The following is a 72,089-nucleotide window of genomic DNA, read 5'->3' as shown; positions in this document are numbered from 1 at the left end:
GAGGATGTCACCAGAATCTGATAATAGATGAACAGATTCAGAAATAACAACTCCATAAAGTGTTTTTTCAGTGCAAAAGAAATGCATAATTCTGATCAGGGCCGTAATCCTAGATTAGCCAAACCTTGCCTCGTGCACATGAACAACAGTTTGGCAAAACTTTCACAAACCTCAGTGATAAAATAAAGGTTTTTAAGAATGTAATCAGATGTTATCTGCTACGTGTTTCAGCCTGGTCCGCCGCCTTGAGACCTCTTGACTTCAAAGGTCTGTTTCTCTGGACAGAAAAATTCAGTTTTATGCTCATAAAATTTTAAATGTATCCAGAATTTGCTGTGACAGATGCAGGATCGGGACTCAGCCATCATCAGATAAGAAGCCCAGGAGGCCGCTTTTTGGGTCTTTTTTGGGACCAACTGGTTGCACAAATTGATGTAGAACCTGTTGTGTGGGCCGCCAGAAGAGGAAGTACTGCTGGCCCACCATCAGAGGGCGCCCTGCCTGAAGTGCGGGCTTCAGGCACGAGAGGGCGCTGCCGCCTCCAGGAACAAGCTGTGGTGACAGCTGTCACTCATCATCCATGACAGCTCACTAATCATCTACTCACATCTGGAATAAAAGCAGGAAGACACCTCCACCACATTGCTGAGATATCTTCTTCTTCAAGAGGTAATATCCTGGGGGAGTGGCTATGGCACGGAGCTGAGCGGTCGCATTTTTCGAGCTCTCCATAGCAATCGGCTAAGCTAAAGTATCCTGAGTTAGAAGTGAAGGCTCTTCTTTATTAAATTAAAGTGTATCTGTATCTAAGACATGTCGGCCAAAACGCCAAAAACTACCATGGGCCACCAGAAAAAGGGTCAGAATAAGACCGACCGTCTTGAAGAAGTAGGGGAAGATGCTAACAAGCTAACCGCTATCGTGCAGACTCCTGGAGCGGAGGGGATTTTAGAAGCAATTGCAGCTCTGAAAAACGATTTTGGCTCAAAAGTTGACGGAGTTCTGACAGCAATTAACGGAATCAAGTCAGACTTTAAAGAGTTTTCATGCAGACTGGAACAAGCAGAGGATCGTATTGGTGATATAGAGGACAATATGGCTGGTGAGAAAACTAAAATTGCGATGCTGGAGAAACAGGTGTCTGAGCTTACCTCTAAAGTGGATGACCTAGAAAACAGGAGCCGTCGTTCAAATCTGAGGCTAGTGAATCTCCCAGAAAAAGTTGAAAAGGGAAATGCAGCTGCTTTTTTGGAAAAGTGGCTTCTCAAAGTCCTGGAACCCGAGACCTTCCCTGCCCCGCTGGTTATCGAAAGGGCGCATAGACTGCCAGGTGCTCCACAATCCTCCGCTCCGCGAGTCATGATAATTAAGTTTTTAAACTTTGGCGACAAAATCCGAGTCATGCAAGCGGCAAGAAAGAAGGGCAAGATCGTGTACGAAGGCCACCAGGTCATGTTCTTTCAAGACATCTCCACCGAGCTGCACAAGAAAAGAAAGCGTTTCGATGACGTGAAACAACGACTACGGGACCTAAAAGTGGACTACGGCATAATTTACCCCGCCAAGCTCAGGCTTTTCCACGAAGGGAAAACACGCATCTTTGCTGATCCTGCAGGTGTGCAGACGTTCATCAAAGATCTGGAGACAGAGCAGGCTGGCCACGATTAGCACGATTACACAGGGATGACCACGGTCAGGGTCTGAACTTTTCAAAAGCAGCAGCCGGCGTGGAACTTTAACTCTTTTTCATCTATCAAGAAAGGTACTGTCTGTGTCCTGTGCATGATGATGCTCTCCCAGGCTAATGTGGTTTTAATCCCACACACCAGATACGTGTGTAAATATAGTTTAATTTGCCTGCTTATTGTATTAAGCCGTTTGTGGGCGGAGGTTTGTTAATTGTGCGATTCGTCAGTTCATAACTGCTCCTCATTGTTTGTGGATCAGTCGAGTGTCTGGTTAGCTCTTAATGTTACGGGGGAGGATATGCCGTCTCATTTGGGGAGACAGAGCTGGGAATATTTTAGGGGTTATTAATATAAATTTTATTTCGAAGTGTGGAATAACGACATGCAATCCTTTTTTAAGAATGAGATCACAGTTTAACTCACTCCTTCCTATTCACATGGGACCTGGTTGAAAATATTTATACTTGATTTTATGGTATATGTCTTTTAATGCAAATTTGAAGTTTACATCCTGGAATGTTAGAGGCATGGTGGAACTGGCTAAAATGAAGCAGGTACTTAGTAGGGTCAAACAAATTAATTCATCAGTTGTATATCTCCAAGAAACCCATTTACTGTCAGATGAAGTGATAAAGATAAAAAGGAGATGGTCAGGACAAGTAATTTCAGCCTCCTATTTATCACACACTCATGGGGTAATGATACTGATTCATAAATCTGTACCGTTTAAAGTGGACAATGTCATTCGTGATATTGGTGGTAGGTATTTGATTGTCCAAGGTACACTGATAGAAGAGAAGATAAATATGATTAACATATATGCCCCGAACAATGACAATCCAAAATTCTTTGAAAATTTATTTCTATTAGTTTCTTCTCTTCCAGGGAAGGTTCTTATAGCAGGCGATTTCAATTGCACTTTGGACCCTAAATTGGACCGGTCAACTGGGGTGGACTCCTCCCATACACAAAGTAGGAAGAAGCTGTTACAGTACATAAAGGATTTGAACTTGTGTGACCCCTGGAGGAGGTTAAACTCAGATAAGCTAGAATTGTCTTGCTACTCTTTTAGATTTAAGTCATACTCACGGATAGATTATTTTCTAATTTCCAACTCTATGTTCTCCTCCGTGATTAAATGTAACTATAACAGCATACTACTGTCAGACCACTCTCCTACTTCACTTCTGTATAGGGCCCAAGGAGTTGTTAAAGGCACTCTTAGATGGAGATTTCATCCCAGATGGCTCTCCGATTCAAATTTCCTGCAATTCTTAGAGACACAAATTGACTTGTTCTTTATTACAAATACGGATGAGACTTCCGCTATTGTCAGATGGGAGACATTTAAGGCATACATCCGAGGTATGATTATTTCCTATACCAGTTCAAATACAAAGAAATATAAATTGAAAATGAATGAGCTTGACCATAAAATTAGACAACTGGAGAGAGAGACCTTTTTGGATGACTCCACAAAAATAAAACAAGAATTAAGGCTACTTAAAGCCCAATATGAGGAATTATCTACATTGAAAGCAGAAAACAGTTAATTAGGCTCAAACAGAGTTACTATGATCAAGGTGAAAAACCCGGGAGATTGTTGTCCTGGAGAATAAAGAAATTGGATGCAGACAGGGCAATTACCGCAATTCAAACTCAGAGTGGAACAATAACAACAGACCCTCAGGAAATTAATGATACCTTTTCCATTTATTATAAAGTGTTATATACAGCTGAATCCTCAGAAAATTTGGATACACAAACTGAATTCCTGAACGATCTTTATATCCCTTCCATACCAGATGACTTTAAAGGGCATATGGATAAGAAACTAGATGCTCCAGAAATTGTTGATGCTATTAATAATATGAGGGGAGGTAGAGCTGCAGGCCCCGATGCTCTCCCTATTGATATTTAAAGATAAACTCATTGAACCTCTTTTAGCTCTGTATGAGGAGTCCTTCCAACAGGGTCGTCTCCCGGATTCCCTGAGAAATGCGCTGATAACACTCATTTTGAAACCCAATAAGTCCCCTACCAACTGCGCTTCATATAGGCCCATTTCACTGCTTAATACAGACGCCAAGATTATTGCTAAAGTAATAGCTAGACGACTGGAACCGGTGCTCCCAACTGTCATCAACCCAGATCAGAATGGTTTTGTGAAAAACCGTCAAGCCTTTCACAATGTCAGAAGGGTGCTGAACTTGATACATGCGAGGGAGGGAACCCCTGACACCGCCATTCTGTCCTTAGATGCTGAAAAAGCATTTGATAGAGTGGAGTGGAGTTACTTATTTGATGTGTTATCCCGTTTTGGGATTGGCAATTACCTCAGAAAATGGATCGAGACGCTTTATACCGACCCAACGGTAGAGGTCTCCACCAATTACATAATATCACCCCCTTTCAAACTCACAAGAGGTACCCGTCAGGGGTGCCCTCTTTCGCCATTGCTATTTGTTTTGGCAATGGAACCGTTTGCGATAGCGGTGAGGTCACACCCCCTAATTTCAGGTATAAAAGTATCGGACACTGAACATCGCATTGTAATGTATGCTGATGACACCCTCTTACTTCTAACAGACCTAAATCAATCAATTCTTAATCTGACTAATTTAATTGACGCATTTGGGAAATTTTCAGGCTTTAAAGTAAATGAAACAAAATCCTCCATGTTTTTGAACAAACAGGAGCAGATAAATTCAGTAATAAAACACCCTTTCAATAATGCAATAAATGGATTTAAATATCTGGGTATTACTATCACCCCAACCATTAAAGATTTAGTAACCTGTAACTATGATTCTGTGATCTCCACAGTAACTGAATCCATGAATAGTTGGTCAACATTGCCAGTCTCTTTATTGGGGCGTATAAACGTAATCAAGATGAATATACTACCAAAGTTTTTATATCTATTTCAATCGGTCCCTTTACCCCCTCCATCACAGTTCTTCTCTAAAATGAAACAACTATTTACAAAGTTTATTTGGAATAACAGAAGGGCAAGGTTGAGAATGTCACTTCTTTACCTGCCATATGAGAGAGGAGGGTTACAATTACCCAATTTACAATGGTATTTCTGGGCTGCTGCAATACACTGGTTCTCGCCTGAACCTTACCTACCTTGGGTACAACTTGAAAGTACTTGCACAAAAGGCCTGCGACTTGACACTTATTTGTACTCTGCCTCTGTCAAAAAATTGAATCGGCTTACTGATAACCCTTTTGTGAGGAACACAATTAACATCTGGCACAATGTGCAATCACTTCTTGATGAATCCACTATGTTTTCAGGCTTCTCACCAATATGGGGGAATGATAACTTCATTCCTGGCAGAAAAGACCAAGGTTTTAAAATGTGGGCAACAAAGGGCATTTGCAAAGTTATGGATCTATACAAAGAAGGTAAATTAGTTTCATTTGAAGAAATCAGAAATGAATATAATATTCCTCAGACACACCTGTTTAAATACCTACAGCTACGAAGTTTTGTTTATGCACGGATGCACTCTTATACACAGCCCCCTTTGTCCCTGCTAGAAAACATAGCAGTGAACAATCGTTCTGGCAAGGGTCAAATATCCTTACTCTATAATATACTGGTGACAAATCATAAAGACTCTGCTGAACACAGGAAAATTCAATGGGCAACTGACTTGAAAATAGACCTCTCAGAGGAGGATTGGAGAGAGGTGTGTTCAAAGGCTTAACTTCTAACACTAAATACCCACCTTAGTGATTCAATATAATTGGATTATGAGAACTTATATTACTCCAGATAAATTGACTAAGATGAATCCAAATATTCCTGATACCTGTGTTAAATGCAATGTTGAAAAGGGCACTTTACTTCACTGCTTATGGGACTGTCCTGAGATACAAAATTTCTGGAATGAAGTTCTAAACTGCATTTCTCAGATGACCTGGAATCCAGTACCCGACTGTCCTGCACTCTGTATTCTTAATTTATATCCAAAGGACTGTATGCTAAACAGCAAAGAGAAGAAACTCACGGACTTATGTTTAGCACAGGCTAGACGTTTGATCTCTCTTTGCTGGAAAGACAGGAGACCTTCTGTTGGTCGTTGGCTGAAAGAAGTATTGTCATGCCTTGTCCTCGAAAAGTTAACATATACACTAAAAAAGAAATCGGCCAAATTTAAAGAGATCTGGAATCCCTTTCTTGCATTTTTAGAGAACTGTGAAGTTGAAGAAACTCTGGAAACTTAAAGGTGACATGTCCCTAACTGTTGATACCTTAAATGTGACATTAAGCTGTGCATGATGATGTAATGTCGTTATCCACTTATTTATTTATTTTCTTTCATTTTATTTATTGATTTTTAAGTTACCTTTGGGGTGGGGGGAGTGGAATATTTTATAGTTTTATAGTTTGGTTGGTATATGCCTTGTTCAGTGTATTAAATACTGTTTTTGTAGTTGTTGTAAGCTGTTAAACTCAAACATATGTTTCTAAAAAAAAAAAAAGAGGTAATATCCTCAGCCGTTGTGTTACAATATTATTTGTATATTGTGAGTGTTTGCAGGAGTACCGGTACCTCTGTCGGTGGAAGCTGAGAGAGCGCTAGAAGGCACTCTTTTCCCCTGAGGAATCACTACAGTACTCTGCAAGTTATAGAGTGAGAGGTGGAATTCCCATCAGGATTGTTACTGGGTGTTCACACACCCACCCTTGACTGTCTTTGCTTTCTGCCAGCAGTATCAGATCCGACACGCCGTGACGATGGCCACCTGGGGACTTCGGGACTTGGCGGCTCCAGTATCCCTCGAGTTCGGTGGCAGTGGAAATCGTGTGGTTCCAGTTCGTCTCCAGACGGGCGTCTCCTATCGTTGAGCCTGCCCACACGACACCTTTATTAATTGACTTGTCTACATTCTGTAATCTGCTGTTTGGTTGTGACATTCACAACAGTAAAGTGTTCTAATTTAACTCCTTCCATTGTCTGTTCATTTACGCCCCCTGTTGTGGGTCCGTGTCACTACACTTTCCCAACAGAACCACAACAATTCAGAATGATTTTATGTCCACTCTGTCTGGGAATGCCTTGGCATCTTCCTGAATGGAGTCATGAGGCCCCTGGACAGAGATGTTTGGCGATGCTAATATCTTTGAAGGCAGTTGAAGGTCCAAGTCTTTAGTGTCCTGGTGCTTGTAACTTTGTGCAACAGTTGGATGTCCTTTCTACTCAGTCTCTTTGAAGGATCCTTGGGTACCTTTGGAATGACTCAAATGCCACTGGCATTGTGAGGGAACATTAGCTATAACAACTTGGCCATGTGTTGCACTTCTCGGGGCACGATCCAGCACACAGGTCCATCGACGTTGAGAACCCCTGCAGCTGGAAAAAGCCAAGGGGGCACCCATCTGTTGTGCATTCGGCAGATAGATGGTTACTTTTGGGAGGTGGAGATGGACCACTTGTCTACCTGGGTAGTTTCCATGTAAGACGCAAGGTGGTTTTGTAGTGTGGTGGATCCTGCAATGTGCAGCACCCAGCACATGCTGCCAGACCTGACCTGCTTTGGAAAGGCACATCTGGGCTGCCTTGTTGTATTGGTTGCCACAATGACACGGCCCTGGAAAGACGGTGGAGGAAGGATGGACCCCAACTATCCAATACGCTTGTATGTTCTTAGGGTCTAAGTTGGTTTAAATTGGTTTTCAAGAGACAAATGTCTATTTCCGCTGCTGGGAGTCTCAGTTGTCCAGCATTTTCTCACATCCCCATTCCAGACCTCCAACCATCCAAAGGGCGACCGATATCCGACTTCTGTTGGGCAACGTATCCTCTGTCTCACTGTCTTTGACAATAACGAGAGGCCTAGGTCCAGTCTACTTGAGGCCTTTCAGCCCAGGACTGCAGCCAGGCACAGAGAGTGCCTTGTCCGTCTCAAGCCCACTAACCCCCCCCCCCCCCCCCCCCCCCCCATGGCCACCCTTAACCTCCCCGAAAAACTCGCCCTGCCTCAGTAGCCCACGCTGGCTGACAGCTGAGTTGACAGCAGCCATATGCTTTGAAGTGTCAAGTCAAGTCCTTCCATTGTGTTTGTGAGTAAACGGCTGAGGCGCTAAAGTGTGCTGATGTGTGCGGTTCTTCACGTACTTAACGGGGGGAATGCGGCTTCGTTTGTACGTTTATACTCCACATGAAGGAGCGGAGTTTGTCTTTTTACTTTTCCAGCTTTTGTATATATTATCCTTTTGTCTGGGCTGAGCTGTTCTGTATTTTTAATGTGAGAAAAGCTTCTTTCAGCACCACCACAAAACACGGCTCCCACTGAAACTGTTTCACCCACTAATCCTCTGGTTCCCAAACCAGCCAGGAGTGAAACAGGGTTTTTTTTTTTTATGCTTTCATGTTAGAGGTGTAAGTTGCAGTTAGTTTAACACTTTATATTTTTTTATGCGTTCTGAAGTCATTAGTGCATCAGGATCAAAGATTCTTTGTCTTTCTGACCACATGAAAGAACGAAATGACCTTCCCAGGTCTCTCTGGTCATAATGATCATTAATAATAAACAGAAAAAAATACTTCATGAATAGAGCTTGAAAATAATAAAACAATTAGGTAATAAACTAACATGCAGTAAACAGTGTCGGCATCATGACCAAGAGTATTACAGCAAACCCCAACCAGTTTAGCACTGAGTTACAGAGCTGTCCTTTGAAAACTGTGGGAATGGGCCTCATATAAGGAAGGACATGGAAGTATAAAAAAAAAAATTAAAATCCCACACCATATAAATACACCTCAGTTATCAAGCGAGCAGTACAAATATGATCTGTCTGTTCCTTTGGTGATGACCCATGGTCACACACATACAATCATGAAATGACACGAATGAGAAGCAGTGTGCTCTGATGTCCACATCTACTGGTCAGGTCTGTCCAGTTGCCCCGAGCGTGTTCTGCCCGACATTCGTGTCTTGTGGACAGCGCGCTACAGCACAGACGCCACGTCATGTGGAACAGAGCTCACGTGGGTGATGTGACAGTCAGATCGCCCACTGCGTGTTCTGATCTGACGGTCTGTTTCAACGTGGCAGGCTGTCAATGTCTCTCTTTGTGCTCGCTCGCTCACTGCAACTTGTCGCTACAGCAATATGTTTTTATTTGTCTACGTAAATACAGCAATCAGGCACATCAAAGTTGTTAGTCCATAACTGTCCAAACACAGTGTTGTGTAGCTGGAATGTCCAGAATGACAGCTCACCACAGCTGCTTCTGTCGGAAGCCACGCCTCCCGTGAGTGGAGTGCACACACCAGCGTGTCAGTGTGTGTGTTTGCAAAGTCACATGCGTGAGGAACAAATTTCACTACGAGTACGACAGTGATTGTCTGCAGTCTGTTGTCGTGCCAAGAGTGCGACTGGCCACACGTTTTCTAAGTGCCATGCGAGCAGTGTTAGATGTTCATGCATGTCACCTGGAATTTGGCCGACACCTGCCGCGAGAGGGTGTGATGGGTTCACACAGCGCACACTCTGTCTTTCAGGTGCTTGTGTGTGGAAATAGTTGTAGCAACAGGTGGACGAGGCATTAGATGCAGAGATGATTCTACACGTTTTGTGTGCAATTCTTGCTTTGTGCACACTTCAAACTTTGTACTATGTGTGAAGCGGACCTAACCAAGAACATTATGTTGGAAGGATGAGTCAAGTGATTTTCACCAAAATTTGTGCAAATGCTGGGTACAGCTCAGATCTGCAAAAGGGGCAAAAAAAAGTCTGTTAAGGAGCAAGATTTTAAAAAATAATCTTGATTTTAGGGATGAGTCATTTAGAGGGACTGAGACAATAATATAAAAATTATTTCACAACACTGAAAGGTAATGATGCTGATGATTATAGTTATTATTATTATTGTTGTTTATGTAGCAATTTCAGGTGTACATACAAAGTGCTGCACTTACTGACACAAACCTGATGGTGCTATAATCCCTTATTAATGCATTCACCCCTTCATATATATATATATATATATATATATTATAGTCAAACTTTACTAATTTTCAGCTGCTGACAATGAAAACGATTTCAGTTTCAATTTATTTATATAGCGCCAAATCACAACAAAGTTACCTCAAGGTGCCTCACACAACTAAGGTCTAACCTTGCCAACCCCCAGAGCAAGAACACAGGCGACAGTGGTAAGAAAAAAACTCCCTCTGATGATTTGAGGAAGAAACATCAAGCAGACCAGACTCAAAGGGGTGACCCTCTGCTTGGGCCATGATACAGACACAACTGACAAAACGAATACACAGGAAATTTTGGGAGTCCATGCTGATGCACAGGATGGAAGGCCTGCAGAAACAGACACCACACCCATCTCTGGATGCAGCTGCACCTCAAACAGAGAGAAAAAAACAGAATCAGGCATCAGAAAGACAACAAATACTGTATAATTTGTCAGCATTAAACAAGAAAAACAAGAAATACTAAGGTGATCACCGGCCACTAGCCATAAGCTTCACTAAAAAACCCAGAATTTAGATATAGTTGAGGCCGCGGCACGCTCCAATTACTAATAAATGAATTAAAAGAGTAAAAAGCGTAAAACAAAACTGTACCAGTATGCTAGCCATATGAAAAGGAAAATAAGTGCGTCTTAAGTCTGGACTTGAAAGTCTCCACAGAATCTAACTGTTTTATTGACGCAGGGAGATCATTCCACAGAACAGGGGCACGATAAGAGAAAGCTCTGTGACCCGCAGACTTCTTATTCACCTTAGGGACACAAAGTAGTCCTGCACCCTGAGAACACAGAGCCCGGGCAGGTACATAGGGTTTAATTAGGTGAGCTAAGTAGGGAGGTGCCAGTCCGTGAACAATTTTATAGACTAGTAGCAGAACCTTAAAATCTGATCTCACAGGGACAGGAAGCCAGTGAAGAGATGCCAAAATGGGTGTCATGTGGTCAAACTTTCTGCTTCCTGTCAAAACTCTGACAGCAGCATTTTGAACCAGTTGGAGAGCCCTAATGCTGGACTGTGGTAAACCAGAAAATAGGACATTGCAGTAGTCCAATCTAGAAGAGACAAATGCATGAATCAGGGTCTCAGCATCAGCCATAGACAGGATTTTAATTCCATGATCAATATCACATTTTATTTATCCATCCATCCATTTTCTTCCGCTTTATCCAGAGTCGGGTCGCGGGGGCAGCAGCTCAAGTAAAGCCGCCCAGACAGACAATTTCTAAAATTTGTTGACCAGTGTCATACTTCATATTCCTGCATCCTAAGGAAGCTGTGTTAGTTTAGGACTCCGTATTCATCCCATCATGGCTCTAATCCCACTCAAAGTGCTCATTATCGTCAAACCAAACCTGTCTGTGGTGCTGCAGGATGCTCGGACACATCAGCATCACCGCTGAGCCGCACTCGCTCCCAAATGTTTGATGAGCTGGATGACGTCGCCCCTCAGACGGCTTCCTGTCCGTCTGTGGCCCTGCAGTCAGACGCTTCAGGTTGCCACCTGTCACAGGTATATATATAGTAGTGTTCAGAATAATAGTAGTGCTATGTGACTAAAAAGATTAATCCAGGTTTTGAGTGTATTTCTTATTGTTACGTGGGAAACAAGGTACCAGTAGATTCAGTAGATTCTCACAAATCCAACAAGACCAAGCATTCATGATATGTACACTCTTAAGGCTATGACATTGGGCTATTAGTAAAAAAAAAGTAGAAAAGGGGGTGTTCACAATAATAGCATCTGCTGTTGACGCTACAAACTCAAAACTATTATGTTCAAACTGCTTTTTTAGCAATCCTGTGAATCACTAAACTAGTATTTAGTTGTATAACTACAGTTTTTCATGATTTCTTCACATCGCTGAGGCATTAATTTGTTGGTTTGGATCGAAGATTTTGCTGGTTTACTAGTGTGCTTGGGGTCATTGTCTTGTTTCAAGGGCATGTCCTCTTCAGCATAAGGCAACATGACCTCTTCAAGTATTCTGACATATCCAAATTGATCCATGATACCTGGTATGCGATATATAGGCCCAACACCATAGTAGGAGAAACATGCCCATATCATGATGCTTGCACCACCATGCTTCACTGTGAACTGTGGCTTGAATTCAGAGTTTGGGGGTCGTCTCACAAACTGTCTGCGGCCCTTGGACCCAAAAAGAACAATTTTACTCTCATCAGTCCACAAAATATTCCTCCATTTCTCTTAAGGCCAGTTGATGTGTTCTTTGACAAATTGTAACCTCTTCTGCACGTCTTTTATTTAACAGAGGGACTTTGCGGGGGATTCTTGCAAATAAATTAGCTTCACACAGGCATCTTCTAACTGTCACAGCACTTACAGGTAACTCCAGACTGTCTTTGATCATCCTGGAGCTGATCAATGGGTGAGCCTTTGCCATTCTGGTTATTCTTCTACCCATTTTGATGATTGTTTTCCGTTTTCTTCCACGTTTTTTTTTTTTTTTTTTGTCCATTTTAAAGCATTGGAGATCATTGTAGATGAACAGCCTATAATTTTTTGCACCTGCGTAGAAGTTTTCCCCTCTCCAATCAACTTTTTAATCAAACTACGCTGTTCTTCTGAACAATGTCTTGAACGTCCCATTTTCCTCAGGCTTTCAAAGAGAAAAGCATGTTCAACAGGTGCTGGTTTCATCCTTAAATAGGGGACACCTGATTCACATCTGTTTGTTCCACAAAATTGACAAACTCACTGACTGAATGCCACACTACTATTATTGTGAACACCCCCTTTTCTACTTTTTTTACTAATAGCCCAATTTCATAGCCTTAAGAGTGTACATATCATGAATGCTTGGTCTTGTTGGATTTGTGAGAATCTACTGAATCTACTGGTACCTTGTTTCCCATGTAACAATAAGAAATATACTCAAAACCTGGATTAATCTTTTTAGTCACATAGCACTACTATTATTCTGAACACTACTATATACACACACACACACAGTGATGGGGTTTGATGGTGCAGAAACTGGAAGGATCAGCAGCACAGACAGCGTGCACGGCTTCCTTTGTGCATCTTCCTGAACATATACGGGTGTTTTTGGTGTGTTGTTGCTGAGCCCTCACAGCCTGCGTCGGCCACAGAGGCGGAGTCAGAGTGCTGCGTGTCTGCTTTAGATAACGTGTTAATAGGTGTTTCGTCCTGGAGGTGGATCAGCAAGCTGTGGAGAGATTTATTAGCCACTGAGCACTTCCTCCACCTCCCGTATAGCCCGCTAATCCTTCACAAGGTGTTTAACCTGCTTCCTTAACCTGAACCGCTGTCTGACCTCAGTGACCTCTGCCCCAAGGATGTTGAAGGGACAAGGCAGCTGCTGCCACAGCGGACTGAATCTGATCACAAGCTGACTTATAAAAGCATTTAACTTTGTATATAATCTAAAGTTGTTGCAAACTGCAATGTGGAAAATTTAAATACATTTTTTGGCATAAATGGCTCAATGGCAGACCGAGGTAGGATCTTCAGAAAGACAACAACAAAACTGGGAGAAAAATGTAGATTCATAGGCTTTGGAAAAAAAAATGTATAACCTGTAAAATGCAGTGGATACATTGTTTACATGACTCAAAACTAATAAGGGCATAAAATGAGGATAAATGTATTAAACTTTGGTTCATTTTGATGCACCGGGTTTTTTGTCTGTCACCTTGACCTGGTTAAACCTCCACGTAAGTCTGTGCAAAGGATTTTGTATGAATTTCACCACGAAAAAAACCCGAAAGTATACGGAGTCAGTGAGATGACTCAGAATGAGACACGCTTCTCTTCTAAATTGTATTAAATTAGTGAGAAAAAGATTTTTTCCATTACAATGGTTAAGTCCACACAACTCCAAAGAAAGGATTTTATACTGACTGTAGCTGAAGCAGATGCTGTTTCCTTCTACTTTGTTGAAATTAGATGTGACATGAAATTAGCTTTTATGTTTGTTTTTTTACTTTCCACAGCCTAGATTGGGTGGCCATCAAAGCCAACGTCAGGTGGTGGGAGCCACCATAGCCTGGGTCTGGTGGTGGGAGCCATCAAAGCCAAGGTCAGGCGGTGGGAGCCACCATAGCCTGGGTGTGGTGGTGGGAGCCATCAAAGCCAACATCAGGCGGTGGGAGCCACCATAGCCTGGGTCTGGTGGTGGGAGCCATCAAAGCCAAGGTCAGGGGGTGGGAGCCACCATAGCTTGGGTCTGGTGGTGGGAGCCATCAAAGCCAAGGTCAGGCGGTGGTAGCCACCATAGCCTGGGTGTGGTGGTGGGAGCCATCAAAGCCAAGGTCAGGCGGTGGGGGCCACCATAGCCTGGGTCTAGTGGTGGGAGCCATCATAGCCAAGGTCAGGCGGTGGGAGCCACCATAGCCTGGGTGTGGTGGTGGGAGCCACCATAGCCAAGGTCAGGCGGTGGGAGCCACCATAGCCTGGATCTGGTGGTGGGAGCCATCATAGCCTGGGTGTGGTGGTGGGAGCCACCAAAGCCTGGGTCTGTTGGTGGGAGCCATCATAGCCTGGGTGTGGTGGTGGGAGCCACCAAAGCCTGGGTCTGTTGGTGGGAGCCATCATAGCCTGGGTGTGGTGGTGGGAGCCATCATAGTCTGGGTGTGGTGGTGGGAGACACCATAGCCAAGGTCAGGCGGTGGGAGACACCATAGCCTTGGTGTGGTGGTGGGAGCCACCATAGCCTGGATCTGGTGGTGGGAGCCATCATAGCCTGGGTGTGGTGGTGCGAGCCATCATAGCCTGGGTGTGGTGGTGGGAGCCACCAAAGCCTGGGTCTGTTGGTGGGAGCCATCATAGCCTGGGTGTGGTGGTGGGAGCCACCAAAGCCTGGGTCTGTTGGTGGGAGCCATCATAGCCTGGGTGTGGTGGTGGGAGCCATCATAGTCTGGGTGTGGTGGTGGGAGACACCATAGCCTGGATCTGGTGATGGGAGCCATCATAGCCTGGGTGTGGTGGTGGGAGCCACCAAAGCCTGGGTCTGGTAGTGGGAGCCACCATAGTCAGGATCTGGTGGTGGGAGCCACCATAGCCTGGATCTGGTGGTGGGAGCCATCAAAACCTGGATCTGGTGGTGGGAGCCACCAAAGCCTGGGTCTGGTGGTGGGAGCCACCATAGCCTGGGTCTGGTGGTGGGAGCCACCATAGCCTGGATCTGGTGGTGGGAGCCATCAAAGCCAAGGTCAGGCGGTGGGAGCCACCATAGCCTGGGTCTAGTGGTGGGAGCCATCATAGCCAAGGTCAGGCGGTGGGAGCCACCATAGCCTGGGTCTAGTGGTGGGAGCCATCATAGCCAAGGTCAGGTGGTGGGAGCCACCATAGCCTGGGTGTGGTGGTGGGAGCCACCAAAGCCTGGGTCTGGTGGTGGGAGCCACCAAAGCCTGGGTCTGGTGGTGGGAGCCACCATAGCCTGGGTCTTCCACTACCTGTATCACACTGGAATAAGAAATGTACTCTTTAGTTAGTTTCCAGTTTTCTTGTTTCTTTTTGTGGTTATAATTAGTTAGTTACCATTTTAATCAGGTTAAGTTGTTAATGATGTGTGTTTGTTCAGTCTGACTAACTGTGTGTCCACCGTGTAGTTTTCTCAGGGATTTCCTCTCAACGACTCTCAACGATTTATTACACAAAGAAACACTTCCTGTTTCCTCACCTGAAGGATTATTTTACACATACACACACACACACACACACACACAGTAAATGTTTTTTGCATTAGAAAACTTCTGATGGAGCTAAAATCCTGCATGTGTGTTGTGTTTTGTGTGTAGCCGGTACCTGCAGAGGAATGAGTGTGTGTGTGTGTGTGTGTGTGTGTGTGTGTGTGTGTGTGTGTGTGTGTGTGTGTGTGTGTGTGTGTGTGTGTGTGTGTGTGTGAGAAAAATCCCCTCTGTGATTATAGTCTGCTCCACACCCACTCAGTGTGGGTTGGAGGATTTGCATGGGCCCTGAGCCCACACGGTCACTGATCCACTTTTAATTGTGTGTGATGGTGAGAACTTTGGAGCCTGAGGCAGAGTGTGTGAGTGTGTGAGTGTGTGTGTGTGTGTGTGTGTGTGTGTGTGTGTGTGTGTGTGTGTGTGTGTGTGTGTGTGTGAGAGCCACTCGGATGATGTTATTTTAGCACAAAAGTGTCGTCAGAAACGTTTCTTAAAAATGTCACACTTCATCACGTATAATATATAATATAATAACTGTATTAAAACAATTGTAAAAAATATGATTACATTTACTGATATTTTAAATAGATTGTGGAAGACCACATGATAGTATTTTAGATTATCACTAAAAAAAAAGTATTTTTAAAGGTGAAAACAGCTTGGTGAAAAAATAATAATAAAAAAATGAATTTCATGGCCCCTTTTTATCTCACTCCACCCAAAGTGATCTGAGACATTACAATCTGTTATTTTATTAATGAATAATCCTGCCGACAAACCACCAGACTGTCACAGATTCAAACATAAAGTCTTTGACACGTGCATTAATGTGATTTATGTCTAGAAACATGTTGTAGTACTCGTTTGTTTATTTAGCATGCATTTTTTTTCTTGTTATAAAATTTCCTGTCTTTTGTAGCTTTTGCAGTGATTCATTTGAACTTTGTGCTGTCTTAAAGGTTAAAATAAGAGTTTTATTATGATGATGAACAGCCACAAAATGCTGTGAAAAATCCATTTCTTCTGTTCTTCACAGCAGAAAACTTGTGATTCCGATGAGAAACCCGTCATTCTGTTGAGTCCAGGTTTTGTCGTGTCACCTGCAGACTTGTCTCCAGGCCTGGCGGCGCTGATGGTGGGCTGTGAGTCTGGAAATCTGGGCGCCATGTCTCGTGTCCAGCTGCTCCTTCTGGACCGACCAGACCCAGAAACCCTGCCGGGTCACCTTGATGAGGAAGACTTAATGTGCCCGCTGGAGGACTGGATGCAGGACGTACCAGGATCGACTTCAGCAGGTAGAGCAAATGAATGGTGAGGTCATCACGTGCCAACGACTCACAGATGACATGTTGATAACATCAGAACACCTGAGAGACACCAGCCAGCCCAAAGAGGACAGTTTGAATCCTTTTGTGGTGTCATATGGTAGGAATTTTTCTTCCAGGACCATTTGTCCACAAAATTCCACTGTCTTCCATAAAGGACTTTTTGTGTTTTAGTGTCTCCAACCGGAACACTCATGTGTCTGTCTGGAGCTCTGTCTCACTAGCTGCTCCTCAGAGTCCAGGTTTGTTGAGATGTTTGTCCTGGGCCCTGGTTTGACACCCGTGATACCAACATTTGGATCGACGTAACACTCCCAGGTTTATAGATGTAAAATGATGATTTTTTTCTTGCCTTTGGATTTAATATGGCGGCAGCATTTATTTATTCACAATGTTGTTTTTATATTCAACGACACAAACCAAATTAAAAACACATTTTCAGCACAACAAAGTAATTCAAAGAATTAGTGGTCCTATTGTAGGATAATTCTGCAGTAACAGAATTACAATCACAGCAAATGTTTAATGGTCAACAGTAATATGGCCAGATTATAATTCCGTTACCGTGGAATTGCCCAATAGTAGCTTTATTGTTGACTTTATTAATATTATACAATGTTCTCATAGTCTCATAAAAATAGAATACATTTATAGATAAAATAAAATTTTAAAATTCAAAAACATTTTGCACTTGTGTAACAGCATTTCTAATTGTTCCCTTTTGTTAAAATAAAATCATTAAATGGATTCAAGATTTTATGTTATTTTCTCCGTCAACATACCATGTGAACGTAACAACTTTAGAACGTGAAAACTTTCAAACTTTGTACTGCAGGATTTAATGTTGGGATTTGTTGCCACCTAGTGGCTGAATGAAGACCACGCCATTTGGCATTCCTTACTGTTTGTGTTAAGGAGAAATTAATCAAATCTCATTCCATTTGTTTGTGATCGCAAACAACATTTAGAGTTAGAATTGAGGATTAACAGCATAAAATTTATGTCTGAAAGAAATTATGTTAAATATTTCTGTAAAACTGAGGCCATTATGTTGTGTCACTTTCAGAAGCTTTATGTTACATAAGCTACTTTCAGATATCAATACCTGTATTTTCTGTCTCTTTAAAGCTCACACATGGGTTTAGTCTGAGAAAATATTCATATTTCGCCATATTTCTTTGAATCCAACAAAAACACTCCGAAGCTTTGGATCAAAGCAGCGTTTTATTGTCAGGTAGAAAAGAGGAAGTTCATCTTCAAACATTAGAAATCCTTTCTACGCTGCGACGCCTCAGCAGCACGCTGATCCTTTGAAGCGGCCGTCTACGTGACAAGTAGAAGAAGCGGCGTGTAATTGATTAGTGATTTACATACGCGTTTATTTGCCTTTCTGCCTCCATACAAACAATCACAGTTTACAGTGTCAACTCACCGCTGGAACAAATCTCTCTGACAGTTTGAACCAGGTCGTTTGATAAGCAGAAAAACCGTCACTTTGATAACAGGGGGGAGTCAGACAGGTGTGTGTGTGTGTGTCTGTAGCCAACACACATCACCCAGACGAGGGGGAAAAACATGACATCGTAGGCTCGCGACCGGCCTTCAGAGTCAGCCGTGGCTTTATGGCATGGCGTGGCCTGTAATCTGCGCCGCCGGCTCTTAACTGCTTCTCCCAGGAGGCGCGGAAGCTCGTTACGCCTCAGAGGAAAGGTTTATTGGGATATCAGGATGTGGCATATTAATAAAGATCAAATCGCTGCAGTGGATCATTAACTGGGGAAGTCCAACTCGTGGGGCTGAAGACACTTAGACCCAAGTGTCAAACACCTGTGACCGAGACTCAAAGAGGATCATGTTTAAGAGGAATGTGATGAATTCCTAAATGTCACAAAAGCACGGATGCAACTGATATTCCCTCCAGGTTAAATGACGGCTTTTTGTGCTTTCTCAGATGATATGAGGAGTTGGGTTTGATTCCCAGTCACACTATCTGTCTGTGTCCCTGGGCAAATCTCAGTCCACCCAGATGTAAAAATGGGCACCAGCCTCGGTTGGGGCCCGGGTGGGGGGTGTGGCCGTGTCACATCCAGGAGGATTCATGGACTCAACCACCTCACGATACAGAAACTGGGGATCAGCACTGATAACAGTATGTGCCAGGACCTACAGAGGTCTTACTTCTCTTCCTCACCACGGGGCTCCAAACTGATCCAAGGTTGGTTTTGATGCATCAGTGTCTCTGAGATATGACCTCACTTTCTGTTTGATGGCATCGCTGCAGATTTCAATTGGCTGTAACAAACGGTTTGAAAAATCAAACGTCTGTATCGATAGAAGTGTGAAGATCAACGAGGCCAATGTCCATGAAGTCAGGACAAAACAAAACTAACAGTAGTTTGTCATATGGTTATGGTTATGGTATACGACGGCTAAGACCAAGCTTTACTAAGTTATAAATAACTTTTTAATGATATGAGATAGAAACTTACTTTTTTTTTTTCTTTTTGCTGAAAAGTTAACTCCGTGGACTTTTAAGCCAGCCATCGGCCATCTTTGTACTCCTCATAGAAGCTGTGTGATGACGTGTGCAATGTGAGTGTCCAATCAGAATTGGTTCACCGTCACATGGTTTTCCAAAATCCAATCGTAGGGCAGATTTACCTCACATGAAAAGCCAAAGATCGTTTTCAGGAGTGATATGTTACTAGTTGGCCCATTTGAATAGCCTCCTGGGTGCTCCAATGAGTACATACTATAAGTACATACTCAGTGTGCCCTGCGCCATTACGCACAGCAATCAGTGAAAGCAGGAGCACATAGAGAGCCTCTGATGACAATCTCACGTGCTCAAACAAAGAGTGTGTAACTATCAAGATTGCTCCACTAGTTTGCATGTGAATGTTACTGGATAACTCTGTTGCTTTCTCTGTGTAAAGCACTGTTTACCATATCAATGGACAACAAAACGCATAGACCATTTTGTATATATTGTTAAAATGTGCTTCTTCTTCTTCTTTGTCTTTCGGCTGTTCCCGTTAGGGGGCACCACAGCAGATCAATCGTTTCCATCTCACCCTGTCCTCTGTATCTTCCTCTGTCACACCAACCACCTGCATGTCGTCCTTCAACACATCCATAAACCTCCTCTTTGGCCCCCCCTCTTCTTGGTGCCTCCATCCTCAGCATCCTTCTCCCTATATACCCTGGGTCCCTCCTCTGCACATGTCCAAACCATCTCAATCTCGCCTCTCTGACTTTGTCTCCAAACCGTCCCACCTGAGCTGTCCCTCTGATATGTTCATTCCTAATCTTGTCCATTCTTGTTACTCCCAAAGAGAATCTCAACATCTTCAGCTCTGCCACCTCCAGCTCTGCCTCCTGTCTTTTTGTTAGTGCCACCGTCTCTAAGCCGTACAACATAGCTGGTCTCACTACTGTCTTGTAAACTTCCCCTTCACTCTTGCTGATATTCTTCGGTCGCAAATCACTCCTGCCACCTTTCTCCACCCACTCCACCTTGCCTGCACTCTCTTCTTCACCTCTTTACCACACTCTCCATTACTTTCGTCACTTCTACTCATTGTAACTGCACTGTTCCACTGGGCTCCCTCCCATTCACACACATGTACTCAGTCTTGCTTCTACTGACTTTCATTCCCCTTCTCTCCAAAGCACATCTCCACCTCTCCAGACTAGACTCAACTTGCGCTCTACTCTCACTACAGATTACAATGTCATCTGCAAACATCATAGTCCATGGGGACTCCTGTCTGATCTCATCCGTCAACCTGTCCATAACCACTGCGAACAAGAAAGGACTCAGAGCTGATCCTTGGTGTAATCCCACCTCCACCTTGAATGAGTCTGTCATTCCGACTGCGCATCTCACAGCTGTCACACTATTCTTGTACATGTCCTGCACTACCCTAACATACTTCTCTGCCACTCCAGACTTCCTCATACAATACCACAGCTCTTCTCTTGGCACCCTGTCATAAGCTTTTTCTAAGTCCACAAACACACAGTGTAACTCTTTCCTGCCTTCTCTGTACTTCAACAGTATTCTCAGAGCAAACATTGCATCTGTAGTGCTCTTTCTCAATATGAAACCATATTGCTGCTCACAGATCACCTGTTTTCTAAGCCTAGCTTCTACTACTCTTTCCCATAACTTCATGCTGTGGCTGATCAACTTTATGCCTCTGTAGTTACTGCAGCTCTGCACATCACCCTTGTTCTTGAAAATAGGAACCAGCACACTTCGTCTCCACTCCTCAGGCATCCTCTCACTTTCCAAGATTTTATTAAACAATCTGGTTAGAAACTCTACTGCCATCTCTCCTAGACATTTCCATGCCTCCACTGGAATGTCATCTGGACCAACTGCCTTTCCACTTTTCATCCTCTTCATAGCAGCCCTCACTTCTTCCTTACTAATTTCTTGTACTTCCTGATCTACTGTCACCACGTCATCCAACCTTTTCTCTCGCTCATTTTCTTTATTCATCAGCTCTTCAAAATATTCCCTCCACCTTCTCAGCACACACTCCTCACTTGTCAGCACATTACCATGTGCATCTTTTACCACCCTAACCTGCTGCACATCCTTTCCAGCTCTGTCCCTTTGTCTGGCCAATCGGTACAAGTCCTTTTCTCCTTCCTTACTATTCAACTTCTTGTACAGCTCACAATATGCCTTTTCCTTCACTTTTGCCACTTCTCTTTTCGCCTTACACTGCATCTCCTTGTACTCCCGTCTACTTTCTTCATCTCTATGACTATCCCAAAACTTTTTCGCCAACCTCTTTCTCCTTATGCTTTCCTGGACTTCTTCAGTCCATCACCAAGTCTCCTTGTCTTCCTTCCACTGTCCAGATGTCATACCCAGTACTGCCCTAGCTGTCTCCCTCACCACATCTGCAGTACTTTTCCAGTTGTACAAAATTGCTTCCCCTCCAACCAGTGCTTCTCTCACCTGCTCGCTAAATTTCACACAACAGTCTTCCTCCTTCAGCTTCCACCATCTGATCCTTTGTTGAGCTCTCACTCTCTTCTTCTTCTTTACCTCTAAATTCATCCTACAAACAACCATCCTATGCTGTCTAACGACACTCTCTCCTGCCACCACATTACAGTCTCTGATTTCTTTTAGCTTGCACCTCCTATGAAGAATGTAATCCACCTGTGTGCACCTTCCTCCACTCTTATATGTCACCCTGTGCTCCTCCCTTTTCTTAAAGTAGGTATTCACCACAGCCATTTCCATCCTTTTTGCAAAATCAACTACCATCTGTCCTTCCCCATTCCTATCCTTGATACCATATCTACCCATTACTTCCTCATCACCTCTGTTCCCTTCACCAACATGGCCATTGAAGCCGCTCCTATCACCACTCTTTCATGCTTGGGCACACTCTCCACCACCTCATCTAACACACTCCAGAAATCTTCTTTCTCCTTCATCTCACAACCTACCTGTGGGGCATATGCACTGATGATATTCATCATCACCCCTTCAATTTCCAACTTCACACTCATCACCCTATCAGACACTCGCTTAACCTCCGACACACGTTTAACATACTCTTCCTTTAAAATGGCCCCTACACCATTTCTCTTCCTGTCCTCACCATGGTACAACAACTTATACCCATCGCCGATGCTCCTGCTCTTACTTCCCTTCCACTTGGTCTCTTGCACACACAATATGTCTACCTTTCTCCTCTCCATCATATCAGCCAGCTCTCTCCCTTTACCAGTCATACTACCAACATTCAAAGTCCCCACTCTCATTTCCACCCTTCTACTTTTCTTCTTCTCCCGCTGTTTGTAGAAATGTTCTCCTCTTCTTCGTCGTCTTCGCCCAGCAGTAGCCCAATTTCCACCGGCACCCTGTTGGGCAACAGCACTGGTGGCGAACGTTGTTAACCCAGGCCGCGACCGATCCGGTATGGAAATTCGATTCTTAGTCTGCATAGTTGGGTTGGCTTGTTTTACGCCGTATGCCCTTCCTGACGCAACCCTCCTCATTTATCCGGACTTGGGACCGGCACTCAGAATGTACTGGCTGCACACCCCATGTGGCTGAGTTATATTGTTCAAAATGTGCATTTGTGTTTATTGTTTGAACCTTTTTGTTGGGCAGTCTTTCACACAAGACCTCAAATTACCTTTATAAAGTGTCAAAACAGTTGTTTATTATAGTTTGCTGTGTGTTTTGAATAAATGTGTGTGGAAAATTATTTTTCACTTTATTTTTTTCCTTGCCTATTTTTGATTGTAAACCTTTATTACACTTATAAAACACAACAAAAACATATATATTCTGAAAGCACAGGTTGTCCTGAAAAAAAAGACATAAAACTTGATTGTGGGATGTAGGGAGAGCTGTTAACAGCAATAATAAAACATTTATGCCAGGCGAGTAAAGTGTCCAAAAAATGCCCTCGGACCCCAGAGGGTTAAGATGTTTCAGGAGTAAAAATGCTGCCAAAATTGACCCACTGGTGGCAGTAGAGTGCTGAATGATGGTGAAAGGAGGACAGGACTGTCCCCACTCAGTATTCCAAACTTCATAACATTTCACCAAATGGTTATGTAGAAATGACACGTGACATGTGCACTGATGGACGGGGTGGAATTCCTTAACTGGCCCAGGATTATTGAATCTGGAATGTAATCTATTAAATAGAAATTATTCAACAAACTCAAATGTATGTGTGGGAATAACGTAGGGTTGGTTGGCGGAGTGACCAGACACGTGTGGCAGCCGACTAGCTGTGAATAAATGTGACATCCACAAAAAAAGCACTATAATACCCCAACATGAAGCTCTGGAACAGGTAGATGTCGCACCTTTCCCAGTTTCTCCGCGGACATCCACAGAAACCTGTAACTGTGTCAGAGCTGTTGTGGTCTTGGTGGCTTCCCTCACTCGTCTCCTTCCAGCATTGCCACTCATTTATTTTTGAGAACTGCCTCCTACAGAACTACACTGTTTATATTTCTTCATGATTGATGGAAATGAAGTCCAAGACTTGGAAATGTTCACGTGTCTCAAGAAAACTGGCTGTAAAATCCTGACTGTATATTTAGAATAAAATGATCCTGTCCCAACTTGTGTGTTTTTTTTTTTTTTTTTCGGTTTTTTTTTTTTGGAATCTGTTTCCAGCCTGAAATTTAGTGTGTGTGTGTGTGTGTGTGTGAGAGATTTTTGCTTTTTTTTTCTCCCTCTTCTCATTTTTCAAACTGTCTCAGCTTTTTCTGCTTTGGGGATGTAAGAGGGTGAAATCATTCAGTTTTGCTGTTTAATCAGATTGATGCTGCGTTCGATTGCACATCAGAAGTCATTAATTCTATTAATTGATCTAAATGCATTCCGGTCCATCTGCTTGGGAAGAGGACTCCCTCCTTTCTACCATATTTTCATCCGGCATCTTGGGAGGGGAATTGTCACGTGTTTGCGACCCACCACCATACTGAGAGCAACACCAAGATCCACAACTAAGTCCAGACCTGTCACATATGTTTAGTACGTAAAACCCGCCATGTTGCTGTGACATCAGATCGGTGCTGTCCGAGTTCCTGATTTGGAACTTGAATAGCCGATCTGTTTCACTCTTTCGATTCGAGTGCAGCATAAATCTTGATTTTGCTGTTTGTTAATCTGCTCCATCGAGCGCCGTTGTCCTCTGAGCGTCCTGCAGTCAATTTCTGGGTCTGAAATGGTTGAAATAGCAGTGAACACATGGACCCTGGAGGCTCCGTCTGTGTGTTTGCACCTGCTGTGCAGGTGCTCGCTGCTCCATGTCCACAATTATTTACTCAGAGATTAGGAGCCAGAATTGGGACTAACATGCATTACTCATATCTACATACACGACCAAGAACAAAAGACAAATGCATGTAAGTGTGTGTACACACAAGTGCATGGACGCACGTGCACGCCTGTGACTTTGTCCCCGAGTCTTTGACTTGATGCTGCGCTCTGTGTGGGTTGTCAGGTGCTTCCAGGCCCCCATCTGCCAGCTCCGTCTCTGAAAGATGTGACTCCATGAGGAAAGTGGACGAAAGCAAATCAGTGAGTGCCCCCCCCCCCCACACACACACACTGTCCATCTATCAGACTTCCTCCCAAAGCAAGGCTGCACCTCACAATGAGTAAACACTAAGACCTTCCAGAATCAACTCCTGACAGACAATAACCTCAAACGCGCACACAAAGACCCCCATTTATAAAGTCAGACCGCGTGCATTTGTAGCCGTCGCCCCGGTAAGACGACCCAAACTGTTCTTGATCACTGGGAGGGAGACTATAACAGAGGACACGCAGCATGCAGCAGGTGTGCCGTTAATCAGTCACAGGCTCCGGTGGGGGGGGCACGACTGTATGGGAGCGTGCAGCATGAGGGGGGGCGTGCTCAGCTACACGCCCAAACACAAATAGAAGGGATTCTTTTAGAGGACGCACCGCTGCTCAGATCAGATGGGGGTCAAGGGGTCACGGGGTGAACGGGGTGCATGCATGTGGCGCTGCAGCGGAATGGATGCAGGTGCTCCACATGATTACAATTAATCTCCCCTTTATGACAGATGAGAGCGAACCCATGAAAAGCATGAATGAGCCCCCCCCCACCCCCACAGTTACAGAGAACCACAACGATGAGCCGAGTGTTCAGAGCAGGATTCATGCAGACATTTAGATGAAGCACCTCGGCGCAGCGAGCGATGCACTCTGCTGTTTGTTGTTATGCTGCGGCTTACGATGGTGACGATCAACACGTTATCACTGTGGTCTCCAAACTATTCCAGAAAGGGCCGAGAGGGTGCAGGTTTTCTTTGCAGCCACTGACTTCAGCAGGTGATTTCACTAATGAACTCATCTCACTTGTTCAAACAGATGTTAATCAGTGAAATCACCTGCTGAAGTCAGTGGCTGCAAAGAAAACCTGCACCCTCTCGGCCTTTTCTGGAATAGTTTGGAGACCACTGCATTATCAGAATCTATTGTTTTGGATGTAAACAAGCTCATCGCGTGCAGGAGCTAGCTACACGCCTGCCAGTTCTCCGTGACATCACCCTGTAGTGTTTCTGAAGCCCAGTGTCACCGACCAAACGGTCCCCCCTAAAAATCGGTCCACCCTGCCTTCACCACACATGCGTCATCAGCCGCTGTCCACTGATTTTCACCTCGTTTCTGCTTCAAACTGCCTCCAGTCATCATCTGTCTCAGCCACAGATATCTGAAGCTTTTCTACAACAATCATTTCCACATAAATTCAGCATTATTTCATCATAAAAGACGGAAGAAGTGATCAGAGTGCAACAGCCAGAGGAGCTGCTGCTGATGTGTTTACTGCACCTCCATCATTCCAATCCTTCAGTAGCGACTCACCGATTATCGTCTCATTTCTGCTTAAATCCGACTTTTGAATGATTTAAGAGGTTTTACTTTGTCATCTGATGGTTAATAATCCCATTATTCTCCTTGATTGCTTTGGGTGTAGAGACTCAGACTCAGAGTACTGCTGTGGCTCCAAATGACACATGCACAATGAAGGCAGGGCGGACCGATTTTTAAGAGGGGTGGAACGTTCAGTCTGTGACACTGGGTTTGAAACTCAAGTGGGCTGGTTTTAGGTGTTGCCATTTTGGCAGCACCTGACTCTGCATAATTCTCATCCATCCCATAAATTTGTAAAGGGGTGGGGCATAATCAAGATAGGCGTGACCTGGGTGGGAAGCATTAATCCCAGGCTGTCTCACGTTATCACACTAGCTGAGGCTAACAAGCTTGAAGCAGATGGCTTTAAAAAAAATACCCTCAGTAGCAGAAGCACTATCAGCATAGCTAATGTTACCCAACTGCCAATTAAATTTCCCCCTCAGACTGCAATCCCCTGATCTGTTAAAAAACATATTTTTAATATTTGCTGGAAGTAAATTGTTTATTGCTTTATACACGATTTGTACTGTATGAAAATGAACCAAGTCTGTGAATTTTAAGAATTTGGATTGTAAAAATAGTGGATTTGTATGATCTCTATAGCCAGTATTATGAATAATTCTTATAGCTCTTTTCTGCATTACTGATAGTGATTGTGTTGTACCTTTATAAGTATTACCCCATACCTCTGCACAGTACTGCAAATATGGTAAAACCAGTGAGCAGTAAAGAATGCGGAGTGAGTTGTGGTCCAGAATATGTTTCGCTTTGTTTAGAACTGAAATGCTTCTTGACAGTTTACTTTGTATATGTTTTATATGAGTCTTCCAGTTTATCTTATCATCTGTTATCACCCCCAGAAACTTATTTTCATGTACCCTTTCAATATCTACCCCCTCGACTTGTAACTGAACCTGTATGTCTGTATTACAATAGCCAAATAACATGTATTTTGTTTTACTTAAGTTTAATGATAATTTCTTTCTGTCAAACCATATTTTCAATTTTCCCATTTCTATACTGATCCTCCTCAGTAACTCCTGCAAATCCCCCCCTTAAATTTGTCATATTGTCTACTATTTTATAATCCATGTTCTTATCCACATACACAGCCACTCCTCCTCCACTCTTATTCTTTCTGTTTACACAGTTAAATTCATATCCATCCAGTTCAAAATCCATTCCTTTATCTTCATTGATCCATGTTTCTGATATAGCAATTATGTTAAATATTTTTTTAAATTGACTTAAATATTCTTTAATGTTGTTAAAGTTTGCATATAGACTTCTGCTGTTGAAATGGATTATTGATAATTTGTTATCCGTTTTAATGATCCGATTAAACTGTTCATCTGTATAATAGCAACAACTGTCATTGATATTTGAGAAGAAATTATTGTCCGGGTCTATATCGTGCTCCAAGTCCAGTACATTGTGGTCTCTGTATTTAAATGTTCTCAGTTCTAGTTTTCCATGATCAGCAATCCTGTGAGTTATATCCTTCTTGTCTCCAGATGTAGATGATGTAGTAGATGAATAGGTTCCTCTGGTCTGTGTCATGGTGTTGTGATGTGTTTGTGTCCTCATACCTTATTGGTCGTATTTGTCCAGATCCTCGATGTTCCTGATTACCATAACCTTCTCTTGTTCTGGTGTTCCGTTCAGTTTGATGAATGTTTTGCAGTTGGATGTCCATGTCTGTTGAATTTTTCCCTGCTTTTTTAAGAAACGAGCTTTCCTGGCGATGTCTGCGTTTCTTTTGGTCAGATGTTCATTGATGAATCCCTGTTTTAACAATGCCATTTTATGTTTTCTGTTGACAAACCTCATTCTAACTGCTCGCCTGTCTCCATCCTCTCTCCTGGGCAGGGGGTGGCACGCTTCAATGTTATTACAGTCCATTTGAATACCTTTAGATTGCAGGAAGTCAGCCACCTGTTGTTCCACTGAGCTGGCCTCCTGCTCACTGGCCTTCCCTCCGCTGTCTTCTGACACCGCCCGTGCGTAGGTTCGAGGTTTAATATGAATTCCTGTAATAATAACGTCGTTCATCCTTGTGTACTGTTCCAACTCAGCAACACGGTTCTCCAGGTACACCAGACGCCGGTCTTTCTCGGCATTCTGGATCCGGAGAGCCTTCACTTCTTCCACCAGCTCCATAATGGATTTCTGCTGCATTTTAACAACAGAGATTTCCTCAGACAAAACGTCCAGGGACTTCTTGATATCGTCTCCCTCCTCCGCCGTCAGTGCCTTCTTTGGACCCATGGTCAGATAACTCCGCGCTGGCGCCTCGGGCCTCGGTAAAGCTGCGCCGGTGGAACTGCACTGACGCCTCGGGCTTCAGGTGAAGCCGCGCCGGTGGATGTGCGCTGGCGCCTCGGGCCTCGGTGGAGCCGCGCCGGTGGAAAACAATCCTGCTGTGGATCAGCGAACTTCACACTAATAATGTGATTATTAACTGTCAGATGACAATGTAAAACCTCTTAATCATTCTAAAGTTGTAAAGTTGGACATTTTAACATAGGGTTCAATGAGGTTTGACACACTTTTGGAGACAGCTTCAAATGGCTGTTCAAGGAACTGCAAGATTTAGCACTTCCACATTGGCTTCATATTTCTGCACTGGAGGTTGTTGCTTGGGTAGAACAGATAGATAGATAGATACTTAGATAGATAGATAGAGAGATACTTTATTAATCCCAGAGGGAAATTACAGATGTTCTTGACAACGTGAATGTGCTTGTGCTTTTTTTAAATTACCGACTACAAATGAAACAGTTTATTCTTCAGTGAAGCAGATTTTTTTGTAAAGCTGTCACATAATTTTGTAAAGTGACATCCAGCAGCATTTTTAACTTATTTACGTACTTCTTATTTAACACGACAGTTTAAATAAGTCCCCCTTTTTTGCAGGAACACTCTGGTGGAAGCTGTGGATCACCTGCATCGTGGACCTCAGACGGGAGACCATCATGTAATATGTTCTGTTCCTCAGATTATCTTTGTGTCCTTTTCCAGAGTATAAATCACAGGGTTTTTGCTTGTGTGGGAGGTCCTGCCACTTATACTGCAGAAAACACAGTCATCAGACTCTGTCCCTTAAAGTGACTCAGTGAACATTAATCTGGAGCTTCTGGAGTTCCCATGATGTGACATATTTCCAAGGATAATGACCCATTTGGAGTACGAAAGACAAGAAGTCGTGGTTTTGGTGGTCAGTGGACCTCAGCTTTGAAACTGAAAGAAACTAACAAACAAGATCATCTAAAGCTACACTTAACTTAACTGCACCTGCTCCCAATTTCTATCATGCATGTGATGATGAGATTATTCCCTGCAAACACTGGGCTTGTTACCAGAGGGTCCTCTGTTTGATTCCACATCAGACGAGCAGCTCCCTGAGAACCTCCTGGGTTTGTCCAACTGCACCTCCTGGGGTGCACTTGGACAAAATGCTCGATTTACTATTTATGTACAAATAACACATGCATAAAATGTCGTATTTTCCAAAGTATAAGTAGAACAAGTCAAAAAATGCATTATGAAGAGAAAAAAAACCTTTTCCTGTATGTGGAGCTCAGTTTGTAATACAGCATGGAGGCGAGTTTAACAACATACAGAAACTGTAGCACACGTGCACATCACAGGCTGTGTTGTTACTTAACATAAGGACTTTTAAATTCCAAAAATAAACATGTTGGACAACATATTCTATATTATTTAAAATAGTTTGGGCAAAATAAATTTTCATCTGGATGTGGATGGAGAAGTGAAAGGTGGATTTATGCAGGAAGCCCTCAGCCTGTGGTGTGTAACATAAGGGCTGTTAAATCCCCCCATATATAAGCCAAGCTGGACAAATAAACATGTTGGACAACATATTGGATATTTGATGCAGTTTAGAAATCATACAGCAATAAATATATGATTTGATTAGATTTTTTTTTAAATCAGCTCTTTAATTTTAGTGTTTGTTTTTTTTTGCATTGTGTACTTATTTTTTTTTCCATTTATTATTTTATTATTACTGGGATTTATTTCATTTAGTGCTTTTAGTGCCTGGGAAAGCAATAAGTAACATAGTTATTATTATTGTTATGAATTAATTAACATGTGATTTTTCAGTATATAAGTTGCAAGACCTCCTAACGAGTAAAAAACACCAAAACCAGACTTATACTCTGGAGAACATGGTGCTCCTCACGATGTCTGCTCTGCTATGAGGTTCCACCTCCTTGTTAAATTCAGCGCTGCCCCTTAAGAGGCCATAACAGCGAGTCTTAATCAATACAAGAGGCCGTCTTCACCATTAGCATGTGATCCAGTAAAAGCCCACTCAGTCCCTGTCAGCTCTGGTTTTTAGGAGCCATTGTCTCCTCGCTGTCAGCGCTGTGTTTGGCCTTCTTTTGCCTCCGGTACACTTAAGCCTGTTAATCCTCGCGAGGGCCAGCTGGCTCGCCGTATCACCTTCACCTGTGCCGCGGACTCATCTACATTCATGAGTGATGTTTGGCAGGCAGCGCTTAAAGTCCCGACCACAAACACTGCAAAGAAGGAGAAGAAGAAGAAAAAAAATATCCCAGAGGTACTTTCAGCAGATGGAAATGAGGACTCACCTTTGAGCGAGAAGCTCTTCTGCCGTCACCTTCATTTGACCACATCCGTCAGCAGGAGCCGCTGCGTTGCTCTCCGGCTGGTCCAGAATCAGTCATGGTGCTGTAATGCTAATGGACCTCAAAGTGATGGAGAGGATGCTGCTGCAGACCATCCATCACTTCAGAAACACACGTGTCAGCCTTTGGACCATTTAGAAAGTCTGATTTCTCATTCGCCCACACTGATGGCAGCGTGGAAACTCTCTCAACTTTAATCTTCAGTGTAGGAGATTAAAGACGGCCATTTGTTTACCTGACATGGTAGCATGGGTGAAAACCAAGGTCCAGTACTTCCTGTCTTACCGTGTGGCTGTGAAGCCAAGGTGACGACTGGATGTCTTTGGTACCAGGTCTCCTTGGAGGAACCTTGAGTACCACTGGAATGACTTCATGTGATACGAGCGGCTGCCTCCAGCGACTCAGATGAGGAGGATCAGTTGCAGCATCAGAGAACATCTGTGACATGTTGACCGTGTGGTGTGTTTCTCTGGTCCTGGTCCAGCAGGCAGGGTCCTCAGTGTGGAGGACTCCAGCAGCTGGAGAAGGTCAAGAACACGCCCACGGTTCACCTGCCTGCAGCAGATAGGTGGTTAGTTTAGCGAGGTGAGGATGGCCTGTTGTCTATCTGGGTGGTTGCCATCCTGCACTTGAGACGGTTCTGTGGTGGATGAGACAAGATGTGGCACCAGCTCCAGCTCCCAGACCTGAGTCACCTGACGGATTAACATGGACACAACGGCTGAATTATGACGCGTAAATCTGTAAAAAGTCTACTCCATAGATCCACATCAGTTCTTCCAGATCATATTATACGGCTTGTTCGCATCCTTTAAAATATTATTATTTAGTATTTAGTCATATATCATATAATACTCGTATAATATTGTTATTACTAATAGAGTCTACAGCCGGACCCCCACCTGGCTGGATTTACAGACCCAACCTTACCAGCTGAAGACTGAAGACAAAACTCTCTCCTATCTGTCGTTCATAAAGAATTAAAAAAAAAACTGATACCGTTTTCTGGGGATGTGGATCCGAAAAGTTTTTACTTTTGTAGGCTGACAGGTCTAATTATAATATGCTCTTCCCCGCGTTCCAAGGGCGGTAAAAGGGTAATTAGCCATTTTGTATAATGTAGCATGATTACATCATAATTGCATTAATTAATCCTTTAAACCCCACAACCCTCTGGCAGGTTTGAAAGACATGTTTTTCAAAAGACAAAGTGCCAAAATTACACTATTCATCACCGTAAAAATAGAAATTATAGTCGGTCTTCCTCATTTCTCACGATCCTTGAACTAACCATGTGTGCTGAACACTTTCAGCAGAATAACCATAAACAATTGTGATATTTTGATATTTCTGTATTTATCTAAACTTAAAATTCTGATGTTTCAATATTTCTATTTTTATCTAGTTAAAATAGTGATATTTCAATATTTATATTTTTATCTAAAATTGAAATAGTGATATATTGATATTTGTATTTCTCTAAATATAGTAATATTTTGATATTTCTATTTTTATCTAAACTTAACATAGTGATATTTTGATGTTTCTATTTCTATATTTACCTAAACTTAAAATAGTGATATTTCGGTATTTCTAATTCTATATTTATCTAAACTTAAAATAGTAATATTTCAATATTTCTTTTTTTTATCTAAACTTAAAAGAGATTTTTTTTTATATTTTTGTTTCTATACTAAGCTATACTTAAAATAGTGATATTTCTATTTCTATTTTTATCTAAACTTAGAATAGTGATATTTCTGTTCCTATATTTATCCATCCATCCATTTTCTATACCCACTTACTCAGATTAAGGGTCATGGGGGGCTGGAGCCTATCCCAGCAGTCATAGGGCATGAGGCAGGATGCCAGTCTGTCGCAGAGCCACCTGCAGACAAACAAACGCATTCACACCTATGGACAATTTAAAGTTTTCAGTTCATCTAACCTGCGTCTCTTTGGCTACGGGAGGAAGGCAGAGTACCCGGAGGAAACCCACTCAAACACAAGGAGAACATGCAAACTCCACACAAACAGGCCACAGGTGGGAATCAGTCCCATGACTTTCTTACTGTGTGTAACAGTGCTAACCACTAAGCCAGCGTGCTTAAACTAAATTTAAAATAGTGATATTTTGATATTTCTGTTTCTATATCTAAACTTAAAATTATATTTTGATATTTTTGTTTCTATCTTTATATAAACATATAAAATAGTGATATTTCATTTAAATCACTTTATGATGCAGGTGTTTAAAATTTAGCCAAAATAAACTTTTTCAATCCAGATCCTCTGAAAAAGTGAAAATTTCTCAAAGGAAGCAGTCAGTCTGGAATGACTGGACTCAGACTCACAGTCACGTGATAAAAACTAAACTAAATGGAGAAAAGAAATTATGCTTATATAGTCCATCTAACTTTTTTATTATGTAAATTAATGAAAACTACAAAATACAGTTTTGAGTTCTTCCTGCTCACAGCTGGGATTGTGCTGTTTCCGTAGAGGTGCAGGACTTGCAGTGCACTGAAAACTGAGCCACACTGAGTTAAACAGTGTCTGAAGAGCAAAAACACGCCTGTAAATACTTAAAGAGTTCAGAGGGTTAATGTGACGACGTTTGATTTTAAAGACCTCACAGACGAAACGTGGACCCTGAAACAGTTTCTGCCCGTCTGCTGCTGCCAAATGGCCCAGAATTCCTCATGATTCTGGGTTTGTTGCTTCAGTGTTGCGCTGACGCTCCTTCACGTTTAAAGTCGAGTCTGTTCAACTAAGGACCTCCGCGCGTGAAAAACAAGACGTCACCCTGACGGTCTTGATGACGGCTTATGTGCTTTGACCTCATGGAGGTCAAAGGCACGGTCAGCTGCCTGTGCACAAGAAGGCTTAGGGGGTCAATTGAAGGTCGTAGAGAGGTCACGCCTGAGGTCACGCGGTCTCCACAGGCTGCCCAGTGTGCAGCGTGTCTCCCCAGTGGTGAAAGTGCGAGCAGTTCAACTTGGCGATTGTGTTGGTGAATAATGGGTTCAGCGAGCCCATTTTAACTTGGAGGGTGGAGAAAACACGCGAGTGACAACATTTGCATTGAAGACAGTTGATCGGTTAAGATGATTAATAAATTTGAATTATAACTGGATGAAGATCTGCCAAAAATACATTTTTTTTTTTGTTCTGTTAAACACAATTAACCAGCTTTACGCAGTGAACAATAAAGTTGGGAATGAGACTGCTCAGATGTAAAGGATCTGTAGGTAAAGCTTCGACCGCATAGTCCATGTGATGGTACAGGGGTGGATCTAGCTCCAAGTGAAGGTGGGGAGCATGCTCCTCTGGTAATTTTTAAGAACCTGTAGCAGTTTTCCTACATTCTTCCGAAATCTGGGAAGTCAAATTGTTATGTGTCGGACGCAGCTCGGAGAACCGACCAGCGTTTGAAGGACCCAGTAACATAACCATCCCTTGGTTATGTTGCTTTAGACGTAGACTGTGTTTCATAATTATTGTATGGCCTTGCCTTGCAATGTGGAGCGCCTTGGGGCAACTGTTTGTTGTGATTTGGCGCTATACAAGAAAAAAGTTGATTGATTGATTGATTGAATACATAACAGTGATAATATAATAACAAAAGGTGCGGTCTGGCGTGGTGCGCTCCCAGCAGCGCTAACAGTCCGGAGCCAGAAGCTGTTTCGGACCCAAGGACCCCGCCGACACCCCCCAGGTGGCCGCAACAACCGAGTCTGTGAAAGAAGGAACCATTATGTGAGTCCACACTCTACACACAGAACACTTAAAGGTGTACAAACAGCAAACACTTCCTGGCTTGATTACTGATCAGCTTCCCAACCTGCAGGCATGGAACAATCAGTTCACAAAACTCCACTGCAGTGAAAGCTGATACATGACTAACAAACAGCTCAATACAATAAGGTGTGAGGGACACCACATTTACTGACTGTATAACTGTTAGTCACAAAATCTAACGTACCTCAGGAAGTGTGCTGACGAGCGTGAGACCTCACCCCCTCCTCTTTCACAGACTGTGCATCAAACCTGGACGTTCTCAGCATCCGCTGCTGATGAGATGGCTCCCGAGACGACGATCTCACCCGTCTGGTCACAAGGTCGAGTCTCTGGCAAATACACACTGTGCACTCCAGTCTTAAATGCCAACATGTTCCAATCCATCCAGATGCACCACAGCTGTGAGTCCTGACGAGTCGCAGGTGATCAGGGTGAGGTCCTGACAGCCTCAGCAACACAGCCACTCAGTCCCAAACGCACGCCACCTGGGAGGAAAACCAAAAGACAGAAACAAACCGGCAGCCAGGCCCCCCCAGCCATATAACACAAATACTGACTTTTGTCATTGTTTTTAAGTCTGGATGCAACAGCGTTCATCAACCAGCCTTTGTTGCAGGATCCTTCCCATATTTTATCACATATTTGATCAGTCACTGCCCCCACCCACCCACCCCCATATCCACCACTTTGCTAATTATCAAATATAAATATCTCGTGTCACATGGTTTCTTAGTCGACTCGCTAACTGAGTAGCAGTATAACAGTGTTCAACATTTCTCACTCTGAATGTTCTCACTATCCTGATCCTGCAGATGGTCGCCCCACTGAGTCTAGTCTGCTTGGGCTTTCTTCACGTAACAACAGCAACAAAACATCCCCACTGGAGGGAGTTTTTCTTCCTGCTGTCACAGTGGGCTTTGCTCCTGAGGGGGTGAAGGTCGAGACCTCACTCGTTGTGGTGCCTTGAGATGAGTTATGTGGTGATTTGGACCTATAATATATAAATTCAAAGTTACCCGATTAATGTTTATTCAGCAAAATACATTATTCATAAATAAATGAACTCCAAGTAGAGATTTTCCAGGTTGCCGTTTGATTAGTTGTAGTGACAGAGTTTGATTGTTTGGAACAGTCACACAGTGTTCAAAGTAACCTTACAAAAAAAAAAAAAAAACCGCTGTAGATTACAAATATTCCAACAAAAAATGCTTTATTTATAAAGGAAGGGGTGTAGGTTGGAGAGCGCCTCCTGGTGTCACACGTCAGCTGCACTGTGGAAGCACTGCTCCGTAAGAGGTGCATGTTGGGGGATTTCCACAGTAATTTCAGTGGCACAGGTTTTATGCTGGACACCTTCCCTGACATGACACCCAGTACATGGAGACTGGTGCTGAGGAGGTCTTGACCCAGGAACCTTTTAAGTAACTGCACTAAGCACTTGTGAAGAGGCAGATTACTCTTCCACACCTTGATTTGTTCCGTCCTTGCAGTCAATTTGGATGCAGCCCCCTCTGTCACGGCAATTTGTCCTGGCTGTTGTTTACATGTTTCGTCCGTTCTCTAGGCGTGTTTTGATTTGGCCAAATTGCAGCGTTGCACAGAATTCACGGTGATTTGTTGAATTTGCTTGAATTGTTGTGATTGTGACATCACGGCTTCCTGCGGGGACCAGATGATGTTTCAGCAGAGCAGCATTTTATAAATCTCTTATCTGATCCGGCCGGCTGATGTGATGTTCACCTCTATTTTGCAGATTGTTTTGCTCGGAGAGTGAAATTTTGCTGCCAAAAATGCGACTGTGCCTGGACCTCAAACTGACCGAAGAAAACTGCTGGAGTCAGGATGATCCTGGTCTCCATTGAGGCTCATTTGTCTGATTCTCTCATCAGGAATTCATAGGTCCCATAATCCCCCTTCATAATTGTTTCACGGCTCCCTGGTCAATCAGCGCTCACCCCGGTGTTTAGCATTCAGCTGCCGCCGAAGATGTTCGTGTCCAAATGAATGTAGTGATCTGCAGGGCCACTAATCTGAACTGACCCTGCTGGATTGTTCCGGAAGGCTGAGGAAGCTCGGGGATAGATTAGGCTTCAGAAAGCCAGAGATGGTGCAGGAGAGATTAGTCATGTATTTAGCGAGGATCACTTCCCCCAGAGGACCACACACTGACAGCGGAGCCATGTCACCATTGTCTCTGAGCCACTGTGGACTCATTGGGTTTTGTCTCTGAAATCCTCCAGCATTTCTCCAAGTTGCCCCAAAAACCTGGACTCCAGCCCTTTGATTGGCACTTGTCAGTGTTGATAGAGAAGGTGATGTGTTGGGAAAGGCTTCGATAAAGGGAAATCCCTTCCCCATGAATAATTATTTCCCTTTTTAGTCCACCCTGCTCTGTTTAGTCCACCCTGCTCTGTTTAGTCCACCCTGCTCTGTTCCCTCTTTCTTTCAGGAGATAGTGGACCGAAGGCTTTGGGTGGCATCAGTGAATAGCTTCAGCGCGCCAATTGTCTTGTTGATACTCATCCCTTTCTCAAACACCCAGACAGAGAGAGAGATACGTCCAACCTTCTTGCTTTTGCCTTGCTGTGGAGGCAGTTAGGTGGATGGCGCCGAGGAGGAGGGCAGGCGCTGTGCGTTTATTGTCTTCAGTGGCCTTTTCCAGATCAGTGAGGGGATTTGACTTGGCCGCTTGCAGCCAAATCCAGCTATCTGCCGTGTCCAGATAGTGTGGTTGGTATGGTAACCTGCCCTGTGTGTTTTAGACGGGGTCTTGTTTCCAGCTTGAACTGACCAGTAATCAGTTCTGTGCATTCATGGATTAAGCCGTGTTGGAAGTTTGGATGGTGCGGTTTCAAACAAATCCTGAATAATTCCAGGTTTGCATTAGAAATCAAATCACCGCAGACTTTACTGATACGTACGTGAGTCTTGTCACTGCCTGGTGGTTCGCGTTCTTATAATCGTGCACCCTGAGGATGAATTTGTTTCCCGCCAGCGTGTCTGTTTTGGTGACATTGAGAATTCAATCAGACATGGAGGCTGATGGAAGCGTGTGATTGTGTGCAGCGTGGTGGAAGACAACCTATCACATGAGACGCGCCTTCATCAATCTGGGATGCTGACCTCTGTAAGCTCACGGCTGAGATAAATGAATGCATGTCGGCGTGTTTTAAGGATGCTCGATGAATGCTTTGGCTCCTTAAAGTCAAACATGAAAATATGTTTGAAGACTTCATAGTTTTCCGTTAGCTGATGGGCTTTGGTGGTTGTTACTCACTGTTATGGGTTGTGATGCTCCGTTTAGATGTCAAGTGGAAAAAAATAGATATTCCTACAACTGGTGCACTTTATCCAAATTGAGATGAACCAAACCGGAATGAGCTGGAATTCGATTGTGCCCTCACAGCAGGGGATCTCCATGCTGACCCAAGAACCCACAGCACTGGACCCATGGGTCACTCTAGGCACTATAGGTTTACTGTAATTACTAGTAAAGCCAAACTGCTGCAGTCTCCACCATCACCTGAACTTAGAGGGCGCTATCTTCCACCGGGCTCAAAGCAGCACACTTCACAACACAAGTATCGTCCGACTGTACAAACTGCGCAATTGCTAAATTCTTTATAGCTCGTCCTCTTTGTGTTGGCCTTCTGTAGATTGACGGAGCTGCTCCGACAGCTGGACATGTTTGATGTTGAATTTTCTTGAGTAGCAGCTTCGTAGGAGATCAACATCGAGCAGCAGAGCAGTGGGGGATAGGGGGACATGTCCCCCCCACCTTTCCAACCAGGGGGGACAGAATATGGTATGTCCCCCCCACCTTCTGACATAGATGTGTGTACTTGAAACATGCTATGCCTGTTGTGTGTGGGCCGCCGGAAGAGGAGGTACTGCTGGCCCACCACCAGTGGGCGCCCTGCCTGAAGTGCGGGCTTCAGGCACGAGAGGGCGCTGCCGCCATGGACACAGCCGGGGGTGACAGCTGTCACTCATTACCTCTTGACAGCTGTCACCCATCTACTCAACATCATCTCACTCCATAAAGACCAGACGTCATCTCCACCTCGTTGCCGAGATATCATACTTCATTGGAGGTAATATACTCAGCCGTTTGTGTTTTTTGCAATATATCTGTATATTGTGAGTGTTTGCAGGAGTACCGGTTCCTTTTTCTGTGGAGGCTGAGTGAGTGCAGGACGGCACTCTTTTCCCCTGAGGAATCACTGCGGTACTCTGCACCATATTGAGTGAGAGGTGGAGGTGGCATTCCCACCGTTGTTGTTTCTGGGTGTGCACACACCTACACTTGACTGTCTTTGTTCTTCGCCAGCAGTACCAGATCCGACAGTCGGGGACGGTGATCACCTGGGAATTCGGGACTTGGCGGCTCCAGTATTCACCAGGTTCTGGGGCGGCGGAAATCGTGTGGTTCCGGCTCTTCTCAGGACAGACGTCTTCTATCCTCAAGCCTGCCCACACGTCACCTTTGTGGATTGACTGTAATGATATTCTGAGATTGTCTGTATATTCGTTGTGCACATTCACAACATTAAATTGTTACCTTTTGGCTCATCTATTGACCGTTCATTTGCGCCCCCTGTTGTGGGTCCGTGTCACTACACTTTCCCAACAATGCCAGTCTTATGTGCAAAACCATGTCAGAATAGTACCTTTGTTTCTGCAAGTTTGTATTTTTAGCAGCATTGACTTGTTTCCAACACCTGTTTCTTGTTTGTCACATTTGGAATTTTCTGGGACTGCATTTGCCCAGATTTGAAACCAAAAACAGTTGCCTCTAGGGACTAGTGTCTACACATAAGTATCAATGGACCATTAGCAAGGTTGGGTAGGATTACTTTGAAAGAATACATGTGGATTACATGTATGTATGTACATACATTTGGATTACTTGTAATCTGATTACTTTTGGATTACATTTCAAAGTAATCCTACCCAACCTTGACCATATGCTAATTGACTAAATTCTGAAAGTTAGAAAAGGAAATCAGAAAAGCTATCTGGGACCTCAGAAAGCCCATCTGCAGTTATTGCTTGATCTCCAAAATCAGTCTATGCAAGTGAAATTATGTTCCGTATGAGTGTTGTCATTAGTGCCACTTTGAAAATTAAATTCATGATAAGTAATTTATCTTAAACTTATGATCTGTTGTTTTTTCAAACTTATGCAAAAACAAATCTTGAGGAAAAAAAAAATACAGTATGCGATAGTTAATAATTATTAAGAGCCTGTTCTTTCATATTTATGAATACATTTTACCACATTGCAGTTGTTTTTTTTTAAAATGAAAACTCAACCTATCATCAAACCGGCACCCAGACCCCCGGCCTATGGACTTCGGCCCTGCGGGCCTCGCACTTTGTCCCCCCAGTTTCTAGTTCTAAATTGTGCCCTTGGACAGAGCGTACACCAAGTTTACATAGAGTTGCGCCAGACCTGATCCTTGCATTGGCGGGACCAGAGTGGTGAGGAGTCCACAGAGCTCTGGGGAAATAACAGCAACTTTTCTTGACTTTTACTGCGTGGTGCTCCTGCTCATCGTGAAGTCTCGGCTGTCAGAGGAGAGCAGCTTATGAAAATTAGTCGAGGTGCACTGAGCTGTAAGTCGGACTGTTATGTCCGAAAAGGCACAAAACTCATCGAGGTGTGAGAACTGCTTTGGCGTCATTTCTTCTGTGTGAGCTAAACTAGCTGACTTGTCGGTCAGATTCTAAACCTTTCTCTCAGTTCACACATTCTCCTCACAGTACTTTGACCTCGTGTGCTGACAAATTGAGGGTGTACACACGCTTTCATGAATGGAAGCATCGCATTAGAATTTTCACTCGTCCTCCAACTCGAGCAGCACTCGTGTTTGCAAAAGCAGCACAAACAGCAGAGTCCAAAATGTGTGCAAAAAGACAATCAGCGTGTTCATTAAGCTCAAGTCTCCACTGGTGGTGCTTTTTGTCTCTGCCCTGCTACACGGACGAGCACAGAATGTGGACTTTGTGTTCAGAGATAATGGGACTCTTAATTGGCTGGTCATTGACAAAATGAAGGCTGCTTAAGTTTGAGGGAGTGAGTCCGCTCCTCGGCCCGTCTCTGAAAGGGCCGGAGGAAGATGTGACTGTGACAGTTTTGGTGAACAATGACTTCAGAATTACATGAGTTTTATTGCTCATCACTAAGTGGCTGCTTTCATGTAAAACCATGCGTGAGGAATGTGCTTTCCAATTTCAGATTTTAGGTCTCAGCACTGAAATGCTTCTTAACGCATCACAGGAAAAATTTACATAAAAGTACAGAGATAAAGTGCTGAATAGCAGTAAATTAAAAAAAAGTAATAATATAACTGTTTAGAATAAAGTGCAGAAGTTTGTGCAGGATTTTTTTTTTTGAAGTCCTGCACTGTTCTTCTTTCAGTGTTCAGGAAAGGTGTTGGAGGACCCGCTGAGTCCAATTGTCCAGCAAGGACAGAAGAAGACGTGGAGTCCTCAGATGGAGGGAGGAGTCTCGAACACATGATTGAAGCGAAGGAACGGATGATGGCGGAGAGGAAAAGAAAGGCGTTGAACATACTTTCTAAACTGCAAAACCTGACCGCGTGTCAGCCTGGGACCGATCAAGACTGCTCCAACTTTGAGGATTGTGAGTTACTGAGAACACACGTCACCAGTTCCAGAACCTGGTGCAGGAGTTGTAAAAATGGGTTCTGTGCTTGTGTGCAAACATGAGATTATTTAATAACCAGTCATCACAGACTCGAGATATTTTGAACATAATCTCCTCTCACAACCCCGTAAATTCAGTGGCTGCTTGACCTTCACTTTCTGGGTCAGAACAGGATCCAAACACAAAAACAGGCCTTTACCGTGCAGGTACTCAAAACCAAGTCATTGCAGACTAAAGATACTTACAACACAAGTACATCTCACAATCATCTCATGTGAGTTCACAGGGAATCAACTTTGACCTTTTTTTTTTCTGTCACAAACAGGTCAAAACGTAAAAATGAGCCTTCACCACCCTGTGACATGAAATCTCCACAGATCCCAAATATTTAATGTTTGGAATATAAATACACCACCCCCCACCCACCCATCACAGATTAAATAAATATTGCAATATTAATATCATTAATATTGTACAATACTAAAAATTATGTCCAACTCCAAAAACATTCCCAGACCCATTGGTTTAGAAACACTGCTCTACAGCACCAGTTTAGTGGGAGCCCAGATCTCTTATTAATCTGGAGTCAGGCAGCTGGACGCAGCAACATAATGGAGGAGACATAATGAGGACTTTCACTTTTTTGACAACCTGAAAATGCTCATTACTACAAATCAAAATTGCTTATTTAAAAGGGGGCATATTTTCCAGACTACACCAGAGTATCAGTCACATCTGTTTAAGAAAACAAAATCCATCAGTAAAACACATGCATATGTTTGTGATTTCATGCAATAAGAAGAAAAATTAATTAGCAGATTATTTACTGATAATGTAAACATAATGTTAGTAAGCCGAAGCTAAGGAGCTAATTCATGTTTTTGTGCAGGGGAACAGGGGTACAGCATTCAGTTGTTTTGTGTGTAGGTGGCTGCCATCTTGTGGCCATAGATGATAATGCAGTATTTTTTTTTTACATATACCGTACTTTATGGAGTATAAGTTGCACCTGAGTATAACTCACACACTAGTGAGGGAAAAAACAAAACAAAACATGACTTATAGTCCAGAAAACATGGTAAGTCGTGTTACCAGCCAAAGAAGCAAAAATAAGAAAAAAAAAAAAGTGTAAAATACAGTAAATGTATCAGTGCCTGCAAACATGAATTTATATTTTCTGGTCTTACAATGCGACACATTTGCAAACACTCACCTCTAAAAATTTCCCTTAATTTAGGCACTTGATTTTGTTTTGTTTTTTTCGATTGCCTTTTTTTGCAGACAGGAACTTAGCCGGCCGGGAGTTCTCCACTTTCCGTTGAGTGTTTAATTTCTGGCATCCAAGCCATTGTGAGACCAGTCGGCCTGGTGGGTCCAACACTAAGCATCCACACCTAAGGTCAAAGCTGAGGGTCTGGCCCTCTGTAAAGGTCACAGGTCAGAGTTCTCCTGTGAATACTAGCACCCATGAATGGGGCTGGTTGGACGAGTTTGTTCAAACAGTAATCAAGTGAGATGAAGAACCCTGCAGATGGTCTCATTATTCTGCAGCAGGTTTAGAGCCCATGGGAAGCTTTTGTGGTTTTACAGGCTCTCAGATTTTGGTCCATTTGTATCATTTTGTAAATCTGTAAACAGATGAGTTTATATGACTGAGTTCAAACCATTTCACCAAGTTATTAACAAATCACCACGCAAATAAACCACGTGCTTCACAAAATTAAATACAGTACAAACAATAACAAAATAATAGTAACATAAAAAATAAGAGTACATTAAAAACAAAAATAAGACATTACCTTCCATCAATGATTATAAGCAGCTGACAAGAAGTCTTTATGTTTTTATGTCTTTAGTCTCGGTTCGATCTGGATCAGGATCTGCATGTTCCTATAAACTGTGGTGTTCTGTTTTCTGTGTTGTTGGGTCACATCCCATCCTGTCTGTTTGCTCTTTGTCGCGCAGCGGGAGCTGTCTGTCCTACTGTCAGTCCTCCGTCCTTCAGGTCGTCCAGGTATAAGCGTGGACATGTTCATTGGAAGGTTGTGTGTTCGTGTTTATGGGTGTGTTCTGTTTACAAAGTCTGTCTTTCTTTTTGTATTTTTGCTGCTTTTGTTTTGTCACGTGTCCTCATGCGTGTGCACACACGCACACACTCGTACCTGTTTGTGTACCTAAGCACAAAGACAGGACCAGTTATTGTGCCGAGATCTCAGACCTCTGTGTCTGATGCAGATCCAAGCACATTAATTCTTTGTGACTCAGTGACACCTGAATGTTTGGTTCTATTTGAATGTTTCTGTCCAAAACTGTACAACTTCAGTCTCAACTAACATTCAATCATCCCGCATTTTTTATCCGTATGCATAGGGGGTGTAGTGGTTGAGTAGGTGGAGCAGTGGCCTTCTGTGCAGAAGGTTGTTGATTTGAGTCGCTGGTGAGGAAAGGAGCTGCTGTCCTCCCTCGTAACGCCTTGGCTTCACACATGCTACTCGAACCAACACATCCATGACAATCTGGAGTTTGGGATTCAGCCTTTACCTGTTGGTTTGAGTCAGAGAGTTATAAGCTTGTGCGTGACCTTTCGAGGTCACCAGAGGTCAAAGGTGTGATGCAATTAGTGTTTCACAGTAACCACAGGGGTGCCTCAAACCAGTTCCTCAAAATAGTCCAAATCTCTTGAATACAAACATTGAACCAGAATTTTGATGGACTTTTAATCGATTTCTCTTAAAGTCAAATCATTTTATCTTTAGCTGACGCTCAGACATTCCATCAAGTTTTGGGCCAAGATTTTTTTGTTGTTGTTGACAGATGGACACACAGTTCTGAAAAAGTGGGTGTAATACATATCAGTGGTTTAAAATCCAAACAGTTTCACCTCATTTTAATGATATTATCGCTAATGTAATGAGATTAAAGACCATTTTAGTGATAGTGTGTGTTTAATTATATTAATGGACCATCTAAGAAGTTAGTGCTCCAGTATTTGCATCTGATTTAAAGACTGTTTTTTAAAACATGTTGCTGTTGTGTGTAATCAGTGTCAGTCAGATGGTGCAAAATAGTCTCTCTGGATTTAATCTATTCTGAAAATGCTTTAGTCCCATCCCGGATTTGGATTTAAATTTAGATGTTTATGTATTTATTATTAAAACAACAAATCAATTCAAATCCAGATGCAGATCTGATCTGGAACACCTGGCAGCCTTGGGACCAGCCTCACTTTGACCTCACATCACCACCACCAGGTTACTTTTACTGTCTTCTTCCGGTGGGCGGAGCCTCAGTTTAAGTCTTGTTTCCAGCTCTGTGATTGAGTTCTATTCAAAAAACAAGGAGCCTGCATGAATACAAGGAGCACGACTGGTGGCGTTTGGGGGGGGGGGGGGGCTGGAGGTGAAGGTCGGCGTGTGCAGGAGCGTGTTTGGCGACGGGGCCTTTATGTAACCCCTGTTTGTTCAGCCTGCACGCTGGCATACCTCTATGTATTTACTGTCAGTCCAGAATGAGTGTGCAAACAAACAGCTCTCCTATTGATGAGCGGTGGCGTGCAGTATGCCTGCCGCCTTCAGCAGAGAGGGGGAAAAAAGGACGGGGTAGATGGAGAGAGAGAGGGCAAAGTAAATCTGTCAAAGAGTCTATTATACAGTGTCCAAATAGAGCACGCCTTCCACAAAGGCCTTATTAAAGCAGAGGCACGGCCATAATAGCGGATGATTTTGCTTTGTCAGGTTATCTCTGGAGATCTGGACTTGGACTCTGGGGGCGTATCGGTGTGGATCTGCGTGCTGCTCGGCCGCACACGCTGATTGGGCCGTGGGTGTGTGACTTGTTGTGAGCGTCGCTTGTGTGTCTGTGTGCAGAAAGTGTAAATTGTGGTTTGTGGTAAGGTTGATGGCGTGCAGCCAGAGACGGGAGCGTGGCCGCTACGTGTGTCTTTGTTTGTTTTCCTATCGTCCCCCCCCCCCCCGGAGGCACAGCTGCACTGCCTTTGGGAGAAAGTGGGGGGGGGGTGTTGCAGGGGGAGGAGTTGTGTATCTGTGGAGCAACAACAGGGCGAGCAGGAGAATGTTGACAAATAATGTCGCCTTCCTGCACAGCAAAGAGAAACCAGCGAGTGTTCATGAGTCCATAATTACCTTCAACAAAGAATCAGTGTGTTTACATGAGGTCAAAACGAGCCCGCCATTCCAATATGGCAGCATGCCCCCTAATGGAGGCTGCTATGTTGGTACTGTAGCCCAAAAGGGACATACTTGCGCTCTCTTTTGTATATATAGCCAGAAGGCCGAAGAAATAAGAAGAAAATCCAGCAGTTGCTCCCTGTTCACTGTCTCCTGGTTCCTAGCGCAGGCTAACAAGTTTGAGAACTTTCATTGTCGTGCAGATGGAGGCTCAGACATGTCGTTTATCACAAGAGAGCGCAAGAGAGCGACATCATGACCAGTGATGACATAATGCAGTCTCCAGCCTCACCACAAGAGGGCAACAAATCCTACATACTGTAGCTTTAAAGCACGTCAGTCTAAAAACCTGCACTGTTGCTTTGACAGTGCCTCTGTCTGCTTGGACAGTCAGACGTCTCGTCTCATTATCATGCAGAAAACTAAACCAAAACGACGATAAGAGTTTCTCATCGCGCTAAACCTCACAGAGCTGCAGGCTGTTACTTCTGTTGCATTTTAGAACTTAAACCCAGAACATCCTGTAAACTGTTTCTCATTGATTTGTTTTGATACATTGACATCACTTTGACTCTGTTTGTCTCTGAATGCAATTTGCTTTGAATTCATGCTCTTAAATTGTGTATTTTCCATCTGCATGTGTGCGACACATCGCACTCTGACGTTCACCTCTTTTTTATTTTAGGGGGGGGTCACGTCCTCTCTGCTGCTGAATGTCATCTTTGTTTGAGGAATTCTGGGACACTTTACACGAAACAAAAATGTGACAAAACGAGTTAACACGTTAATAATAATAGACTGCTTTTGTTTGTGTCATAAATCACAATCAGCTGTGTGTGTGTGTGTGTGTGTGTGTAATAACTGAGGTTATTCATTACTAATTAATCTGTGTGTTTTTCTTGAACTGTTTGAGCCCCTTTAGTGTGTTTTGAGCTCATGATCTTCTGATGTGTTCATCCAGTGACCTCAGGGTGATGCCAACTTAAACATGTGCTCCCTATTTATTTTTACTGATTGTGATGTGATGCTAATAGGCTAACGGCATGAAAATTACTAAATACTAAAAATAAAAAATTAAATACTCGCAGGTGTCAGATAATGTGATGCTAATGGATTAGCATTAGCATAGCAATTCACTACTGTCACATAACGCGATGCTAAAGGCCGTCATAACATTGCTTTCAGTTTGAGTTTAAGGAAGGCAATTTTAAACATTTTTATTTTTTGTATTTTTCTCTTTTTTTGTATTTGAAATGGCATAAAGAAATTAAAATGTGTGTAATATTAAGTGTTCCAGCACTTGTGGAGGACTCTGTATTTGTAGTTAGTGGTACACATACTAAAGCTTGCTAACTTAAAGCCGATCATTACGTCATCAAGATTCCAACCAAACTTTTAAACGTGAGCGTCTCCAGCGGTCATGAAGCAGTGACCATAAATCATCCACAGACGAGTTCCGGCCGCTGTCAGAAACGTTTTTCCCCTGTCAGATGTGGATGTTTAAACTGATGTCCAGGTGTGTGTTAAATGAGTTGTGACCTGCGACTGTTTGCAGCGAGTAACAAAACAGGAAAAACAGACGCGGGGAAACCGTGAACCTCCCCGCTCATCACCGCCATTGCCGCCCCATTCTTCCTCTGTCTGTTGCCACTGAATCGCCCCGTCTCCTCCCAGATTACGGCCCGAGTGCGCTGACTCTCGCCTTTCTCCACTCAGTCCCTCTCTTGATTAACATTTTCTGCTACGCTTCACACCAAAGGCTCAACCTGTGCGCTTTAAAGGCCGCGTGGAAAAAAAGCCATCAAGCGCTGGAGTGGAATCAGATAAGGCTATCAGGCTTTGTCCCACTCATCCACCCGCCTTCGCTTCCTCCCTCAATCTTTCACTCTGCTGCACCTTTTGTCCAGCTGACTCCCTAACGGTGCCCCCCCCCCCCAAGAGCAGCCCCTCCGTGTCCTCATGCCAAACCTGGAACTGTCTCTCAATGACACACCAAAGAAATCTGTGTCCCAATCGTTTCCAAACTCTGATTACCGATTCAGAAATGTTTCAAAATCATCTTTTCAAACTGTTACCAGTTAACCTGATGGCATGGGCCACCTCCTCCAGGGGTCAGGGGTCAGTTACATCAAATAATTATCACAGTGTTTATGAAATTTTCAAATTTCATTGTTTTTGTGGTTGTTTCTGCAGTGCAATTGATCATGGATCAGTTCTGTTTCGTGTTATTAAAAATGTGAAATTTAAAGGCATGATTTAACTACCGTACTTTCTGGAATATAACACAAGTTTTTTGTTTGTTTTTTTTTTACTTGTTTGAAGGTCCGGCCACTTATACTCCAGTGACATGTAATAATATCACGCACGCATGCTTTTAATATACAGATGATGAATGGCTTGTGAGTCCGGAATGTATTTATCACATTGTTCAGTGTTGTTAGCTAATATCTGTAGTTTCTCCAAAAATATGTGTCTTATCAATGTTCCGTTTTGGCGCCATTCATCCTTGACCCAAAATACATGGCAAATGTCAGCTCTCCCCAGTTTGTCCATGATCGAAATTATATGTATGCTCTCACAGAGCTTTTTCTCATTTCTGCATTCTGCTGCAAGCAGGTGCTTTTATTTTTTACACACAAACAGAGATGGTGGCAGAAGACATCAAATGCATTGCAGTTTTCACTCATGGTAACGGCAACATGACACTTAACTAAACTGAGTAAACCAATTGAACTACAAAAACACAATAAACCAGTAACGCTAACAACACTGTTAAACTAACATGAACCACAATAACAACATTTAAAACCCCAAACTCCCATTGTGCATTGTATCACAATGTCCATTGCTCACTCTTGTTAGCTAATATCACTAATTTCTCCAAAAATATTTGTCCTATCAATGCTCCGTTTTTGCAACATTCATCCTTGGCCCAAAATACATAAGCGTACCAAATGGCAGATTCCAAATGGTTTTGCATGATCAAAGCCATACACATGTACACAGAGGCCAATTGGCTGTTATAATAATAATAACATATAGGGATTTCTCAGGAATCAAAGCACTATACTAAATATACTGCAATAATAAAATAAATGTCAATAATAAAAATACAACAATGCACAAAAATCCCAAATTAAAGTTCTGATAAAACAGAACAAAGGTGTGACTAATATGTTTTGTCCCTTTTCAAGAGGCTTTTTTTTTTTGGCAGGTTTTTCTCTGGAAAATATGGTACGTGGCAACATATCAGAACCTGTACCGACAAACTGGTCTTGTTAAATAATTTTTACCCATTCAGCTAGAGTGTGTGTCTGTCCATCTGTCTCAATAACGCTTTTACACATTTAGTTTGTTTTAACAACTAAATCATTACTTTTCCAGACAGTTTTTTTAAGTCAGTGGATGGATACATGAACATTTCCAAGTCATTGAATATGTTTTTATTGAACTTCATCCACAGAAATCAACTACTGTGATAGGCTCCACCCCTTCAGAAAATGAATGACTTGAATAATTAAGAAATAGTAACAGTATACCACTATAAGGTAAATATATCTGGAGTCTGCAAAAAGAAGACTAGCGAGGGAAGCCACCAAGACATTGATGACAACTCTGTGGTTGGGGAAACTTTGCATAGTGCAACTTTTGTCTGTTGCATCACCAGTTACACAATTTCATGGTGGAACAGAGACAGATTTTCTAAATAGGAAGACTTGCGATATTAGCACCAGTTTGCTTGAAGGCACATGGGAGGCTTGAGCCTTGATTTAATAAAAAAAAAAAAAATTAAGAATATTAAGAAGAAGAAAAAAACTCCTGCAGCTGAGTTGACCTTGACTTTGACTCACATTAAAAAATAATTTGGGATTTTTCTTGCTGTCTGTCTGACTGAACCTGCCTCATTCTGGCATTCCTCGCTGCAGCAGGCCGGCTCATCGCTGATATTTGCAAACAGATGCGCATCGCCATCCCGCCGGTTTTGATCAATCATGCTTTAACAACTGGAGTTGACTAGATGCGAATGTAGCGTTTTGCATGTGAAAGGCTGCGGCGGTGGAAGGCCTGGTTTTGATTAGGCCTGAGCTGGTAAATGGCAGATTCAAACAGAGAAACCCCAGAGGTCCCAGGTTTGAATCCTCAATGATATCAAGTCTTGCTTCTCCCAGCCAATGAATGGCTCCATTATTCAGGAGACTCATTCTCGTCTCCTAAATTGAAGTGGCACCAGCTTAGCACCCCCCCTCCCCCCTGCTTTTTTTTTAAATCTCTCCCTCACAAATTTTCCTGCTGAAATATTAATGAGCAGACGGTTGCCTTTAGCTTATTTTTTTTTTTTCACCTGCAGTCATCATTTGTAGATTCTTTCAGTATGTTCAGATGGTTCATTCTTTCACTACAAATAGAAATTAAATTTTGAGTTTGAGATTTACAGGCATCAGGTAGGAACTCAAATAAAAACTTAAACTCCCTGAATTATCTGCCCGGGTTACTAGTTAGCCGTCCCACAACTGTTTTTACATCAAAATATCAGACTGAACTGACGTCATTTCAGTTATCCAATGCATTTACCGCTGTGGGATAAAGATCATCAGCATGGGACAAAATAAATAAAAAAAAAATAAAATAAAAATGGTAATTAAAATGGAACAATTATAATTGTATAGTTAATTGTATGATAATTCTAATAATTGTAAATTTTAACCCTTGAATCTGAGTTTGTCGTGTTAAATGTTCATATATGTTTGAGGCCAGATTCACTGCAAAAACACAATTTTATCATGTATATTTGTCTATTTTCTAGTCAGAATATGTAATTACACTTAATATAAGACAAAATCGCTTCAGTAGAACATAAGAAGATATAAGGACGTGTTTTCAGATATACAACTTGAAGGTCTTGTTAACTGTCAGTCTTTGAAACTGGAAACAACTTGTTTCGAGTCACATCTGAGATTAAACAAGATTTCTTCTCACTTCTTCCATTGACAGATCTTTATTAACAGTGAACACAAAATTTATAATGTGTTTGTAAAAGTTATATACATGTGGTGGCTGAGCGAGAAGAGCGCGTTAAAGCAGGGAATCACAGCGGGTTTAACTGTTCACGTCTTGAAAAGTCACTGGTGTCACATAACGCAATGCTAATGCGCTAACGTTAGCATACAAAATTCACTAGCGTCACTTAATATGAAAAATGTTAAGTTTTATTCTACTGCTGTTAGGAAGTGTCTCATCTTTTACAAATAACACCATCTTAAAAATGTTATGACTGATTCAAAAATGTTTGCTTCATCTTAAATATGGAGCAAAACAAGATGTTTCCTTCACTTTTTCACTTCATGAGATTTTTAAGATGTATTAAAAACAAGTCCTTATATCTTACTGACGTTTTACTGAAGGGATTTTGTCTTAAATTAAATGCAGCGAGAGATTTTATTGAAATCAGGCAAATATACTTGGTAAGATTTTGCATTTTTTGCAGTGTTGACAACACAATTGCAGCTGTATGAGCCACAACATATCCAAATGAAATGTACAAATTCCCAGTGCAACTAGCACCCAATGTTCTGTTGGGCCGGTACTGGACCCAGAGCAACCCGGTACTGGAAACAGACTGGGTGTAAGTACCACGCAGTTTGGCAATTTTGCAGATAGTGTCACTCACTGTTACACTTTATGCCAAATACACCACCATGCAAGGCTTTCTTCTTCTTCTTCTTCTTGTATATTCTCTTTAGTTAAATCTGAAGAATAATACACGGCTGCCGGAGTAATTTAAGAAGCACAGCAGTCTCACTGAGTGATACATGAGGAAATAAATCATAAAACTTTGTGTTTGCTTCTGTGTGCAGTTGACGTTTTGGCAAAATACTGCATTTTCAGTCAGGAGAAGCTGGAAGAGTACAAACAAGCTTTTGTCAAAGTAAGTGATGAAGGACTCAACTTTATTTCTGCACCTCACTGTTATGTGCTGTATGTCGTATTAATGTTGTGACTCCACTGTGGTGGTGATGATGGCGATGATGATGATGGTGGTGATGATGGTGGTGGTGATTACGGTAGTGATTGTGATGATGGTGATAGTGATGACGATGGTGATGATAGTGATAGTGATGACGGTAGTGATGGTGATGATAGTGATAGTGATGACGATAGTGATGATAGTGATAGTGATGACGATGGTGATGATAGTGATAGTGATGACGATGGTGATGATAGTGATAGTGATGACGATGGTGATGATAGTGATAGTGATGACGATGGTGATGATAGTGATAGTGATAGTGATGACGATGGTGATGATAGTGATAGTGATGACGATGGTGATGATAGTGATAGTGATGGTGATGATAGTGATAGTGATGACGATAGTGATAGTGATGACGATAGTGATGATAGTGATAGTGATGACGATAGTGATGCTGATGGTGATGGTGGTGGTGATGACAATGGTGATCATGATTATGGTGATGGTGATGACGATGGTGATAGTGATGATGATGGTGATGACGATGGTGATAGTGGTGATGATAGTGATAGTGATGACGATAGTGATGGTGATGCTGATGGTGGTGATGATGGTGGTGGTGATGACGGTAGTGATGGTGATGATGGTGATAGTGATGACGATGGTGATGATAGTGATAGTGATGATAGTGATAGTGATGACGATAGTGATGATAGTGATGATGATGGTGATGACGATGGTGATAGTGATGATGATGGTGATGATAGTGATAGTGATGACGATGGTGATGCTGATGGTGGTGATGATGACGGTAGTGATGGTGATGATGGTGATAGTCAATCAATCAATCAATTTTTTTATATAGCGCCAAATCACAACAAACAGTTGCCCCAAGACGCTTTATATTGTAAGGCAAGGCCATACAATAATTATGTAAAACCCCAACGGTCAAAACGACCCCCTGTGAGCAAGCACTTGGCTACAGTGGGAAGGAAAAACTCCCTTTTAACAGGAAGAAACCTCCAGCAGAACCAGGCTCAGGGAGGGGCAGTCTTCTGCTGGGACTGGTTGGGGCTGAGGGAGAGAACCAGGAAAAAGACATGCTGTGGAGGGGAGCAGAGATCGATCACTAATGATTAAATGCAGAGTGGTGCATACAGAGCAAAAAGAGAAAGAAACGGTGCATCATGGGAACCCCCCAGCAGTCTACGTCTATAGCAGCATAACTAAGGGATGGTTCAGGGTCACCTGATCCAGCCCTAACTATAAGCTTTAGCAAAAGGAAAGTTTTAAGCCTAATCTTAAAAGTAGAGAGGGTGTCTGTCTCCCTGATCTGAATTGGGAGCTGGTTCCACAGGAGAGGAGCCTGAAAGCTGAAGGCTCTGCCTCCCATTCTACTCTTACAAACCCTAGGAACTACAAGTAAGCCTGCAGTCTGAGAGCGAAGCGCTCTATTGGGGTGATATGGTACTACGAGGTCCCTAAGATAAGATGGGACCTGATTATTCAAAACCTTATAAGTAAGAAGAAGAATTTTAAATTCTATTCTAGAATTAACAGGAAGCCAATGAAGAGAGGCCAATATGGGTGAGATATGCTCTCTCCTTCTAGTCCCCGTCAGTACTCTAGCTGCAGCATTTTGAATTAACTGAAGGCTTTTTAGGGAACTTTTAGGACAACCTGATAATAATGAATTACAATAGTCCAGCCTAGAGGAAATAAATGCATGAATTAGTTTTTCAGCATCACTCTGAGACAAGACCTTTCTGATTTTAGAGATATTGCGTAAATGCAAAAAAGCAGTCCTACATATTTGTTTAATATGCGCTTTGAATGACATATCCTGATCAAAAATGACTCCAAGATTTCTCACAGTATTACTAGAGGTCAGGGTAATGCCATCCAGAGTAAGGATAGTGATGACGATAGTGATGGTGATGATGGTGGTGGTGATGACAATGGTGATGATGATTATGGTGATGGTGATAGTGATGACGATGGTAATGATAGTGATAGTGATGACGATAGTGATGGTGATGCTGATGATGATTATGGTGGTGGCGATGACAATGGTGATGATGGTGGTGATGACAATGGTGATGATGATTATGGTGATGGTGATGACAATGATAATAGTGATGATGCTGGTGATGATGATGGTGATGGTGGTGATGATGCTGGTGATAGTGATGATGATGGTGATGATGCTGGTGATGATGGTGGTGATGCTGGTGATGATGGTGGTGATGCTGGTGATGATGATGATGATGGTGGTGATGCTGGTGATGATGATGATGATGGTGGTGATGATGGTGGTGATGCTGGTGATGATGGTGGTGATGATGCTGGTGATGATGGTGGTGATGCTGGTGATGATGGTGGTGATGCTGGTGATGATGATGATGATGGTGGTGATGCTGGTGATGATGATGATGATGGTGGTGATGCTGGTGATGATGATGATGATGGTGGTGATGCTGGTGATGATGATGATGATGGTGGTGATGCTGGTGATGATGGTGATGCTGGTGGTGATGCTGGTGATGATGATGATGCTGGTGGTGATGCTGGTGATGATGATGATGATGGTGGTGATGCTGGTGATGATGATGATGATGGTGGTGATGATGATGATGATGGTGGTGATGCTGGTGATGATGATGATGATGGTGGTGATGCTGGTGATGATGATGATGATGGTGGTGATGCTGGTGATGATGATGATGATGGTGGTGATGCTGGTGATGATGATGATGATGATGATGATGCTGGTGGTGATGATGGTGGTGATGATGATGATGATGCTGGTGGTGATGATGGTGGTGGTGGTGATGATGGTGATGCTGGTGGTGATGATGATGATGCTGGTGGTGATGATGATGGTGGTGATGATGATGATGCTGGTGGTGATGATGATGGTGGTGATGATGATGATGCTGGTGGTGATGATGGTGGTGGTGATGATGATGATGGTGGTGATGATGATGATGCTGGTGGTGATGATGCTGGTGGTGATGATGCTGGTGGTGATGATGCTGGTGGTGATGATGATGATGCTGGTGGTGATGATGGTGGTGGTGATGATGGTGGTGATGATGATGGTGGTGATGATGATGGTGGTGGTGGTGATGATGATGGTGGTGGTGGTGATGATGATGGTGGTGATGGTGGTGATGATGATGGTGGTGATGATGGTGGTGATGATGATGGTGGTGGTGATGATGATGATGCTGGTGGTGATGATGATGATGGTGGTGATGATGGTGGTGATGATGATGGTGGTGGTGATGATGATGATGCTGGTGGTGATGATGATGATGGTGGTGATGATGATGATGGTGGTGATGATGATGATGGTGGTGATGATGATGATGCTGGTGATGATGATGGTGGTGGTGATGATGATGGTGGTGATGATGATGGTGGTGATGATGATGGTGGTGATGATGATGGTGGTGATGATGATGGTGGTGATTGTGGTGATGATGATGGTGATGATGATGGTGATAGTGATGTTGATGGTGATAGTGATGGTTGTGATGATGATGGTGATAGTGATGGTTGTGATGATGATGGTGATAGTGATGGTTGTGATGATGATGATGATGATGGTGATAGTGATGGTGATGATGATGATGATGATGGTGGCGATAGTGATAGTGATGATGATGATGGTGGTGATAGTGATGATGATGGTGATATTGATGGTGATGATGATAATGGTGATGATGATGGTGATAGTGATGATGATGGTGATAGTGATGGTGGTGATAGTGATGATGATGATGATGATGATAGTGATGGCGGCGGTGATGATGATGATGATGATGGTAGTGATGGATGTGATTGTGGTGATGATGATGATCAAAGAGTCAGAGCTCTATTGAGCCGAGTATTCCTTTAACTTTAACTAGTAATGACTTCATGACTTTCTTTGCTAATAAAATTTTAACTATTAGAGAAAAAATTACTCATAACCATCCCAAAGATGTATCGTTATCTTTGGCTGCTTTCAGTGATGCCGGTATTTGGTTAGACTCTTTCTCTCCGATTGTTCTGTCTGAGTTATTTTCATTAGTTACTTCATCCAAACCATCAACATGTTTATTAGACCCCATTCCTACCAGGCTGCTCAAGGAAGCCCTACCATTATTTAATGCTTCGATCTTAAATATAATCAATCTATCTTTGTTAGTTGGCTATGTACCACAGGCTTTTAAGGTGGCAGTAATTAAACCATTACTTAAAAAGCCATCACTTGACCCAGCTATCTTAGCTAATTATAGGCCAATCTCCAACTTTCCTTTTCTCTCAAAAATTCTTGAAAGGGTAGTTGTAAAACAGCTAACTGATCATCTGCAGAGGAATGGTCTATTTGAAGAGTTTCAGTCAGGTTTTAGAATTCATCATAGTACAGAAACAGCATTAGTGAAGATTACAAATGATCTTCTTATGGCCTCAGACAGTGGACTCAACTCTGTGCTTGTTCTGTTAGACCTCAGTGCTGCTTTTGATACTGTTGACCATAAAATTTTATTACAGAGATTAGAGCATGCCATAGGTATTAAAGGCACTGCGCTGCGGTGGTTTGAATCATATTTATCTAATAGATTACAATTTGTTCATGTAAATGGGGAATCTTCTTCACAGACTAAGGTTAATTATGGAGTTCCACAAGGTTCTGTGCTAGGACCAATTTTATTCACTTTATACATGCTTCCCTTAGGCAGTATTATTAGACGGCATTGCTTAAATTTTCATTGTTACGCAGATGATACCCAGCTTTATCTATCCATGAAGCCAGAGGACACACACCAATTAGCTAAACTGCAGGATTGTCTTACAGACATAAAGACATGGATGACCTCTAATTTCCTGCTTTTAAACTCAGATAAAACTGAAGTTATTGTACTTGGCCCCACAAATCTTAGAAACATGGTGTCTAACCAGATCCTTACTCTGGATGGCATTACCCTGACCTCTAGTAATACTGTGAGAAATCTTGGAGTCATTTTTGATCAGTATATGTCATTCAATGCGCATATTAAACAAATATGTAGGACTGCTTTTTTACATTTACGCAATATCTCTAAAATTAGAAAGGTCTTGTCTCAGAGTGATGCTGAAAAACTAATTCATGCATTTATTTCCTCTAGGCTGGACTATTGTAATTCATTATTATCAGGTTGTCCTAAAAGTTCCCTGAAAAGCCTTCAGTTAATTCAAAATGCTGCAGCTAGAGTACTAACGGGGACTTGAAGGAGAGAACATATCTCACCCATATTGGCCTCTCTTCATTGGCTTCCTGTTAATTCTAGAATATAATTTAAAATTCTTCTTCTTACTTATAAGGTTTTGAATAATCAGGTCCCATCTTATCTTAGGGACCTCATAGTACCATATCACCCCAATAGAGCGCTTCGCTCTCAGACTGCAGGCTTACTTGTAGTTCCTAGGGTTTGTAAGAGTAGAATGGGAGGCAGAGCCTTCAGCTTTCAGGCTCCTCTCCTGTGGAACCAGCTCCCAATTCAGATCAGGGAGATCTGAATTTTTACGTAATTATTGTATGGCCTTGCCTTACAATATAAAGCGCCTTGGAGCAACTGTTTGTTGTGATTTGGCGCTATATAAATAAAATTGATTGATTGATTGATTGATGATGGTGATGGTGATGATGATGTGGCAATGATGGTGATGGTAGTGGTGGTGGTGATGATAATGGTGATGGTGATGATGATGGTGGCAATGATGATGATGGTGATAGTGATGGTGGTGATGATGATGGTGGTGATAGTGATGATGATGATGATGGTAGTGGTGATGGTGATGATAATGGTGATGATGGTGATGATGATGATGGTGGTAGTGGTGATGGTGATGATGGTGATAGTGATGATGATGGTGATGATGGTGATAGTGATGATGATGGTGGTGATGATAATGGTGGTGATAGTGATGATGATGATAGTAATGGCGGTGATGATGATGATTATGATGATGATGATGGTAGTGATGGGTGTGATTGTGGTGATGATGATGATGATGGTAGTGGTGATGGTGATGATGGTGGTTGTGATGATTAGGATGGTGAAGAAGGTGATGATGATGGTGATGAGGGTGGTGATGATGATGGTGGTGGTGATGATGGTGGTGATGATGATGGTGGTGTTGATGAGGATGATGGTGGTGATGATGAAGAAGGTGATGATGGTGATGAGGGTGATTAGGGTGGTGGTGATGAGGATGATGGTGATGATGAGGATGTTGGTGATGGTGAGGATGATGATGGTGATGATGATGAGGATGTTGGTGATGGTGATGATGATGGTGGTGATGATGATGAGGATGTTGGTGATGGTGATGATAAGGATGAGGATGATGGTGGTGATAATGATGCTGGTCTTTTCTTGCAGGAGGACAGTGATGGAGATGGTTACATCTCCTGCCTGCAGGTTCTGCTCGCTTTGAAAAGCATTATTCCTTCAGGACTGTTGTCTGAAGAACAAGAGATCTATGTCTACAGGGTAAATTGTGCACATACGCAGATCCGGTCACATGGACAGGATTTGATGATGATGATGATTCTTATTATTACATTTAGACACGAGCTTTGTGAATTAAGGAAACTGACAAATAAGATCATTTCAAATTCCTACTGCTCCTAATTTCCATCATTCATGTGATCAGATTGTTGTTTCCTGTAACCAGCCCAAACATGTCCAGCAGGTGCAGGTGTTCAGTGGTAGCATTCAGGTTTATGGTCTGTCTATTAGATAAGATTGAACTGGTGCATCAAAATTCATTAAATTTAGATCAGTTCATCCTTGTTATATGTCTTCTTAATTTGGAAAAGGACAAGATGATTGTATTAATGTTTTTTGGGTTTTCAAGTTCACTAACTGGACACACTTCAGCTCACCATGTTGCCGTTTGTTTCTCAGATCCTGGAAATGGTGGACTTCAGGGTGACAGATGGACTTGTGGACTTGAGGCTTTTCGCTGTTATTGCCAGCTTGGCACAGAAAATAGCCGCCATAGAGTAAGTCAGCCAAAGAGAAGTCTTTGACCTCCCATCAGTAATTATAAGCGTGCTCCACTTTGTTCCCGTGATGTTTGTGGCGCTGTGGGGGCGGGGCTTTAATCCTGTCCCACTTCTGCCTGATGATGGTTTATGGTTTTAGAGGTCGGAGTCATGATGATTCAGTGTGACGGGAAGCTGAACTCAAATGCACGTTTAACACTGTGTCATCTATTAGAGATGACTTAGTTTAAAAAGAGATGAAAAGAAAATGCTAAGATAAAACGGCAAAAATTAAAAAGACAAAAGCACAACACCAGAACCTCTGCCACCCAAACGTGTTTCAAGTTCACATTATCCGTGATGGAGCTGAGCGGGACAACCACGAGTGTGCAAAAAATCATCACCCAGCCTCCAGCCTGACCTCAGCGTCGCCGCGGCGCTACATTATTCTCCATATGTCGCAGATTCCCACACACGGTGCTTTTTGCTGCCCGGGGGTTTATAGCTTCCTAGACAGGAGTGTTTGGAGCCGAGCCGACTTCGGAGGTCCTGGAGGGTCAAGGCGTGCTCCCGAAGCCCGCGACCCGAAGTGAGAGCTCCCTCTCAGCGAGGACAGCTCCGGGGTCACGGGTCCTGTGATTTACGGCCAGCTCTTTGTGCTCGCCCTCAGAGGCGGCTCCTCATTCCCGCCGCCTCACTGGCAGAGAAAGACTCTGTGCAGAGTCAATTATCGCAATCGGGATGAATGTTCGTATTAAAACTCTTTTCAGAGGTTTCCAAATCCAGTCAGGAGACACAAGATCAGTATTCATGAGAGAAAACCATAAACGAACTCACCTCCTGCCTTCATCCGACTGACGACCGTGACCTCATCATACTTTGAAATCTAATGAGTAGATTTTAGCCACTAATCACTTTATGGTGAGATATATATACTCAACAAAAATATAAACGCAACACTTTTGGTTTTGCTCCCATTTTGTATGAGATGAACTCAAAGATCTAAAACTTTTTCCACATACACAATATCACCATTTCCCTCAAATATTGTTCACAAACCAGTCTAAATCTGTGATAGTGAGCACTTCTTTGCTGAGATAATCCATCCCACCTCACAGGTGTGCCATACCAAGATGCTGATTAGACACCATGATTAGTGCACAGGTGTGCCTTAGACTGCCCACAATAAAAGGCCACTCTGAAAGGTGCAGTTTTGTTTTATTGGGGGGGGATACCAGTCAGTATCTGGTGTGACCACCATTTGCCTCATGCAGTGCAACACATCTCCTTCACATCATCCGTGAAGAGAACACCTCTCCGACGTGCCAAACGCCAGCGAATGTGAGCATTTGCCCACTCAAGTCGGTTACGACGACGAACTGGAGCCAGGTCGAGACCCCGATGAGGACGACGAGCATGCAGATGAGCTTCCCTGAGACGGTTTCTGACAGTTTGTGCAGAAATTCTTTGGTTATGCAAACCGATTGTTTCAGCAGCTGTCCGAGTGGCTGGTCTCAGACGATCTTGAAGATGAACATGCTGGATGTGGAGGTCCTGGGCTGTGTGGTTACACATGGTCTGCGGTTGTGAGGCTGGTTGGATGTACTGCCAAATTCTCTGAAACGCCTTTGGAGACGGCTTATGGTAGAGAAATGAACATTCAATACACGAGCAACAGCTCTGGTTGACATTCCTGCTGTCAGCATGCCAATTGCACGCTCCCTCAAATCTTACAACATCTGTGGCATTGTGCTGTGTGATAAAACTGCACCTTTCAGAGTGGCCTTTTATTGTGGGCAGTCTAAGGCATATGTGTGTGTGTGTGTGTGTGTGTGTGTGTGTGTGTGTGTGTGTGTGTGTGTGTGTGTGTGTGTGTGTGTGTGTGTTGTGTGTGTGTGTGTGTGTGTGTGTGTGTGTGTGTGTACAGTGAGGAAAATAAGTATTTGAACACCCTGCGGTTTTGCAAGTTCTCCCACTTAGAAATCATGGAGGGGTCTGAAATTTTCATCTTAGGTGCATGTCCACTGTGAGAGACATAATCTAAAAAAAATCCGGAAATCACAATGTATGATTTTTTAATAATTTATTTGTATGTTACTGCTGCAAATAAGTATTTGAACACCTGTGAAATCAATGTTAATATTTGTTACAGTAGCCTTTGTTTGCAATTACAGAGGTCAAACGTTTCCTGTAGTTTTTCACCAGGTTTTCAAACACTGCAGCAGGGATTTTGGTCCACTCCTCCATACAGATCTTCTCCAAATCTTTCAGGTTTGGAGTTTCAGCTCCCTCCAAAGATTTTCTATTGAGTTCAGGTCTGGAGACTGGCCAGGCCACTCCAGGACCTTGAAATGCTTCTTACGGAGCCCCTCCTTAGTTGCCCTGGCTGTGTGTTTGTGGTCATTGTCATGCTGGAAGACCCAGCCATAACCCATCTTCAATGCTCTTACTGAGGGAAGGAGGTTGTTTGCCAAAATCTCACAATACATGACCCCATCCATCCTCCCTTCAATACGGTGTAGCCGTCCTGTCCCCTATGCAGAAGAGCACCCCCAGAGTATGATGTTTCCACCACCATGCTTCAAGGTTGGGATGGTTTTCTTGGGGTTGTTCTCATCCTCTAAACATGGTAAATGGAGTTGATTCCAAAAAGCTCTATTCTGGTCTCATCTGACCACATGACCTTCTCCCATGCCTCCTCTAGATCATCCAGATGGTCGCTGGTGAACTTCAAATGGGCCTGGACATGTGCTGGCTTGAGCAGGGGGACCTTGCTGCCCTGCAGGATTTTAAACCATGACAGCATCATGTGTTACTAATGTAATCTTTGTGACTGTGGTCCAGCTCTCTTCAGGTCATTGACCAGGTCCTCCTGTGTAGTTCTGAGCTTTCTCAGAATCATCCTTACCCCACAAAGTGAGATCTTGCATGGAATCCCAGACCGAGGGAGATTGACAGTCATCTTGTGTTTCTTCCACTTTCTAATAAATAATCATAACAGTTGTTGTCTTCTACCAAGCTGCTTGCCTGTTGTCCTGTAGTCCATCCCAGCCTTGTGCAGGTCTACAGTTTGTTCTGGTGTCCTCAGACAGCTCTTTGGTCTTGGCCAGGGGTGGCCAAGTTCGGTCCTCGAGAGCCACCTTCCACACACCTGAATCCATTGAAAGACTCGTTAGCTGGCTATGGTGGACAGGTTGGAGTGTGATTGATTGAGTGTGTGAACAGGTGTCTTTTATACAGGTAACAAGTTCAAACAGGTGCAATTAATACAGGTAGAGTGCAGAATAAGAGGGCTTCTTAAAGAAAAATTAAGAGGTCTGTGAGAGACAGAATTCTTGCTGGTTGGTAGGTGTTCAAATACTTATTTGCATCAGTAACATACAAATAAATTATTAAAAAATCATACATTATGATTTCCAGATTTTTTTTTTAGATTTTATATATATATATATATATATATATATATAATATATATATATATATATAATATATATATAATATATATGTGTGTGTGTGTGTGTGTGTGTGTGTGTGTGTGTGAGCATACACACGCCCAGAGTACTTGGAGGGATTGTTATGGTATCTATCTTCTGTAATCGTGGTTGTGTCATAATGCGCTCGTTGTGGCACCGCCGTTCCCCTCACACCTCTTTTCAGTCTGTATCTCTGGCGTCTCCGGCTTTGTCGCCTCCCTCTCGCCCTCTGTGTTGTGCTGTTTTGGCCCTTGACTCGGCCCATCTGTCCATGTTCAGCATTGTGCCATTTGCTGCTCGCGACCCGTCCACCTCACACGGCGCCACATTCCCTCAGGGCCAGTCACGTGATCTGCCAAGAAGTGCATTGTCATACAGTACTCCCAAACAAAGCGCCACTTCAGCTGCTGCGCGCTGCTCATAATTAGCGTCACCCTCAGGTTCTGATGTTTGTGAGTTTGTTCCTGTAATTTGACAGCATGATTCAGACACTGGGGGGCGCTGATTCATGCAAATGTTAAATAGCGGAACCTACGTCGACCTGCTCCATTCAAGGTTCACGTCCCGTCAGCGTTAGCTTTTATCCCAATTATCCAATCAGCTGGAACAAAAGATCACATTCCCTTCAAATAACCATTAATTTGTCCTCCAAGTAGCAAGTGAGAGAGTTAGCAGACAAGCTAGCCTAGGATAGCTGCAGAAATGGTCCACCAAGGACCAGCTAAATAGCACATAGCTAGCTTGAAATCAGTATTCTTCAGCTCATTCATGTATTTTTCCACTGTATGTTTTTGTATGTTTAGAATGAGCCCTCCGTGTCTACACGAGAGGGGGAGGGGCCCCCTCATGGAAGCCACCATGTTGACACAGGAAGCCAAAGGGGACATACGTGTTCCGCCTTTTGCATTTTGCAGCTGTGCCGGAAGACTGAAGAAAAACATGAGGATTCAGCAGTTGCTGCCCTGTGTACTGGTTGCTAGCGCAGGCTAACAAGTTTGAGAACTGTCGTTTTTGTGAAACGATGAATCTCACATATTGTTTATCACGAGAGAGGACACGGTGTGTGAGTCTCCATCGCTATAAAAGCAAAAAAATCTGAATGGAAACAATATCATGATTGGTGATGATATCATACAATGTGCAACCTAACCACTAGATGTCACTAAATCCTGCACTCTGTAGCTTTAAGATCTTTAATTTTCAGTACATTAAATGTGAAGCTCCCACCCAGTGGACTTTTTAATCTCTGCACATCCATTTTAGTTTTAACTCAAAAACAGCCACATGCAGATAAAGAAACACAAAAGAAACTACCGTATTTTCCGGACTATAAGTCGCACCGGAGTATAAGCCGCACCAGCCACTTTATCCATTATAAAGAAAAACAAACCATAAATAAGTCGCACCGGAGTATAAGTCGCACCAGCCACTTTATCCATTATAAAGAAAATAAACCATAAATAAGTCGCACCGGAGTATAAGTCGCACCAGTCACTTTATCCATTATAAAGAAAAATAAACCATAAATAAGTTGCACTGGACTATAAGTCCCATGGACATACAGGTATGTTAACATGAAAAGTTCAGATGATAATATTGTGACGGCTACCGTTTTCGGATGCATATTTCACCAGTCTTAACTTGTAATCTGCAGAGTATGATTTTCTTTTTGGTGGCATTTTTTCGGGCCTTCTCCGTTGTCTTGTTAAGTTATCAGTAACGTTAAAATTTTTATTTTTCTATGGTAGTCAGAAGTCGCAGGAACAGTCACACAAGCCTCGAGTGCCCTCTCGTGAGCTGCATTTTACCTACAGATATGTTTGTATTTTGCGGACCACATTGCGAGCCGAACCATGCAGCACCTACCTGCGCAGCTCATGACCACCCAGTGGTGTTGATCCAGCTCCTTCCAAGTGCAGACGCTAATCCTCCGCCGTCGCTCAGTGCTCCCATGCAGCTCTCAGCGTCAACTCTGCTCACACTGATATCCAAGGGTTGAAGCTGTTTTGTTAGCCATCCCGGAATAAACACCATGTTCGTCTGCTTCAAACGCTTTTCACAATCATCGACGCCAGCTCCTTCCAAGTGCACACGCTAATCCTCCGCCGTCGCTCACCCGGTGCTCCCACGCAGCTCTCAGCGTCAACTTATTCTGCTCACATTGATATCCAAGGGTTGAAGCTGTTCTGTTCGCCAAGCCGGAATAACAGCAAGCACCGTGTTCGTCAGCTTCACACGCTGTGGGTGAGGTGAGGAATACGCATCCAAAGTTCTGTTCTCTGATTGGTTATCGCGACCAGCGTGAACTATAGGATGGCCGTCATACTACAGTGCCTATGATGCATTGCATTCCTTTTCCGGTGGCCATTTTAAAACATAGATCGACTCTGTCACGTAAAATTGTTTTGTTACAGTAAATTAATTGAGATCCTACCGGTATATTTTTCATTTATAAGTCGCACCGGAGTATAGGTCGCACCCCAGGCCAAAACATGTAAAAACGTGCGACTTATAGTCCGGAAAATACGGTACCTGCTGTGCTAAAATCTCCCAAAATGTCTCTTTATGTGGTTGAGTCAAACTGGGTCAGAATATATTTGCGTCCCTGCGCGCTCGTCTCGCTGTATACAGGCCCCTGAAAGACGAGACTGCCAAAATGTTTGACATTACGTAAGCTGGAGGTCTGTTGTGTTGGGCACAGCAGGGTGCTAAAGGGGGGCGTCCAAAAGCAAATGGGTTCAGTTGCTATTATCTTCCCCACAGTCCGTCCCGGCCCTCTCGCCCCTCGTTTAGACCAGCCATTATCCCACCGGTGTCCTCAGTACACCAGCGTTTGGGCTTTTTTTTTTTTTTTACTGCCAATGAAGTGCAATTAATGATCATTAGCTGCCCTGTCTCGCTTCATCCCCATCACGCTCCTGTCTGCCCCACGTTTGGCGGACGAGGGCCAGTCACAGCCCCGCGAGCACTCAGGCGTAGATTGCACTCGATGGCGAGCGCGTTTGCCATTCTTCGCTCTAACAGGCCATTCATGGCACGGCGAGGAGGGGCTCATTAACACTGGGCACTCGTTAGAGCGGGGCGACTGTCGCTGTGCCACACGCTGGACAGGATGAGTCTGTCCCAGCTTCTCTCTAATTATCTGTGTGGACCCAGATTTTGTTGATCTGTGAGTGGTCACATTGCACCAGAGTCTGACCCGGATCATTAGCAGCTCCCCCCATCCCCCCGCTCTCCCACCCCAGTAAACCTTCACCCAGCCAACCCTGCTGGCTCTGCTCTGGCACCCCCACACCCAGTGCGCTACATCGGAGCAGTTTTAACCGTTACTTTGGCGGGATGTCCCCGTGTGTCTGTGCATTGTTTGACAACTAGGCTACTGTGAGCAGCCACAATGGGCTCAGAACCTTTTATCATCATGTTGATGCAAACACAACAACGCTCGAGACACCCGCCAAAGACAAAAACCAAAAATGTGCCGCCGCCATGCACGTCTGTCTTGACGCTAACCGCGGTATTTACTAGGATGTGTGACAGAAAACAACCTTTTATTTATTTTTAATTATCGCAAAAATACAAAATAGATGCTGCTAATAAATTTTCTAAATAGGAAACTACGACATGTAGGCAAACAAAAAGCACAGTTTTGTTTTTTAATTATTGAAATCCTGCAAAATATTTGGTTATTATGAAATGATGAAAAACTAAACTACATTTGAAATAAAATACTAGAAATAAAAACTATAAACCACATGATTAAATCACATCACCCCAGTGTTAGCCATGAAAAATGCACTTTTTATTTAATTCTCTTTTTGGTTGGATGATTAGATCCTTATCACCCTGTGATGGACTGGCGGTCTGTCCAGGGTGAACCCCACCTCCTGCCCTATGACCTCTGGGATAAGCTCCACCTCCTCCACTATCCTTAATTGGAATAATTGGGTATAGAAAATGAATGAATGAAGATTCTTATCATTTAATTTGTTAAATCTGCCTGTATTGTATGTCAGAGAATGTCACAGACTAATTTTTTTTTTATTTAAGTTGTACATCACAATTTTCTTTGGTAGTTTAAAACACTTGTGCCTCGAGTTATTGTAACACCATTTCCTACGATGAATCTAGCAGTTCTGATTGTCAGTGAAGGCACCATCGATGCTATTTGCCCATTTTTTGCACCTGATTGGATGCCACTGAATGGCTAAATTAATGTTGTATATTTAAATCTGTATCTGGTTAAAATATCACCAGCTTCAGGCTCTAAAAAGAACCGAGCTTAATGCTGAAATGACCCTGAGGAATTGGGAAACAGGAAGAAGGAATAAGAATAAGATCAACTTTATCCCGAAGGAAATTATTTCGCTAGAGCACCGAAATAATCACCGAAAGTGACAGTAATCAGTGAACATTTTTTTATACATTTGCACAAGATGTTTGACAATATTGCACATATCTCTGAATAACTCTCTTCATTATGTATTCATCCTGCAGAGGTTGGGGGGGGGGGGGGGGTTATATAGTCTGATTGCCACAGGTAGGACAGACCTCCCGTGGCATTCTTTGTGCACCTCAGTGGTCAGGATGTCAGTGTGGCCTGCAGGGGGTGGGAGGTGTTGTCCAGGATGCTGAGCAGTTTCCTCAACATCCTCCTCTCTGACACCACCACAGACTGCAGCATCACCCCTGGACAGAGCCAGCTCTCCTGATGAGCTTGTTGTGTCAGCTGCCTTCAGCCTGCTGCCCCAGCACACTACAGTGTAGAAGATGATGCTGGAGACCACCGAATGATAGAACATCTGCAGTATATTTCTGCAGACATTGAAAGATCTGATCCTCCTGAGGAAGGGCAGTTGGCTCTGACCTTTCTTATACACAGCATCTGTGTTTACAGTCCAGTCCAGTTTGTTGTCCGTGTGGACACCTAGGTACTTGTAGTCCACAATGTCCACCTCAGTTCCATTAATGGTAACTGGGTTCGGATGGGTCTTCTGTCTTCTGAAGTCCACCACCAGCTCCTTCGTCTTAGGACATGTTGAGCTGTAGGTGGATGAGTCCACATCACTACACAAACCTGTCCACCACAACTCTGTACTCAGCCTCCTGGTCTCTACCGATGCAGCCCACAAACGGCAGAGTTGTCCAAAGAACTACTGTTGTTACGCTTTTATGGTATTTCCTCCAAACATATAGAATTTTCTGCTGTAGTGTATTACACAATATTGAACACATACCAAATGCCCAAGAATTTTTGTTAAAAAATTACTATTTAAAAATTCAATTTTGCAATCAACCACCAATGACAGCACTGTCCTTTTGCCCTCTAGTGGTCAGACCCTGCTTGTACATACCGATCTGCTATTTTGTTAATTAAAGGTTCTGTTTTTTTGTTGTTCTTGTGTTGCAGTGAGTTTATGCAGTCACTAATCAGCAGCATGGACTTCCGCTCTCTGGAAGTGATGGCTCTTCAAAGCCAAGGTAATGTCAGGCTGTGGCTCGTTTCTGAGCTAAAGCTTTAGCATGTACACACCGTGGTTTATCAACGGCAGGTTCACCTTCATACCTCGTAAAGTGGCTGGTAAAACTAGTCCTCTACTACACACTTTTTCCCGAATTCTTGGGGGAAAAAGTTTAAATGTTCTGGAGTTCAAGCCCATCGTCCATGAGACCATGGAGAACTCGCTCTGACAGCTGATCTGTAGCCAGAGAAAGTAAGCTTCTCTCTTACAATGCCGGTTCCACATAATTCTTCTTTATGGTGCTTGACGGCTGATGCACCTTGAGGTTTCAAATACGGATTTCAACTAGAACATTACAACCTCCCAGTTTGTCTGGAATACATCATGACTTTGGCGGAATTTTGAAATAAATTGTTGAACAAGTTTTAACTGAGCAGAAAATATTTGTGCAGATTCTTCAAGATGATAATTGTCCTCGTTGAGCAATTTATCCAATTATTCTCTCTTGTGCATGTTCTACTTCTCTAGACTCACTCCAACCAGCTCCCTACCTCACTACATACCCCTGAAGACTCTTGCCTGATCTTTTCCATTAATCTGTCCATCGCCATTGCATAGAAAAAGGGGTCACAACCTGATCCTTGATGATTCTTAATCCCATCCTTCCTCTTAAAATTGTATTCATTATGTTATTTCCATCGTTTTAGCAAAATCCAAAGCAGTCTTCCTTTCCATGTTCCTCTTGACCAATTACTTCCTCAACACCTCCATCCCTTCACCAAGTCTGCTCCAGTCACCACCACTCTTTCTCTCCACCACCTCATCTCACTCACAACAGAAATCATCTTTCTCCTTCATCTTACAAACCACTTCTGAGACTTATGTGCTGATGACATTTAAACGGACTGCATTTATATAACGCTTTTCCATCTGCATCAGACGCTCAAAGCGCTTTACATATCAATGCCTCACATTCACCCTGATGTCAGGCTGCTGCAATGCAAGGTGCCCACTACACACTGGGAGCAACTTAGTGATTTTCCGGTCAGGCTGGGATTTGAACCCAGGATCCTCTGGTCTCAAGCCCAACGCTTAACCACTACACCATCACCTCCCCTGACATTTATTATCACACCTTCAGTTTCCAGCTCCCCAGTCATCACTCTGTCAATCATTGACTTCACTGACTTCACCTCCAACACTTACGTAATCTACTCTCCATCATGTTTACTCCCATCTTTTCTCCTCCATGGTAGAATTGAACTCACCTCCAGTCTTCCTGGCCTTATGTCCTTCTGCCTTGTCTCAAACAGTGTGTTGCCTTTCTCTTCTTTATCATACTGTCAACATTCAAAGTTCGGAATTTAATTTCCACACTTCTACTCTATCACCTTCCTTCTCCTCCTTCCCGAACCTTGACCCAAACCTGTCACAACCGGGTTCTTGACCAATCTGGTATGAAAATGATCTGTATAATTGATTAGGCCGAACATATATGCTGAATACCCATCCTGATGCACCCTCCTTATGTATCGTGGGTTGAGGATTGGTGCTGCTCTGTTGCAGCCTCAGTGTCTGAGTTGGACAGTTTTATCCACTAATCTCGGTCAACAGCACTGAAATAAACTGAAAATGTTTGTGTGAGAAGCCCGACTTCTCACATTCATGCCGTACCTCCGTTGTCCTTTCATGGCGCTGCGGGCATAATTACAATGAAATAAATACGAGTATACACTTTGAAGTCCGATCCCAAAGCATGCTTTGTAAAGCTAGTTTATTTTAAAGGAGAGGCACTCGGCCATCATGCATAGAAATGAGGGAAGCGAGAGAGAGAGAGAGAGGGAGGGCTGCATTTCCCTTTTCATAGATTAGAGCGTCCTTAATCTCATTAAAGTGCCCAGCAGTGAACATGCCGTCCGCTCCGCCCAGCCCTGTAATCAGCCCGAGACACGCGGCTCATCTCAGATGGACCTGGACGGAGAACCAGCTGGCTGCTCACAGCCCAGCTCTGTCAGGCGGGGAAGTCGTGAGCACCTGAAAGTGAGAAGGAACATGGAAAGCCTGTGGCGGTGGTGTGTGCAGAGCGAACCCCTGGTCGGTCAGGTAGAGAGGGCTGCGTAATTACAGAGCTGTTAACTGGAGAGGCTGGCTGCAGGCGAACGGGCTAATTGCCAGAGGGATTATCCCCCCCAGGCAGTATTACCTCGATTGCATTAACTGTGCAAACAGGTGCAGTCAAACAAGACTAGAACCAACCTGAAGTAATCTGAGGCCTCCACAGGTACACAAAGAACCGCTGGAGACTAAGTGGACAAATTCTGCAGCATCTCTTTTCTGCAGTTTTTACTTTTAAATGGACTTTCTTGATAAAGTGACACAATTCTGACTGTGCATCCAGCAAAATCTGGAGACCCCCCCCATGATACACGCCCACCAAACCTCTGCATTCTGTGTGAAGTCCCTCAGACTGAGTCCTCGGACCGAGCAGCACCAGCAGTGTGCCTGGTGCACGGAGCCTTTTTGTTTCCAAACTCGATTCTTTCCTGACGTAAAACAGCCTCAGTTCAAATTTCAGTAGATTTCTGTGCTCCCAAGAATACGAGTAAGTAAGTAAGTAAACTTTATTTATATAGCACTTTTCACAGACCAGGATCACAAAGTGCTTCACATGATAAATCAGTAAATACAAAATAACACATGCAAACATAAAAAAAAATAAAAATAAAAAAATCAAGCTAAAATGCAATTTTAAAAAGGTGAGTCTTAAGTTGCTTTTTAAAGCATCAACAGAGTCTATCGAGGGAAGGGAACAGGGAAGCTCATTCCAAAGGCGCGGCGCCACAGCTTTAAAAGATCTGACCCCTCGAGTTTTAAAACAGGTACGGGGAACCATCAGCAGGTTTAGGTTGGAGGACCTCAGGCCCCGGGTGGACACATACGGTTGGATCAGGTCGTTGATGTATTCCGGAGCCTGCCCGTTCAGGGCTCTAAATGTAAGCACCAGGATTTTATAATTTATCCTAAACGAGACAAGGAGCCAATGCAGGGACTTGAGTATTGGGCTAATATGGGCTCTTCTGTGGGTGCAGGTCAAAAGCCATGCAGCAGAGTTTTGCACAACCTGCAAACGAGCCAGTTCTTTCTTATTAAGCACGTGAACAGGCTGTTACAATAATCCAGTCGCGAAGATATAAAAGCATGTACAATCATCTCTAACTCTTCAAAAGACACCATTTTTTGAAGTTTAGAGATATTCCGGATCTGGAAAAAACAGTTCCTAACTGTTTCGTATGATGTTCTAGAGACATCCCTTCATCCAAGATAATGCCAAGATTGCGCAGGGGGAGTGGGGAGGGGAGTGGGTGTAAAGTAAAGAATGAACTATGTCCAGTGAGAGCAGGCTGCATGCATGCTTTGAGAATGCCCAGAATGCACCACCTCAGTGTCTGGAAACATGTGCACTGTGACCCCTTTAATTCTTATTTCTGTGTTCCACACCTGGTCCACTCCTGCAGCAGCTCTTCCTGTTCCTCCTGGAGGAGCACTGGGGACTGGGGAGCTCAGCGGGGCTTTATCAGTGCAGAGCAGCTGCTGCTGGAGGTGAAAGCTGGAGGGATCCGCCTGGAGCCCGAGGCGGCCGTCGGACTGGAACTCCGGCACGTCCCGGCTCTGGACCTGCTGGACTATCTGGCCTACCTGCCGCTCTTCATGCTCATTCACAAATCCGTCATCACAAACCCCCTGGAGGACTCCAGTAACCTTTGACCTCACTGTGGTGACAGCACTGTGGCCTGATGGGAAGTGGAAATATGTGAGTGGATTCATTGACATAAATGTGTCATGTGACACATTTCAGAGCGTATTTCAAAACTGTGAGATCGACACGGCCCCATTTTTATTTTATTCTCTTTCTCCTCCATCACCACAGTGTCAAATTAATGAGTTCAAGCTTCAAATCACACACACATAATAATAATAATCAATTAAATTAACCTACTATTAGAAATATTATTTTTAAAAATGGCTTTATAATCATTGTTTAGTTTAATCGCTGTGTGAAAGTGTTGACACAGTGCCTGGAAGCAGTATTCACACCTGTGGACTTTTACACATCCATCCATCCATCCATCCATTTTCTTCCGCTTTATCCGGAGTCGGGTCGCGGGGGCAGCAGCTCAAGCAAAGCCACCCAGACCTCCCGATCCACACACACCTCCCCCAGCTCCTCCAGCGTGTCCTGGTCTTCCCCGGGGCCTCCTCCCAGTGGGACGTGCCCGGAACACCTCTCCAGCGAGGCGTCCAGGGGGCATCCGGAAAAGATACCCGACCCACCTCAACTGACTCCTTTCGACGTGGAGGAGCAGCGGCTCGACTCCGAGCTCCTCCCGAGTGACGGAGCTCCTCACCCTATCTCTAAGGGAGCGCCCAGCCACCCTGTGGAGGAAACTTATCTCGGCCGCTTGTACTCGCGATCTCGTTCTTTTGGTCATGAGCCAAATCTCATGACCATAGGTGAGGATCGGAACGTAGATCGATCGGTAAATCGAGAGCTTTGCCCCCCTACTCAGCTCTCTCTTCACCACGACGGTCCGATACAGCATCCGCATCACTGCAGATGCTGCACCGATCCGTCTATCGATCTCACGCTCCATCCGTCCCTCACTCGTGAACAAGACCCTGAGATACTT

At 43.3% G+C, this 72,089-nt stretch overlaps 2 protein-coding genes across 3 annotated transcripts in view; both read left to right on the top strand.

Annotated features, from left to right (window-relative positions):
- The window catches only part of LOC117504435, a 15,058-nt gene extending 1,215 nt beyond the window's left edge, over window positions 1-13,843 (top strand). The window contains exons 2-3 of the mRNA XM_034163909.1: window positions 11,068-11,207; window positions 13,676-13,843. Coding sequence (XP_034019800.1) covers window positions 11,068-11,207; window positions 13,676-13,843 — 308 coding nt within the window. The remainder of the gene's footprint in view (window positions 1-11,067; window positions 11,208-13,675) is intronic.
- Window positions 13,844-16,484: 2,641 nt separating this feature from the next.
- Window positions 16,485-71,558, top strand: LOC117504382. Of its 2 annotated transcripts, none has more exons than XM_034163852.1 (9): window positions 16,485-16,665; window positions 24,699-24,775; window positions 29,057-29,117; window positions 41,042-41,266; window positions 51,333-51,403; window positions 57,862-57,972; window positions 58,390-58,487; window positions 67,350-67,420; window positions 70,920-71,558. In XM_034163852.1, the coding sequence occupies exons 1-9, from the start codon at window positions 16,503-16,505 to the stop codon at window positions 71,003-71,005; spliced, it is 963 nt and encodes a 320-aa protein (XP_034019743.1). In that variant the 5' UTR covers window positions 16,485-16,502; the 3' UTR covers window positions 71,006-71,558. The 2 variants fall into 2 exon arrangements, with proteins under 2 accessions (XP_034019743.1, XP_034019742.1); XM_034163851.1 differs by having other exon boundaries at window positions 70,917-71,558.
- The last annotated feature ends 531 nt before the right edge of the window (window positions 71,559-72,089 follow it).

The sequence above is a fragment of the Thalassophryne amazonica genome, chromosome 22, assembly GCF_902500255.1.
Source record: "Thalassophryne amazonica chromosome 22, fThaAma1.1, whole genome shotgun sequence".
NCBI lineage: Eukaryota > Metazoa > Chordata > Actinopteri > Batrachoidiformes > Batrachoididae > Thalassophryne > Thalassophryne amazonica.
The sequence above is the reverse complement of the archived record's forward strand: the minus strand, read 5'-3'. Positions and strand labels throughout refer to the sequence as shown.

Coding starts and splice junctions, on each gene's coding strand:
- LOC117504382 (XM_034163851.1), top strand. CDS start 16,503: ATGGTGGGCTGTGAGTCTGGAAATCTGGGCGCCATGTCTCGTGTCCAG. Junction 41,267..51,332: donor CTGCTCCAACTTTGAGGATT/GTGAGTTACTGA, acceptor TTCTGTGTGCAG/TTGACGTTTTGGCAAAATAC. Junction 58,488..67,349: donor CAGAAAATAGCCGCCATAGA/GTAAGTCAGCCA, acceptor CTTGTGTTGCAG/TGAGTTTATGCAGTCACTAA.